Source organism: Cupressus sempervirens, chromosome 9 (genome assembly GCF_028749045.1).
Source record: "Cupressus sempervirens isolate cs-2001-9-10 chromosome 9, ASM2874904v1, whole genome shotgun sequence".
Lineage (NCBI taxonomy): Eukaryota > Viridiplantae > Streptophyta > Pinopsida > Cupressales > Cupressaceae > Cupressus > Cupressus sempervirens.
Window position 1 is genome coordinate 421917054 of NC_143126.1, and position 72089 is coordinate 421989142.

The 72089-nt window shown below is 36.5% G+C and overlaps 2 protein-coding genes across 2 annotated transcripts; one reads left to right on the plus strand and one right to left on the minus strand.

The window, feature by feature from the left end:
- Nucleotides 1-32171: 32171 nt before the first annotated feature.
- LOC149539093 (uncharacterized) lies at nt 32172-42039 on the minus strand. Its single transcript, XM_089800443.1, has 2 exons — nt 41770-42039; nt 32172-33285 (listed from the first exon to the last, which is right to left on the minus strand). Exons 1-2 carry the CDS (start codon nt 42035-42037, stop codon nt 32696-32698), a joined length of 858 nt encoding a protein of 285 aa, XP_089656569.1. The 5' UTR covers nt 42038-42039; the 3' UTR covers nt 32172-32695.
- Nucleotides 33099-43511, plus strand: LOC149539094 (uncharacterized). The gene is made up of 4 exons (XM_089802517.1): nt 33099-33159; nt 33446-33520; nt 42880-43192; nt 43297-43511. The coding sequence occupies exons 3-4, from the start codon at nt 42991-42993 to the stop codon at nt 43509-43511; spliced, it is 417 nt and encodes a 138-aa protein (XP_089658643.1). The 5' UTR covers nt 33099-33159; nt 33446-33520; nt 42880-42990.
- The last annotated feature ends 28578 nt before the right edge of the window (nt 43512-72089 follow it).

Below are 72089 nucleotides of genomic sequence, written 5' to 3' on the forward strand. Positions count from 1 at the left end.
CGCGGCCCTTATTTTCACGCGAATTTGGGCCAGTCAGATCGGATATTAGATAGCAAATCGGATATCAGATATCAGGTATGTTCCTCCCCTCCCCCCGCCCTCCCCCCCCCCCCCCCCTGACTCATTTTAACCTAAATTTAATAGATTTTAACAAGATTTTTTTTTTTATAGTTGAATCTAGGGTTTTTTTGACAAAAATGGTTAAAATTTAGATTTTTTTTTAATATATATTACGTTTTGCAATTCAATAGGAATGGCTGATCAAAATGATGACACTAAGGCAGGGAATAATATTCCTCGCAACCCACCACCAAACGATCCAGTATCCCCACAAAACCGTACACCAAATGATCCTCTACCTCCTCAAAACCCTCCTCGAATCGAGGATTTGATAAATGAAAATCTCACTGAGTTGAGAGGTTTGCATAGAACATACAATAATGTACCTGCATTGGCTCCTATGTTATCCACGTTAAACACCATAGTGGATAACATTGAAACTCTTACAAACCAACAAAATGCCGCTCTTCATTGGCGTGATGAAATGCACCAGATGTTTGATGATGGTTTGGATTATGATGAGGTCGCGGCCCTCAACATAACCAAAGATGATTTGGCAAGCCTTTTTGCTAACCCAAAAATGGGTATACCAGTTGACCCAAAAAAAACCAAACTATCGATTAAATGGTGCACAAATGATGCCATACGTGCAAATTTTTGGGACCGTTGGTGGATGGTCTTTGATATCCCTCCACATGGAAATTTAGACATACCATTTTATTTCCTTAAAAAATTATATGAAGAATTTGTGTTGAAACTTAAAGTGAACTATTGGAGCATGAAGCCCAACATGGGCTTAGGACTAGGAGCTCCTCAGGATAGACCCTCTTCCCAGCAGAAGAAACTTGGCACTTTTGTCCCCCCCCCCCTGATATCTCCCCCCCCCCCTCCTCGAGTGCAGCATCCAGATATTATGGCAGAGGCTAGCTCTCAGACCATCAGAGCCATTCATAGGCTGAGTAGCCTAATGATATCTCAGGCTAGGTCAGTCTTGCCTCCTCGTGTTGATGATGTTGGTGCCAGTTCATCATCGGCTAGCTCATCACACGTTTGTGTGCCTCACACTTGTATTACATGCAAGAATATTTTCCTAGGTCCCATAGGTGATCTTCCTGAGTATCATTTTGTATTAGACGAGGATACACCAAACGCAAGTGCAGAGGCTACAGACCCTGATGCGAGAGAGGAGGGGAATGTAGAGGCATGGACTCCTTCGGTGTCGGTACGTGTCTACATTTTTTTGTTATGAAATATGTGATTTAAAATTAATTTTTATAATAGAGTAATTTTAATTTAAAAGCCATACTGACTTTTACATGTATGTGATCTTCATTCATGTTTAGTTGATGACCGAGGAGGAGCTCAGACAGATAGATGATGCTACACTCTCGGCCATTTCATTTGGCCTTGAGACATCTACGGTACATTATGTTGTGTTCGCATTTCTTTTTTCTATTTGATATTGTAGCATATATGGTTGCTAATCTTTCTTTTATCTTGCAGATACCACCTGCCCCGGGGGGACAAAGTGCAGGGGGTGAGCCAGCATGCATTGACAAAGGAAAGGTAATTAGATGTTTTCTAATTGATTAAATATTGATGCATTCTTGTAAAATTTTTGTGGTAATCTCATTTAATTACATTATTTATTGTATATAGGGTGTGGCTACTAGCGATGAGCCTGTACAGATTCGGCATCCTAGATCATCAGGGATTTTCATTCGCACAGAGAGCCCCATTGTATGTATAAGTATCATTTATTTTTTATTTTTTTAATTGATGCAGAGGAAAGTATGATTGTTGTTCTATACAATTTCTATGATTTTTTCCATACCAATAATGATTCATGTCTTGCATATGTTCATTACAACTTAAATAGGCTTATATGCACCTGTCCAACTGACCAAGTTGGTTACAAAGGTTTATTTAATCAAACAAATACCAAATTACTACTTTCCCTCCAAAACTAATATGACCGTTTGAATTTGAAATTCAAATTTCAAACTATATTTTTTATGCATTCCCTAACTTTCTAAACTATTCCATTGACTCAAAATTGGTCATATGGATTTATTAAATGCAACTAAGTAAATTTCCAGAAAATTGAAGTTTTTATTATTTTTTCTCCAAACCACCGTACACTCTGATCTCCCCCTTTCAACTGAGATCACATATGACATATATAAAGGTCTACATGACCTTTGGAACAACCATATAGGCATTCCCAACCATAAAAAAAATAAACAACCACTTTTTGCTAATACTGTTTAAACTCTAAATACCCTATTCTAAGGCCTTTTGGTCCCATGGAGTCACTTAGTTTATAAACACACCAAAATGCTTGTGGGCCTTACATGTGCCTTTATTACAAAACATAGACCAACTTGTAAAATATGGACCAAACCTTTATTCCAACTTCCTAATCTACTTGAATCCTTGCTTTCATGGAGTGGCAAGGTGTCCAGCAACAAAGATACTTGTTCCCCCCTACCACATAGGTTAGGTGCCCTACACCACCTTTCCTCTCTCTCATTCTGAACACTAGTCCACCAAGTGAGTGATGTTCCTCTCAGTCTTGTTGTTGCTACTTTTACCTTCTTATCTGCCTCTATGTCTTCAAGATCAAAGTAGTTCTCAAGGGCCTCTATCCACCCTAGCACTTCTTCACTATCCATTTTACCTTGGTATATTGGAAAATCAATATGGTTCTTCCCACCATTACCTTGTACTGCCTTAATGATTCTCATAAATCTCCTTTCTTAAGGATCATCTGTTGTCTCATGCTCTTGCCTTGCATTACCAACCTCTTCTTCTTCATGGTTCTCTCCATGATTTCTTCCTCTAACCTCTTCTCCTCTAGGTTCTTGCCTTTCCTTTTATAAGGATTCTATCCTTGCAATAAGCTTCAGCCTCTCTCTTCTCATCTGTCTTTCTTCCCTCACTCTAGATGCTTCAAGTTCTCTCCTCTCTCTTTTCTCTTTTGCCAACTCTTCTCTCAATTCTTCAATTTCTCTAGCCATTTGATTTTTAGGAGGCATTTTCACAAAAAAATTTCTTCCTTCCCAAGGGCCAACTCACTGATTCTCTTTCTTTCCTCACCAAGAAATCTCTGGACACCACTTATGTACCTTTCAACTCTAGGACACACAAGGAGGAATTAGACACACCAAGGCTTCAACAAAGGGACCAACACACTAAGGATTTTCAAGATTATAGGTCTTGGTCACACTCCTAAACACCCAAAATTCAAAACCCTCCTTAAAATGGCTTAAAAACTAGGGCCTGCTTGTTCAAACCCCAAAACTCAATTCTAGAACATTTTGACTTGTCTAATGACAAGATATGATCATGACAACCTACATGAACCTATCAAATGACACATCTACCATATGAAATCCTAAAATCCTATCTCATGCCCAATTACAACTTTCTTCCACATATGAGTCCAACATTATAACTTTGTATGCTTCCATGAGCCATAATTGGAGCAAGGATTGCCCAATTGACTTCAAGAGATGTTCCATCACCTCTGTAATGCCTTGGATCTTCAATGTTCCCCTAATGAGCATGGGATGCTCTTGCATCACTTATCTTCATAAATAAATTCAAAACTAATTTTCGTGATATTACCAACTACTATTTTGTATCTCATAGGAGACTCCTAGTGCACATGAGGTTCGACGGGACAGTTATGTAGATTTGATGACGCGGCCACTCACTCCTGAGGAGGAGCCTACAATAGTAAGTTGTAGTTTGAATTCATGATTAATATGTTATAAATTTAGCATGCTATGAATTATAATGTTATAGTTTAAATTGTAGATTCATTTGACAAAGGTATTTGAACATATACAGCCCACAATCATAGAGGTACCAGCATTGCCGAGGGCATATGAGAGGACTCCTGACCGGCGCAGGAGGTCGACGAGAGAGGTATTTATTATGAAATTTTGATAGTATTAATCTCCAGTATGGAAAAGATCATTATGCATTTGAGTAATTCAATGTTAGATACATAGAATCATATAAATTTAGTAGTCTAACTTTGGGTTTTCCTTTTTTGTTTATGTAGGAGGCATCCGATCCACCTAGTGCAGCGAAGAGGCTGCATTTTGATCATCCACCAGCACCCTAGGATATTATAGTTTTCGTAGGATGCATCATGAGACATTTTGAGATGGCATATGCCACATTGTATATAGAAACATTGAAATTATACACATTCTGATGGCAGGATCAGCCACATTTTGTATATGGATCTATGTATTTTGATATATATATATTTGAGTACTTTGTCTATGGATACATGATCTTTGATATATATTTGTATAAAATTTTGTCTTTGGATACATGTATTTTGATATATATTTTTATCATTTACGTGCACAATGATATACATATTAATTTAGTATCTAGTATTGTTCAATTTATCGTGGATCATGTGTCATGCCCTAAATTTTACTAGTAAAAACACAACAATTTTTTTTTTTTATAGCTTATGAAGTCGCATAAGAAATTACATATTGTAAAACAAGGTTATCATTGAATAGGAGTTCAAGACTCATGTGAATAGTGTGAAGGTGTTAACATTTTAGTCACAGGTGGTTTTCAAATAGATTGGATGACAAACTAGTTCAAGTTAGCGTCACGAGTCAAACGAGCAAGTTCAAGATACAACACTCATAAATTAGTGAGATAATTCATATCCTAACAAGCCTCTGATACTAATATTCTATTAGGGTCTGTCAGTTGTATCATATGGACTAGGTCATGATTCTAGCATGTAAGGGAAGGGGATCAGAATTACTTATTATCCTCATTACCAATGTACACACATTCATTAATCATTACAATATATATTAATGTGACAATTAGTATATTACTATATCCTCATTATCTATAAACATTGCTTCCTCACCAAATTATTGAGTGCACAACAAGATTGTAAGCAATCTACTAAGTTTTAAATTTATACAATCAATGGTATCACATAACATCTATGGATTGTTATTATCAACTAGTCATTTACAATACCACAAGGAGAAAACTTTCTTTCACATTTTCAAATGATAACAATGATGTCAAAGAAAATCTGTGACTTGTACCAATCCTTTCATAACAATATAAACTCCAAATGAAACATGCATATACAACCTTATCAATATTTTCTTCTACACCTACATTAGGTAACAATGATACAATCTCCTTCCATCACAATGGGGCAACATAAGGGACTTTTCAAAATCATAAGGAACATGGACATTGAAAGATATGGACAATGAGTAGCATGAACATTGTCCAACATGATCGTTGAGAACATGAACAAGCTGGTGAATCCTCCTTCACAAATGAGGGCACAATGTCAAGTTTTCTCATCCAACATCAATCTGCAAGATGATCATTCCAAGCCATTTCCATTGCTCCCTTGGACACAAATCTGCATATGCAACACAACAAAATAACAAGGACCATGGGTGCTTTCCACCCAACCATAGGCCTCAAAGAGACCACCCCCGTGCTAGGGAACAAGGCTCAATCTGGGATACATATACAATCTTTCAATGCATAAACATTACATTTCAAACTTGAAAAATTTCCCCCCAAGACTATTTCATAATGGCTTTACAGATGGAACCATAAACATAGGGTGAAGGTGTGTTCTAAAATGGAGACTTGCCATACCAAACCATATTTGCAATAAACAATTTTCATGCCCTCTCGGGGCTATCATAATTCACCAAATTTCATGCCCTCTCGGGGCTATCATAAATGAACCATTTAATGCCCTCTTGGGGCCTCCACATTTCCTCCTCCAAACCCACTACCATCAGCTGTAACTCCTCAAACTTCCTTTCTACACCATACTTTCCTTATCACCCCCAGCAAGATATGAAATGTTATGGCATACAATGGAGCCCATACTCCAAGGTTCTCAATACATTTTTCAAACCCAACTTAAGCCCTTCACCCTAGACTTCTCTTACCTTCCCACAAGGGTGAGTGTAAGTCCCAATCCCATAACAATACTCAAGCACAAAACAAGAAAACAAAACCAAGTAGAAATAAAACAAGAAATTTTGGCAAACACCCCACTAGTTTGGCCAAGACCCTCTAATAAAGCCTTCCCACTAACTTATTTTAGCAAAAACACTAAGCCACTCCATCCTTACGAACTTGTCTCCTCTAACGGTTCATCGATAGCCCTCATGAGTTCTGAGTTATGACCCTCGAAGGATCAACCTCAAAATGCACTTAGAGCACCTTGAAGACTCCTCGGTACGGGGTGGCCGCAAATGATGGATGGTCTTCGTGGCCAGAACAAAGGTGTGACTAGGGTTCACCCACTCATCTGGAGCTAATGGGACTGATGATTCGATGCCAAGATCAACGGTTTCAAAGTTACGCTGTGGTGCACCTATGAACTGAGGAACACTGTGAGTTTTGGCATCGAGCGAGATCGTTGTGCTGAATCCAAACAGAATGTGATCTCTCAAAAATGAGATAGGTTATTTTAGGCCTTAGGATCACCATCCTATAGCATTTGACAGTTCTTCGATAGCCCTCACGAGCTCTGAATTATGACCCTCGAAGGATCGACCTCAAAATGCACTTAGAGCACCTTGAAGACTCCTCGGTACGGGGTGGCCGCAAATGATGGATGGTCTTCGTGGCTAGAACAAGGGTGTAACTAGGGTTCAACTGCTCATCCGGAGCTAATGGCACTGACGATTCGATGCCAAGATCAGTGGTTTCAAAGTTACGCTGTGGTGCACCTATGAACTGAGGCACACTGCGAGTTTTGGCATCGAGCGAGATCGCTGTGCTGAATCCAAACAGAATGTGATCTCTCAAAAATGAGATAGGTTATCTTAGGCCTCAGGATCACCGTCCTGTAGCATTTGACAGTTCATTGATAGCCCTCACGAGCTCTGAGTTATGACCCTCGAAAGATCGACCTCAAAATGCACTTAGAGCACCTTGGAGACTCCTCGGTACGGGGTGGCCGCAAATGATGGATGGTCTTCGTGGCCAAAACAAGGGTGTGACTAGGGTTCACCCACCCATCTGGAGCTAATGGCAATGGCGATTCGATGCCAAGATCAGCGGTTTCAAAGTTACGCTGTGGTGCACCTATGAACTGAGGCACACTGCGAGTTTTGGCATCGAGCGAGATCGTTGTGCTGAATCCAAACGAAATGTGATCTCTCGAAAATGAGATAGGTTATTTTAGGCCTCAGGATCATCATCCTGTAGCATTTGACAGTTCATCAATAGCCCTCACGAGCTCTGAGTTATGACCCTCGAAAGATCAACCTCCAAATGCACTTAGCGCACCTTGGAGACTCCTCGGTACGGGGTGGCCGCAAATGATGGATGATTTTTTGAAGACTACTCCATGTGTCACTATCTTTCTTGGAAAAAAAATTTCTTTTGAACATCAAGCTTGCAATATTATCAATTATTGTCAAACTTTTTCAACCAAGTCAAAATGTCAAATGCAAATATTTGTTTGTATTTTTTGCTAAGGGGAGTTTCATAAATTGACTTTGATTTTCTATGTCTCTAGTGCTTGAACATACTTAAAATGGCTCTTTGGTCTTAGAGCTATTGGTATTTTCTAACTTCATGGTCTATGATATGCATACTAAGAATTTCTTTCACTAAATGGTTTCCTTGATCTATTGACTACACTTAAATTTGTTCACTTGTCATCTCTCTTTCTATATGTTCAATACAAAGAGCTAGAAGAGACAAATAATCTTTCTTACCTTCATCTCTCTAAGCACATGATAGAAATCAATTCTAAACTTGAGAAAAGGTTAGAGGAGAATATTGCATTCTTAAATTAATCTCCCTTAAGACCTTTACATACACACGGGGCATTCTTAAATTAATCTCCATGGAAGAAAATTTCATAAAACTAAAGATTCCATAGTGTTGAAACATAAAATCCAAGATCTCATTTATGATGGGATTGTTGATACCTCTAATGACTCATTCACTCATAGCCTTCATATCCAACTTCATATCATGTCAGTATGCATGTGCTATCTTGCTTATTGGCTTTAATTGCTTATCCTACATGCTATCTTCTTTCATGGATTTTATGGCTTATCCCAAATGTGCTTCATACAACTTTTCAATATGAAAGTCTTTCAAAACATTATACAATATTATGACTCTTTATTCTTTCAAATGCTATGATGGTTGTAAAATGGAAGAAATCAAGTATTCTAATTGTTCATCCGTACTTTATGAATTTTTCTTATTTGATTAGTTTGATAAAAATAGTTTTAATAATCATAATGTCAGCTTTATGTCAAATAAGGAAAAAACCAAATTTGTAATAAGATATCTGCATGCAATTATCTTTCATATAGTTATAAATGCTCTTAAAATTGTCGTTATAGCCTTGTATCACATGCAAATATGATTTGGAAGAACTTGTTCAATATCTTCCTCTTATAATTCCTTACAAAGAACCTACCAAAATATAAAAACCATATACAAAAAACTACACATTTTACATCATAATACATCATAAATTTTAGAAATTCTCCCCAATACCACCCCCCTCCAACTCTTCATGATGTACCTACATTCCAATATCATACAAAAATTAGTAACTTATTGTATTAAACAAGATAATCATCAATTCATTAAATCATTATGAAGAAAATAACATAAGAAGTATATATACCTAGTCAAGTATTCCAATAGGGTCCTCTCTCTGTTTTAGGGTCTCCAACAAGGCTTCATGATCAGCATTAGCAATAGTAAAAGGTTCTTTTACTTTTGGTCTTCCTTGATGCTTCAATAACTTTACATTTGTTGCTATAATAAGATGCGAATATATGAGAATTACTTTGTGCTTCTGATAGTCTTCGAATGCAGGAATTCTGTTCCTTCTAAGCATGTATGTCTGCAGCCATGTTCCAGCAACAACCACTGAACCAATAGGATACGTGAATCCATCATCATCTGTGATCGGTTGTGCAAGTTTTTGTTTTCCTCTTACACAACGTGCTAACCAATAATCGGATTTCTCATCATTCCCCTGTGGTGCAACCAATGCAAAGACATGTCCTGGCTGAAGTAGATCTGATAGATGATTATGCTCAAGTGAACTTTCCATGTCATCATTTTTGATAGAGGGTATGATAGACAATGGAGTAAGATAATGTGGAGCCCATGTGTCCACCCACTCACTTGACTCACAGTGATCCCAATCACATTGAAAATAAGTACGACAAAAACAAGCTAGTTTTCGTGTCCAAATGGTCCATGTACTAGAATTAGAGCTCCAAAATGAATGCATTTTTGATGAGTCTATCACTATAGCACAATCTGATCTATCACCTATGGACCCTTCCTCAACCAACCAAAAGAACCTGCGTACCACTGAATTAAGAGTCCCCCCCTGTGATAATGCTAAACTACACCAATCAACAATGCTACGAGCATCAAGAAGCTCTGTTGTTGAAATCTTCAGTTGCTCCTTAACTAGAGCTCTCTTCACACATGCCCCTGCTCCATCATGTTCCCCTTTTCCATGACCGAACTCAAAAAAAATCCAAATATGAGGCACCCCTCTCTCTACGTGCATCCTACACAACCAATAAAACATGCGAGCATTCTTGAATTGACCTATACAGTTATCTGACCAAATGATATGTCTATCCATAGCAATTGCATGCTCGTGTAAGAAATAAAAAAAATTCTCGAAACAATGTTGCACAAACTCGTGAGAGTGAGATCTATCATCACTCATATAAAAATGATACTCTCTAATAATCTTTCGATTATCTTCCGCACTATCAGGGGCATGTCTATATGTTATGTGAACAAAAATTGCAATCTGAATAGAGTTGTAATACTGAGATTGTGTCTCATTTTGAGGTTGCAATGTATAGTTCTCAGCAAAATCAACAACTGATATAATAGTGCCAATGGGAAAGATCTCCTTACACGTTCTAAATTGTTGATCCAACCATTGAGACCTGTGACTATGTCTTGCATACTTGTAAAAAAGATTTGCCTTGAAATCTGAAATAAAATTAGCCACATTGATATCTTTTCCAACCAATTCACATCTAGAGCTCTCACACCCACTCTTCAATGTGTATTTCACCATTTCATAGACCCTTTTTTTCACTATTGTCTTTCCAAGATCTTGTTCACACCCCTCATGGAAACATGTGTCAAACTTGGATAAGCCACCACATTCTGAACACTTCTCATTTAAGCAAGCATTTTTATAAAAGGAACAACCATCAACTCTACGACATAAGAGTTGATCTAACAAGTCTCTTGATGATTTTGGAAGCCCACTAGCCCCACAATCCTCCAACATTTCTTTACTATACAAAGTAGAACGAATGGAGCATAATAGTTCATGGTGCATAGAAAACTCAACATGATATTTGCAACAACATGTATTTCGAATTTTGAGTGGCACACAATAAAATGGCTTCAAAGATTCAAAAGCCCTTTGTGATATATGAACACTTGGATGACTCTCTCTAAATTGTTTGAACAACATAGTTTGACTTACCTCCAAATAGTGTTTAGGATGTGGTGTGCGGTCTCTGATGCCAATTCTCAACTTTAAGACATCTTTAGCATTGGGTGATACTCGTGAGTTAGAGTGCCAAAATTGTATAATTTCTTCCTTCACATCGTCAGATAGCTTCTTATCAAAACGTGGAAGTCTCCCACCAAATTCCCATGTTTCATTTTGAAGAGGATCATCAATTTTCTCTCATCGACTAAGTGCTCTTCTCAAAGTAGTACGATTTAGATTCAAATCAATACAAGTTTGTCTCATATATCTACCCTTTCTCAAATGATGACTTACCAAAGAGGTTGTAATAACCCTTTGAGAAGCTCTATTATCCTTCTCTCTGCTATTTTTCCCAACGCTATTGAGAGCACTGAAAAGATTCTTCACAATAATGGCATTTCTTTCCAACTTTTTATTGACATGAATTTTCAATTTGGAAAGCATAGGTGTCATCTTTTGCATCTTTAATAAGTGCATGAAAAGCTGACATTTCTCTACCACTGTCTTGTTGCCGAAAAACATCTGATATAGTCTTGAAGCCCATAACTGAATGGTTCTTTCTGATTTTTTTCCTTCCAAACTAGTCATAATCGTTTCATCAATTTCAATTATCCATTTTGGTGTTTTAGAACCTTCATGTCGATTATAATTAGGAGATATGTAAGGTTCTTGTGCATTAAGTTCATGTGCATTTTCATCTTTGACATGGTCAATTATGCAATTTGGATTATGACTTGGTGGCATTTCTTCTTCAAAATTTTCAATCTCTACATTTTCAATTTCCGCATTATCATTTTCAATAGGTACATTTTCATTCCCCAACTGTACATTTTCATTATCTGACTCTATGATTTCACCTTCTATTAATTCATCGTCAACTTGATTGATATTTAGCATACCTTGTCTTTTTTTTCGGTGTTTCATTTTGTCCTTTTCCCTATATGTTGCAATGTCTTCATTGGATATCTTCCTTTTACGTTTATTCTTTTGACGACTGCTGCTCCCCATTCAGATGACAAATTCGAACACCTAAGGTTATATTTTCGAATTCTTTTCGATTGGTTGGGCCCCAAAACACGACTTTTTACAAATCCCGTGAAAAAAGAGGTAAAAAAGTGATGTTGTCGGGTCTGTAGGGACAGTCAAATATTTGAAATTGATGCCAGTATAATCGGATATCCGATAATAGATCGGATATCCGATCTAGGATCGGATATCCGATATAAGAAAAGGACTTTTGGGGGGAAAACTTGCTAAGGTTTACCTCCTTTGCCACAATAATATTAATATTATGAAAATATTTGGAGGCAAACGACTTTAATTTATAACTAAGTTAATAGTATATTAGTATTAGTATAAAATATCAATAATATTAATATAAAATAGTATTAACATACCTATAGTATCAATATTATTATTACACCTATAATAGTATTAATATTATTAATATAGATATAATAGTGTAAATATATAGTGTTTATTTATATTAAGCTACAATATATAGTATTAATATATATTATTATTATAGCTATAATAGTATTATTATTATTACTATACATATAATAATATTAATATTTATTGTTTATTTATATTATAATTATTATCCTAAAATAGTATAAATAGTATATCCTAAAATATTATGTTATATATACTAAAATGTTACGTTATTATATAGATATATTAATAACATATATATTAATCTAATAATATTTATAATATATATTATATTTAATAAAAATATTACGTTGTTATATATATATTATATTATTATACATATTAATATAATAATATATAATACAAAGAGGGTCATCATTTAATGGGTCAAAGGGGGTCATAGGTCACCCTATGACCCCCTTTGACCCATATGAACAACTCGACTGTGTCCCTAGGGGTCCTAGGACCCCTAGGGACATACGTCGTCATTTAACGGATCAAAGGGGGTCATAGGTCACCCTATGACCCCCTTTGACTCATATGAACGATTCAAATATGTCCCTAGGGGTCCTAAGACCCCTAGGGACATATGTCATCATTTAATGGGTCAAAGAGGGTCATAGGTCACCCTATGACCCCCTTTGACCCAAATTACCCATTCGAATATGTCCCTTGGGGTCCAAGGACCGCTAGGGACATATGTCATCGTTTAATGGGTCAAAGAGGGTCATAGGACACCCTATGACCCCCTTTGACCCATAATACCGATTCGAATATGTCCCTAGGGGTCCTAGGACCCGTAGAGACATATGTCATCACTTAATGGGTCAAAAGGGGTCATAGGTCACCCTATGACCCCCTTTGACCCATATGAATGATTCGAATATGTCCCTAGGGGTCCTAGGACCCCTAGCGACATATGTCATCGTTTAATGGGTCAAAGAGGGTCATAGGTTACCCTATGACCCAACTTGACCCATATTACCCATTCGAATATGTCCCTAGGGGTCCTAGGACCCCTAGGGACATATGTCATCATTTCATGGGTCAAAGGGGGTCATAGGTCACCCTATGACCCCCTTTGACCCATATGAACCATTCGAATATGTCCCTAGGGTCCTAGGACCCCTAGGGACATATGTCATCGTTTAATGGGTCAAAGGGGGTCATAGGTCACCCTATGACCCCCTTTGACTCATATGAACGATTCTAATATGTCCCTAGGGGTCTTAGGACCCCTAGGGACATATGTCATCATTTAATGGGTCAAAGGGGGTCATAGGTCACCCTATGACCCCCTTTGACTCATATGAACCATTCGAATATGTCCCTAGGGTCCTGGGACCCCTAGGGACATATGTCTTCTTTTAATGGGTCAAAGAGGGTCATAGGGTGACCTATGACCCCCTTTGACCCATATTACTCATTCGAATATGTCCCTAGGAGTCCTAGGACCCCTAGGGACATATGTCGTCGTTTAATGAGTCAAAGAGGGTCATAGGTCACCCTATGACACCCTTTGACCCATATTACCCATTCGAATATGTCCCTAGGGGTCCTAGGACCCCTAAAGACATATATCGTCATTTAATGGGTCAAGAGGGTCATAGGTCACCCTATGACCCCCTTTGACCCATATGAACGATTCAAATATGTCCCTAGGGGTCCTAGGACCCCTAGAGACATATGTCAACATTTAATAGGTCAAAGAGGGTCATAGGTTACCCTATGACCCCATTTGAACCATATTACCCATTTGAATATGTCCTTAGGGGTCCTAGGACCCCTAGGGACATATGTTGTTGTTTAATGGGTCAAAGGGGCTCATAGGTCACCCTATGACCTCCTTTGACTCATATGAACGATTCAAATATGTCTCTGGGGGTCCTAGGACCCCTAGGGACATATGTCGTCGTTTAATGAGTCAAAGGGGGTCATAGGTCACCCTATGACCCCCTTTGACCCATATGAAAGATTCGAATATGTCCCTAGGGTCCTAGGATTCCTAGGGACATACGTCGTCGTTTAATGGGTCAAAGAGGGTCATAGGTCACCCTATGACCCCCCCCCCCCTTTGACCCATATTACCCATTCGAATATGTCCCTTGGGGTCCGAGGACCCCTAGGGACATATGTCGTCGTTTAATGGGTCAAAGAGGGTCATAGGTCACCCTATGATCCCCTTTGACCCATATTACCCATTCGAATATGTCCCTAGGGGTCCTAGGACCCCTAGAGACATATATCGTCGTTTAATGGGTCAAGAGGGTCATAGGTCACCCTATGACCCCCTTTTACCCATATGAACGATTCGAATATGTCCCTAGGGGTCTTAGGACCTCTAGAGACATATGTCATCATTTAATGGGTCAAAGAGGGTCATAGGTTACCCTATGACCCCATTTGACCCATATTACCCATTCGAATATGTCCCTAGGGGTCCTAGGACCCCTAGGGACATATGTCATCGTTTAATGGGTCAAAAGGGGTCATAGGGTGACCTATGACCCCCTTTGACCCATATGAACAATTCGAATATATCCCTAGGGTCCTAGGACCCCTAGGGACATATGTCGTCGTTTAATGGGTCAGAGAGGGTCATAGGTCACCCTATGACCCCCTTTGACCCATATTACCCATTTGAATATGTCTCTTGGGGTTCCAAGGACCCCTAGGGACATATGTCATCGTTTAATGGGTCAAAGAGGGTCATAGGTCACCCTATGACCCCCTTTGACCCATAATACCCATTCGAATATGTCCCTAGGTGTCCTAGGACCCCTAGAGACATATGTCATTGTTTAATGGGTCAAAGGGGGTCATAGGTCACCCTATGACCCCCTTTGACCCATATGTACGATTCGAATATCTCCCTAGGGGTCCTAGGACCCCTAGGGACATATGCCATCGTTTAATGGGTCAAAGAGGGTCATATGTCACCCTATGACCCCCTTTGACCCATATGAACGATTCGAATATGTCCCTAGGGGTTCGAGGACCCCTAGGGACATATGTCATCGTTTAATGGGTCAAAGAGGGTCATAGGTCACCCTATGACCCTCTTTGACCCATATGAACGATTCGAATATGTCCCTAGGGGTCTGAGGACCCCTAGGGACATATGTCGTCGTTTAATGGGTCAAAGAGGGTCATAGGTTACCCTATGACCCCATTTGACCCATATTACCCATTCGAATATGTCCCTAGGGATCCTAGGACCCCTAGGGACATATGTCATCATTTAATGGGTCAAGTCATAGGTCATCCTATGACACCCTTTGACCCATATGAACAATTCGAATATGTCCCTAGGGGTCCAAGGACCCCTAGAGAAATATGTCATCGTTTAATGAGTTAGAGAGGGTCATGGGTCACCCTATGACCCCCTTTGACCCATATTACCCATTCGAATATGTCCCTAGGGGTCCTAAGACCCCTAGAGACATATATCGTCGTTTCATGGGTCAAAGAGGGTCATAGGTCACCCTATGACCCCCTTTGAACCATATGAACGATTGGAATATGTCCTTAGGGGTCCTAGGATCCCTAGGGACATATGTCATCATTTAATGGATCAAAGAGGGTCATAGGTGACCCTATGACCCCCTTTGACCCATATTACCCATTCGAATATGTCCCTACAGGTCCTAGGACCCCTAGGGACATATGTCGTCGTTTAATGGGTCAAAGAGGGTCATAGGTCACCCTATGACACCATTTGACCCATATTACCCATTCGAATATGTCCCTTGGGGTCCGGGCACCCGTAGGGACATATGTCGTTGTTTAATGGGTCAAAGAGGGTCATAGGTCACCCTATGACCCCCTTTGAACCATAATACCCATTCGAATATGTCCCTAGGGGTCCTAGGACCCCTAGAGACATATGTCATTGTTTAATGGGTCAAAGGTGGTCATAGGTCACCCTATGACCCCTTTTGACCCATATTACCCATTCGAATATATCCCTAGGGGTTCTAGGACCTGTAGCGACATATCTTGTCGTTTAATGGGTCAGACCTATGACCCCTTTTGACCCGTATTACCCATTCGAATATGTCCCTAGGGGTCCTAGGACCCCTAGAGACATATATCATCGTTTAATGGGTCAAAGAGGGTTATAGGTCACCCTATGACCCCCTTTGACCCATATGTATGATTCGAATATGTCCCTAGGGGTCCTAGGACCCCTAGAGACATGTGTCATCATTTAAAGGAACAAAGAGGGTCATAGGTTACCCTATGACCCCATTTGACCCATATTACCCATTCGAATATGTCCTTAGGGGTCCTAGGACCCCTAGGGACATATGTCGTCGTTTAATGCATCAAAGGGGGTCATAGGTCACGCTATGACCCCCTTTGACTCATACGAACGATTCAAATATGTCCCTAGGGGTCCTAGGACCCCTAGGGACATATGTTGTCATTTAATGGGTCAAAGGGGGTCATAGGTCACCCTATGACCCCCTTTGACCCATATGAACGATTGGAATATGTCCCTAGGGTCCTAGGACCCCTAGGGACATATGTCGTCGTTTAATGGGTCAAAGAGGGTCATAGGTCACCCTATGACCCCATTTGACCCATATTACCCATTCGAATATTTCCCTTGGGGTCTGAGGATCCCTAGGGACATATGTCATCATTTAATGGGTCAAAGAGGGTCATAGGGTGACCTATGACCCCCTTTGACGCATATTACCCATTCGAATATGTCCCTAGGGGTCTTAGGACCCCTAGAGACATATATCGTCGTTTAATGCGTCAAGAGGGTCATAGGTCACCCTATGACCCTCTTTGACCCATATGAATGATTCGAATATGTCCCTAGGGGTCCTCGGACCCCTAGAGACATATGTCATCGTTTAATGGCTCAAAGAGGATCATAGGTTACCCTATGACCCCATTTGACCCGTATTACCCATTCGAATATGTCCCTAGGGGTCTTAGGACCCTTAGGGACATATGTCGTCGTTTAATGGGTCAAAAAGGGTCATAGGTCACCCTATGACCCCCTTTGATCCATATTACCCATTCAAATATGTCCCTAGGGGTCTGAGGACCCCTAGAGACATATATCATCGTTTAATGGGTCAAGAGGGTCATAGGTCACCCTATGACCCCCTTTGACCCATATGAATGATTCAAATATGTCCCTAGTGTTGAGATAATGGGTGTTGCACACATTGCATAATATTGTTATTTTATTATTTTATTTTATTATGTAATGTTGTACCTAGATGGGCATGCAACATGTAAAGATTCCCATGGAATATTCTTGATGAGTTGTATTGTAACATTGTGAAAATGTTTCATGTAATTATTTAATATTGGGGAAAAGAATTAAATGCCCAATATTAAATGTGGGGTCAGTGGGTTAGGTAGCACATGGTTTTAGCACATGGTTTATGTAATACCACTTGGTGGTTTTGTAGGACTTACTACTATATTAGCAGCCACAAGGGTAGTTGTTGTATAGAGAGAGAGAGTGACAAGGAAAAGACAAAAGGCAAGAGTCGAGCGGGACAAGGCTTGACAGGTTAGCCAAGGGAGCATTTGTGAAGGTTGAAAGCATGGCATGGGATGTGTGGATTCATGCTTGTTCACATAGTTTGCTCGGTTGTGGCTATGGCCATGAAGGCTTCCATGGTTGTATGACAATGGTATTTTTTGCTGAATAATACATGATGATGGATGCTTTTGGAGGCTGGGTTTTTCCCTCGATGAGGGTTTCCCAGGGTATATCTTGTGTCACATTTTATGGGTATGTTGTCTATTCTCTTGCATGTGGATTTTAATTCCGTGTTTAATTTAGATCTATTATGGGTTATGTGGAAACGGTTATATTCTTTATTGCCAAGTTTCCTTACAAGTGGTATCAGAGCTATGGTTTCATTATTGTAACCCTAGATTGAATCCATGGGAATGCATGAGAGGATAAAAGAAAAGGGCAAGATATATGAATGATTTGTTGCAGATCTGAGGGTTTTGGATTTGCTGTTATGATGGGATGTTAAAAGATTTGGGCATGGGAAATTGTTGGATAAAAAGGTTTTTCGGATGTCTTCATTTAAATGAGAGTTTTGGGGGGTAGCTTGCAGAAATGACCTCCTGGGCAAAAACAGACCTCACCATTGGATCCGGGTCGACATTTCCATAAATTTTGATATATAATATGCCCTAGTTTGGCCATGTTCAGAGAAAATGAAAGAGTTTTTTGGTTTCAGCCCATGATGGCCGTCAAATTTAATCCCGTCAGAATTTTCGTCACTAAAAAAAAAAAATTAAAAATAAAAAATCGTACTGAAAATGGTAAAAAGACTGTCTTAGTAAAATGGCCATAACTTTCTCTCAGAATATCGGATTTCAGAGTTCTTACAAGCGTTGGAAAGCTAATTCAGAGCACTACAAGGTTTTGTAGGTTTGGTTCTATGATTTTGATATTTTGTCAGGTTTTAAGAGCCCTAAAGTCAGATCTTATTTATTTTGAGCACGGATTAGGGCATAACTTGGGCATACGGAGTCGGATTTTGGACTTCGAGTAGTCAACGGAAAGCTCTTGGAGAGCTCTACACATTGGCTTAGATTTGGTGCAGGTTTGGCATGATTTATTTGTTGATATATTTATCTAAACTATTTATGGTATATTATGAATATGGTAACATTGTGAGTTTATGGCATTGGAGATTTAAGTTTTGATGTCATTGTATACTCAAGTTTGGTCTCATGATGATATGGTTATCAGTGTTTGGTTTGGATATGCATGATGGCTTGTTGGATCTACAAGTTGTGCAGTGTTGTAAGCGGTCTATACTTACAGGTTGCATTTATAGCTTGGTTATGGGTTGTCTTTGCCCATTAATCTTTCATTATTGATGCATATTCAGATTGGTGACTTGGATTTGGGTTGTCTATGCCTTAAGTCACATGATTTACTATTTTATCTTCATGTATAAGGGATGAGATGTTGTTACCAGGTACAGTCATGGTGGAAGATTATGGTTGACTATGCTGACAGGTTGGAAACTTTGAGAGCCAGATGCTCAGTTTATGGATGTGATCATGATGTCATGGATTTTGGCATGACATGATTGGTTATACAGGTACATCCTTGATGTTCATTAGCTTGAATTTTTGATATGGTTATGGTGGTATATCTTCTTGGTTGAGGATCATGGTTATTTAGTTTTCTTTTGAGGAGCTCATGATGTGCACTTTGAGTTCTTTGATGGTTTGATGCCTTGGTTGATTCTCATGGTTAGAAGATGGTTTTTTTCATCATTATGTCATGGATAGCTTGGATACACGGTTTAGTGGGAGCTTGTGACAGTGATGGGGTGATAGTGCAGGATTAGTTCCTGGTTTGGTTTGAATCTTCAAGTAGGAGATGGATTTTATGATGCCATAGGTGACTTGGTACCACGGTTGAGTGGGAGTTGTTGGCATTGATATATTTATTGAGTGTTTGCAGATGTTGGAGGTTTGTCTTAGATCCTGTTGCTGCAGAAGCATCTTTGACATTTGCATGGTGCACTTGTTATCTTCATGATGTTTGAAGATGGTTAGATCTTGAGGACTCATGAAGTTCTTGGTTATCTTCATGGTGTGTGGAGATGGTTCTTCCTGGTATGTGGAGATGATTTTCTTCATGGTGTGTGGAGATGGTTGTATCTTGAGGACTCACAGGGTTCTAGGCAAAGGTGTGGTTTATGCTTTTATTTGGCATGTTATCCTTGGTGTGAGGATGGTTTCATTATTATGTCATGGTATACTCTTGATACGCGTTTAGAGTTGTGACATGTTATAGTGTGTTCATATGGAGTGTGTTATCTCTTTAGTTGAGATGGTTAGATCATGTTGTCATGTTTATGTTCCTAAGGCCATGGTTGGAACTTTGACATTGATCTTGATCTAGTTTCTTGGTATTGAGTACACTAATCATAAGCTGGATACTTCATGATATTGCTATGTTGCATTTGGAGTTGGCATGGATTGATTGGTTACAGGTGCTCATGGATACTTAGAGACGGTGGTGATGCTGATTTCTCTTAGATTAGAGAAGTATTTGTTGGGACGGTTGATGGTTTTAGCAAGAAGTCCGAGGGGCAGTCACCTGATATGGACTTGAGAGGAGATTGTTCTTAGATGAGTCTTGGTTGGAGACTTGGGTATCTTGATGAGCATTCTCATTCCCCACTCTTAGTCTACTTGGCGGTTTGCTACTTGAGAGGTATAGCCCATGATTTTCTCTCAGTTGCATTATATTTATGCTTATCTTTCATGGATATGGATCTTGAGCTATGGTACATGAGTTAGTTCTGGAGGGTTCATTTGAGAGATGGTTTAGCATTGGTTATCTCCATGTGCATATGTTGTTATGCTAGTTGATTTTGGGAGATGGTTTTATATTGGGCATTTTCCTTGGATTAGGAATGGTTATTCCTTGGTTTAGGAATGGTTTTATTGAGTTTGATCTTCTTGTGAGAGGCTTACATCCATGATTAGCTATATGGTATGGTTTGGGTGTTGTTGAGGCTTCTTGTTGGGATTTTATGGAGGAGATCATACTTGCACAGTTTACATCTAGAGGTGTGTGTAGAAGGACATGATACATGTTATGATTTGCATGGTTTCTCTGGTCTTGGTTATCTTCTTGGATGTTTAGTTTTGACTACATTGGATTTGAGATTGGTTGAAGATTGTGATCACTGGTTTGTGCTCATGTATGTCATGTGGACATGGTTATTCCATTATCTCTTTCCTCTGTTGGTTGTGGTGAACTTGGGAGAGCATTGGAGACTTGTTATGAGAGTTGCAGGATATTAGTTTATGTATTGTGGATGTCCTTGATGCTACATGGATTCACTTCTTTGAGATGTGTTGAGTGGATTGGTTATAGATTTGACATTATCTTTTGCAGTAGGAGCTTCTTGGTATATATGTGGCAGGTATTGCTCTTGAGGCTTGTGATTGCAGGTTATAGATTGGATATGTCAGTGATATGAGATTCACTTGTTATACCTTTGAGGTATGGATAGTTGGATGGGTTTGGCACTTTGCTGTGGGTGCTTTTTCAGCTATGGATATTTTGACAACTACGAATACATGTGATTACCTTTTGATCAGGTCTTTTTGTGCTTGGAATTTTTAGTTGGTACAGGATTTTATGATCTTCTAATGCAACAGGTTGGGTGGTTTTCTCTTTGGATGGCTTCTATGTATGTCCAGTGGGAGTGGCATAATAGGAGGTGAGATCATTCATGTTCGAGATGCTGAATACTTTGATTTTGTTGCGGGTACCAGGATGGAGCACTTGGTATATTTTTTGATCCATGATGGTGGATGTGCTAGGAGGCATTGTTCCCTTGTTCATTTATGTGGCTACGGATTGACCCTATGGAATGTATACAACAAGTGGGAGATTGTTGAGATAATGGGTGTTGCACACATTGCATAATATTGTTATTTTATTATTTTATTTTATTATGTAATGTTGTACCTAGATGGGCATGCAACATGTAAAGATTCCCATGGAATATTCTTGATGAGTTGTATTGTAACATTGTGAAAATGTTTCATGTAATTATTTAATATTGGGGAAAAGAATTAAATGCCCAATATTAAATGTGGGGTCAGTGGGTTAGGTAGCACATGGTTTTAGCACATGGTTTATGTAATACCACTTGGTGGTTTTGTGGGACTTGCTACTATATTAGCAGCCACAAGGGTAGTTGTTGTATAGAGAGAGAGAGTGACAAGGAAAAGACAAAAGGCAAGAGTCGAGCGGGACAAGGCTTGACAGGTTAGCCAAGGGAGCATTTGTGAAGGTTGAAAGCATGGCATGGGATGTGTGGATTCATGCTTGTTCACATAGTTTGCTCGGTTGTGGCTATGGCCATGAAGGCTTCCATGGTTGTATGGCAATGGTATTTTTTGCTGAATAATACATGATGATGGATGCTTTTGGAGGCTGGGTTTTTCCCTCGATGAGGGTTTCCCAGGGTATATCTTGTGTCACATTTTATGAGTATGTTGTCTATTCTCTTGCATGTGGATTTTAATTCCGTGTTTAATTTAGATCTATTATGGGTTATGTGGAAATGGTTATATTCTTTATTGCCAAGTTTCCTTACACCTAGGGGTCCTAGGACCCCTAGAGACATATGTCGTCGTTTAATGGGTCAAAGAGGGTCATAGGTTACCCTATGACCCCATTTGACCCATATTACCCATTCGAACATATGTTGTCATTTAATGGGTCAAAGGGGGTCATAGGTCACCCTATGACCCCCTTTGACTCATATGAACGATTCAAATATGTCGCTAGGGGTCCTAGGACCCCTAGGGACATATGTCGTCGTTTAATGGGTCAAAGGGGGTCATAGGTCACCCTATGACCCCCTTTGACCCCATATGAACCATTTAAATATGTCCTTAGGGTCCTAGGACCCCTAGGGACATATGTCGTCGTTTAATGGGTCAAAGGGGGTCATAGGTCACCCTATGACCCCCTTTGACTCATATGAATGATTCAAATATGTCCCTAGGGGTCCTAGGACCCCTAGGGACATATGTCATCATTTAATGGGTCAGAGAGGGTCATAGGTCACCCTATGATCCCCTTTGACCCATATTACCCATTCGAATATGTCCTTAGGGGTCCTAGGACCCCTAGAGACATATATCGTCGTTTAATGGGTCAAGAGGGTCATAGGTCACCCTATGACCCCCTTTGACCCATATGAACGATTCGAATATGTCCCTAGGGGTCCTAGGACCCCTAGAGACATATGTCATCATTTAATGGGTCAAAGAGGATCATAGGTTACCCTATGACCCCATTTGACCCATATTACCCATTCGAATATGTCCCTAGGGGTCCTAGGACCCCTAGGGACATATGTCATCGTTTAATGGGTCAAAGGGGGTCATAGGTCACCCTACGACCCCCTTTGACTCATATGAACGATTCAAATATGTCCCTAGGGGTCCTAGGACCCCTAGGGACATATGTCATCATTTGATGAGTCAAAGGGGGTCATAGGTCACCCTATGACCTCCTTTGACCCATATGAACGATTGGAATATGTCCCTAGGGTCCTAGGACCCCTAGGGACATATGTCGTCATTTAATGGGTCAAAGAGGGTCATAGGGTGACCTATGACCCCCTTTGACCCATATTACCCATTCGAATATGTCCCTTGGGGTCCGAGGACCCCTAGGGACATATGTCGTCATTTAATGGGTCAAAGAGGGTCATAGGTCACCCTATGACCCCCTTTGACCCATATTACCCATTCGAATATGTCCCTAGGGGTCCTAGGACCCCTAGAGACATATATCGTTGTTGAATGGGTCAAGAGGGTCATAGGTCACCCTATGACCCCCTTTGACCCATATGAACGATTCGAATATGTTCCTAGGGGTCCTAGGACCTCTAGAGACATATGTCATCGTTTAATGGGTCAAAGAGGGTCATAGGTTACCCTATGACCCCATTTGACCCATATTATCCATTCGAATATGTCCCTAGGGGTTTGAGGACCCCTAGGGACATATGTCATCGTTTAATGGGTCAAAGAGGGTCATAAGTTACCCTATGACCCCATTTGACCCATATTACCCATTCGAATATGTCCTTAGGGGTCCTAGGACCCCTAGGGACATATGTCGTCGTTTAATGGGTCAAAGGGGGTCATAGGTTACCCTATGACCCCCTTTGACCCATATGAACAATTCGAATATGTCCCTAGGGGTCCAAGGACCCCTAGAGAAATATGTCATCGTTTAATGAGTCAGAGAGGGTCATAGGTCACCCTATGACCCCCTTTGACCCATATTACCCATTCGAATATGTCCCTAGGGGTCCTAGGACCCCTAGAGACATACATCGTCGTTTAATGGGTCAAAGAGGGTCATTGGTCACCCTATGAACCCCTTTGACCCATATGAACGATTGGAATATGTCCCTAGGGGTCCTAGGACCCCTAGGGACATATGTCGTCGTTTAATGGGTCAAAGAGGGTCATAGGTCACCCTATGACCCCCTTTGACCCATATTACCCATTCAAATATGTCCCTAGAGGTCCTAGGACCCCTAGGGACATATGTCGTCATTTAATGGGTCAAAGGGGGTCATAGGTTATTAAACTTCTTCCAAATTCACCAAATCACACAAGGGAGGGTGACCTCCCATAAGGATCTTCAGAATGGGTGGGGGGATGGGCCTTTCCAATCAACAAACTGATGGTTTAAGCACCACTGAACCTCCCATTTGGAAAGGATCTTTCTATAGATCTCCATGGCATAGGGACAATGAATGAGAAGTTCGGAGATGGATTCCTCAACATTATTCCAAAGAACATAACAATTTTCCAACTAGAAGCCCTTTTTTTAGATTGTCAATGGTGAAAATGCTCCCATGCAAAGTTATCCACCAGGAAAAATTAATATTAGGTAGAGTCTATGGGTGCCAAACATGCTTCCAATAATTTAGAGCATCACCTCCCTCCATGCCAATAAGTGTAGGTAGATTTAGTAGTGAATTCTCCTAAGGGGATCAAGCTTCAGACTAACACATCTTCCATGGGGGTTGTTGGGATATGACATTTATCAATAGTTTACTAAAGTCATATGAGAAACCTGGTCTCCATAATATTATCATTGACATGTAATCTCTTCTATTGGTTGTCAAGGGTAATATAGTTCCCTCACTAGACCTCCAAATTGATTGGAATAATCCTACATAGCCGACTAAAACCTAGAGTAGGTAAGTGACCCTTCATTAACCTAGTAATCCTCCCTTAAGTTTATCATAGCTTCATCCCCTAACACCCATTTTATGCCATTCCTCAAAATGTTTTGGCTATGTATTATGTTATTCCAAATTATGGACCCTAGGGGAGACAACTATTATAGAGATAGTTATGGAAAGAGTCTTCCCTTAAAGTCTCCATAATATTATCATTGACATGTAATCTCTTCTATTTGTTTTCAAGGGTAATACAATTACCTCACTAGACCTCCAAATTGATTTGAATAATACTACATAGCCGACTAAAACTTAGAGTAGGTAAGTGACCCTTCATTAACCTAGTAGTCCTCCCTTAAGTTTATCATAGCTCCATCCCCTAACACCCATTTTATGCCATTCCTCAAAATGTTTTGGCTGTGTATTATGTTATTCCAAATTATGGACCCTAGGGGAGACAACTATTATAGAGATAGTTATGGAAAGAGTCTCCCCTTAAATATTTAACACAAATAATAGTGCACTAGTTGCTCTTGGTATTCGCCAGTCTCCACCCCACCTTAGATGGAAGGGCTCTATTCAAATTATCGATCTTCCTAATGTTTAAACCACCCAAGGGCTTGGGTTTGGAAACTTTTTACCAATTGACAAGATTTAATCTTGTCTTCTCCTCCATCCTTGACTAGAGAATATTCTATTAACTCTTCTCAATAATGTCCTTATATCTCCCTAGAAGTTTGAAGAGGGATAGAAAGTACACCAGAATTCCTTGTAAGGAAGATGAGGGGAGTTGGAGTTTTCCTATATTTCTTAGATCTTTCCTTTCCTATCAATAATATTTATTTGTATACATTCCACCAGCCCATTCTAGTACTGGCAAGTGACCCCCTTAACCATAAGTAGGAGGCCAAGATTGGTGTCCAGTAAATTAGCTTCCTCACAGTCCATAATTATAATCACTTTTCACCTAAGATCATTTTCCATGTTGGAGAAGTAAACATTTCTTTTCTAATAATCTATTTCTTGACCTAAAACCTCTTCATACTTATTTAGTAATGTTTTCTAGGCCTTGGCTTCATGGATCAAGGAGATACCACAAAGGAAAGTATCATCAACAAATTATTGTAGCACTTGTAGTGGAAGAGAGGAGCCAAGTCTTGTGCCTTTGATTTTGTTCTATTGGGAAAGAGAAATTAAGTTTCTTCCCAAAACCTTCACAATAATGATGAATAAATAAGGTGATAGGGGGTCCCCTTATCAAAGACTTTAGAAAGATGTGAAAAATATCCATGGGGTGCCATTTACTAAAATAGAAAAATGGACCATATTGACTACTTCATGAACTTTTCTAACAAAAATATTGCAAATCCTAGCTTGATGAGAATTGTAAATAAAAACTCCCTCCTCACCTTTTCATAAGCCTTAGAGATATAAAGTTTTAAGGCCATACCTAGGTTCTCGTGCATGTCCATTAAATGAATCACCTCATGGCTAGTAATCACCACATCTAGAATTTGTTTGCCTATGACAAACACATTTTGATAGGGGCCAATGAACTTGTCCAGAATGGGTTTAATGTAGTTAACAATCACCTTAGATAAAATCATACAAATCATGTTGCATAGACTTATAGGTCTAAATTCCCCCAGTTGTGTTAGTTCATCAATTTTTGGTATCAGAATATAAAGTTATGGTTGAGCTCTTTTAGCAACTTTCTAGTTCTAACAAAGTCTCAAGTAGTGTAGGTTACATCATACTTGACAATTTCCCAAATCTCCTAGAAGAATGCTAGGAAAAACCATAAGGTCCTAGAGCTTTTTATAGGCCCATTACAAACACAACTTTTTTCACTTCCTCTCCTTCATAGTCAGGTCTTTGTTCATCTATTCATGAATGATTGAGTTCAAAAGTTGTAATAATGATGTCTTAGTTTTGATATCTAGGTTGAATGTGGGAGGATTATATATTTCCTAAAAGTAGTTTGATGCCCATTCCTCCATATCCTCCTCCTCTTATCCATCAATTTTGTTTATAGTATTAATCTTTTTTTTCTTTTTGAGGTCATCCTATGGAAAGAAAGCAATACTTTTGTCACCCTCAACAAGGGATTGAACCCTTGAACATTGTTTCCAAAAGATTATCTCTCTCTAATAACATATTTTGTTGGACATGGTAGGAAAGTTCCTCTTGTTGGGCTTCATAAGATAGATTGTTTCTAGCCATATTATTTTGTAGGATCTTAAGTTCCCATTTAGTCTTCTTCTCCTTAAAAATGTCACTAAAAGATGACTTTCTCCACCCTCTAACCTCTTTTCATATCGTAACTTCCTAGCAATGTGGAACATTGTTGAACCGTGAACATGGATATTCAACCATTGAATGATACAATATTTGAAATCTAGGTGTGAGTGCCACATTATCACATATCTAAAAGTTTTTTTTTTAATCCTTTTTATCTCATTCCAAGAAAATAGAATTATGGAATAATTAGATATGGTCTTAGGATAGGTTGTTAGGGAGGTACTTGGGAGAATGTCCCAATTAGCAAAGATTAGAGCATGATCTAACCTAACCTCGATAAGATTATTCCCCATCTCATTGTTTGACCAGGTAAAGGGGTATCCTTGGAGATAAATATCAAGGAGGTTATTTTGCCCCAGGAAATCTGTCAAATCATACATACTTTCATAGAAGTCCTCTAAGCCTCCCATCTTCTCTAAGGCATAAAGGGGTGTATTAAAATCCCCCATACATAAAATGTTTTCAATCCTCATCAAGAAGGCTATATTACTCACCTCCTCCCATATCCTAATTCTCTCATTCCTATTGTTAGTGGAATGGAAATTAAACAAGTTCAATCTATGGGTTCTAGAGACAAAATCAACAACAATCAAATGAGGATTTATATGGATCTCCTTACCCATAATATTATTAGGGTTCCAAAGAGTTTCTATACCCCCAGAAGCCCCACTAGTGACAATGTAAGATAATTTTAAAGCAATATCCAAACATACTCAAGAAATTTAGAAAAAGTATGAGTAGTCATTTTAACCTCCTGTATAAGAAGTATATTAACTTTCAACTCAAAGATCCTTTGTTTGATTTCATACTATTTTTTGGAGCTATTGAATCCCCTCACATTACAAGAAATAATTTTCATTTTTTCTATTTTTGTATCTCTAGGGTCTTTTGCTTACCCTACACTATATCCCTCACTGCCTCCTTGTGGTGAATCACCTTGGTTGAGGGTCTCTCAACTTTCATAGTTGAACCAACATCTACCTCTCCAATACCTCTCATTTTTCTCTTGGGTACAATCCAACTAACATTACTGTCTGGGGTATCCACTACCTGCTAGGAGCTTGGGGAGGAAGGATGTAGTGAGTGAACATCAACAATCCTCAGGATGAATACGTCTACAATACCAATCATCTTGGGGGGGGGAGGGGTTGTTATTTCTCACTCTTGAGGAGTTTTGGATGGGATCCAAGTCCATTTGTGTCTTCTCAACCTCTTTCAATAGTCCCATGAAACTATTCACTATACCCACCACTTGAGTTGTTCCCATAGTAACCTCCATTGAGGGAGTCTCCCCTTCCTCAAGATCTGGTCCACCTTTCCCTACATGAGTTAAGACCCTTAAAATAAATTTTTCCAAAGGATTCCCCTTATCCTCTTAGTGATTATTTACTTGAGCTTTTGTAGGTGTCTCCAATCTAGTTTCCTTGGTCGACCCTTCCTCCACATCCTAAGGACCCATATTTCCTACCATAGGTTGAGGAGAATTTGACTCCATATGTAACACCTTCTTGAGAGTCAAAGGTGTCTCGGCCTCCTCTAAAAACTATTTTTTGTTCTCATTGAGCATCCACATTCGATCACTATAGGAGAGGAGATATTTTCCTCCCACCTCTCATTATTGAGGGAGGGTTTACAGTCTATAACCAAGTACCCAAACTTATTACATTTTTGGTAGAAGGGGGCAACATTCTCATATAATATGGGTTGAGACCAACCACCCCATTTTGATTATATTACCACAGAGGTAGGAAGAGGTTTATTCACCACTACATTAACACAAAGCATAGAAAACCCCAGCCTATGTTTGGTACTAGTGGTGGTGTCAAATTTAATAAAATACCCAAAAGAATCCCCAACCCATCTAAACACTTTCTCATCTTAGAACTCCAAAGGGAGCCTCAAGAGCCTAACCTAGACTAGAGCAAGCCTATGAAGGTCCTAGCTTGAATTAAATCCCAACCTCTATTTTGCTAGTGCTAAAAGGTTCTTACCAAAATGTCATGAGCCTTCGAAAATGATATTTCTATCAACCTTGGTTGTGAAGTTGAAGAGAAAGAGTGACCCCAACATTGTTGAGATGGTCATGGAACCCACAAGCATCCATTTAGATGAGCACCATTTCCTGACCATGTCCATAGTAGGGTTGAATGACACAAACTTTCCAACCAAACTTAGAGAGAGCCTAGACAAGATAGAGTCAACCACTGAGTCCAATAGCGAGACCATAGGACCATCCAAATCCAACACCACTTTTGGTTGATCCCCATGATCCGTAGGTGCCTTGGGACCCATGATAACCCCTTTTCAATCTAGCCTTGGGATTGTAACATCCTTGGATCCCACAACAATATTTAAATTTAATTATATCAAAGAACATTGATAACATTTAGTATGTTAAGTGTATAAGTGATGACAAACAAATTTGATTGACTATTTTTAATAGGGTTCTTAATTATGATTAAATTCTTACGATTACAAGGTCATACATTAAATTGTAGTACGTCTTGTTCTGAGATTCATAACAAGTTCATATAATAATTATATTAGAAGGAAGGGGTAGGTCTAGTGCTGTGTATAAAAATAATGAACAACATGTATTAGTGATGTGCATTTTGAATATGAAGCATGTTGGCTTTTTGTATTTATATTGGGCTATATTTAAAATTACTTTTATGAATTATTTTTATTGTTCTCACTAACATCATAGTTTGGAAATTGGACATAAAATAATATTACATCCCTTTCTATATGAAAGACACATCTCTAAGTATCAATCTTAACATGTTGTAAGTTGTTTGGATAAACTAATTTTGGATGCTTTGCAATGATAAATGAATTTTTTATGAAACATGCTTCAATTTTTTTAAATAAGAATATGAACATGTTGTAAGTTGTTAGGATAATAATAGTTTTGAAAGCTTTGCAATGACAATTGAGTTGTCTATGAAATGTGCTTCTATCTTAAATCACTCTAATTTATAAGTCATATAGATAAATTTTGGCCTAAGGCAATATTGATATAATTTGTAATTAACTAATTCTAATTATTGTGATGTGGAGTTGTTTAAGATCTTTAATTTAATAAAAAATAGTTCAATTGGTCTCTACATTAACAATTGCAGGATCCAAAAGTTAGTCTTAACTTTGTAATGTAAGAGCAACTATGATGCACAAATATTTTTAAGACAAAGATAACCATATTGGCCAAGAATAGTCACAAACTTATGACATGGCATTGTGAAAAACATAAAACATCTCTAGAAGGTCTATATATTAAAAATTGCATTTTATGAGTTGGTAGTTAACCATGACATGTTATTACAAAATATTATGAGACTCCTCTTAAAACTTGGGTCTTGGAATTTGACAAGGGTATATAACGATCATCTTTGGGGGATTTGGAAAATTATATGGGTTTTTTGATATTTTTCACTAATATTTTCATAAATCAATTTTTTCATAGGTATTGATATTCCATTTACATAACTCCATATTTGAGTGTTTACATAGTCTTCTATAAAGGAGCATAGTTTGAATTTCATTCTAACTAAAATTGTTATTGAGTAGTACATTTATTTGGAGTTTAAAAGTGTTTTTTTTGGAAAAAAATTGTTAAAAAAATATGTCAACATTATGAAGAATGATTATGTTGTTGTCTAATTGTATTTGCCATACGCTCATACTATTGCAATCACTTTTACTTAAATAATGATTTCTCTTTTTTATTTCAACCAATCACATCTAAGAATTTTTACTTTGGATTTTGATTTTTGATTTTTCTAATGTTTATATAAAAGATTTTTAATTTCTAAAATCCATGAAATTATCTAACTTCAATTTGATTGGCCCAATTTGAGGTCTTATAGAAGTGAATTTCGCGGAAGCATACCCCTCTTGTAGTGCAATAATTTCAAAAGTATAGATAAATGAAACTATGAATTAGATCAACTATATTTTAAATTTTTTTGAATTTAAACAAAATAAAACAGAATATTAATATGTTAAGATACTAACATTACATTTATATTATAAATTGGAAATGATTTGTCAATGATAAATATTTTTATATTAAAATATATTGTAATGTAAAAATATTTAAATGTGATTTTTAAAAAATATTTTGATAATTTTTAAAATTATAAATTGAAGGCAAGAGCCTACAACACAACAGAAAATTGTGAATATTAATGATAACAGTTTTGTATATATGTCCTCTTTCATTAACATAGAAAATATTTCATGATCTTAACATCTTCTCATTTGATATGAAAGTTTAATAAATTCAAACATTATATTTGGAAACAAGATTTGTATAACAATTTCAGTTTGTCTAAAAGAATATACAAAGAACATCTATCTATAAAATATGGTTAGTATATCTAAATTAGAAATTAAAGAAATCAATGGCACTAACTTTAAATAATGGAATATACACATCAATAATTTGATTATAGACTGGGATGAATGGGTACTTAGGGTACAAGTATGTTAAAGTTTATTTTTATTTATACTTTTATATTCATAGAAAATCTGAAATTAGGAGTCATGACAATGATTTTTTAAAACAAGAACTGTGATAAAGTTTGCAAATGTAATGTATTGTTTTCAGTTTCAGATTTGCTATATGTTTGTAATGATAATAAATGATAAATGATTAGATGCATAACAGAGAAGGCATACTTTAAATATGAATAAGAAGATCATAAATCATATGACAATGACATATTGCAAATGATAAACTTCTGACTTGACCAGTGATAAAGTTTATTGTGAATCAAAATTGTATCAAAGTTTCAAACTAATTAGGTATTGCATTAAGCTTGATAAACAACAAGCTGATATGCAAACAAAAAATAAAATTAAAAAACAGAAATCTTAATCATGGTCCTTAGCTACAATGCTCTCCACCGAGTACCTGTAAGCTACAATGAAAAATAAATTATCAAAAACATGAATTTATATGAAAATACATATAAAAAATGTTTTAAATCAATTATTTTATTCATTGTTGTATAACAGACCTTGCTATTTAGAGTTCACACGAGTAAATGAATATATTTAAAGGCAAATGAGAATGAATTTTAAAAAGAGGACATAATGATAATACAGCCATAAGTTGCATAGAGAAGCTATGCTGTCCAGATATGACAATGGAAGAGTCAAGACATCATTCATTGTGCAGACAACTGCAATAAGTGACACGTTGTGATGCCCAGCTTCTTCTAAAGCCATAGCCTATCCAACAAATAGATAAGCATTTGAAATTAGGTCCAACCATTAAAAAGAAGACACCAGTCATGTTAGCTCCACCTCATGTTCAGCAGACACATGGGCGTGTAAAGTCCAAATGAGTTGAGATTACAGTTCACTAGGGGAATAATAAACTCAATAAAATGCCAAGAGGAAAAAGCACTGAATTCGTCAGCCGAATCTGGTTGTTTCACACTATGCAATGACCAATTCAATGAAAATGATCATTTAAATGAGTAATCTAATACTCACTCAGAACTCCATCCGCATTGGCAGGTCCAAAACCCAGATGACTTTTGCTTATACAACTTTAACAATTCAGCTAATCATTTCATGTTGACGACAATGCAGCCAAGTGGCGTCGTTGGTGCCTTGTAAATCCAGAATAACGCTGAGAATCATCATATGGTAGGTAGCCATCATTTCCACCTTTATTCACGACTTCCATATTAATGTCGGCCAATTCAGACAAACATGGTGCAGAATAAAGCGGGTCAGAATTAGCTGCGGCAACCCTAGGTAAGCCTGACATTTCATGAGTCGGTTGGAAAAAGGAATCTGTTAATCTTGGATTGTTCACACTGCTATTGTTCACATGATTCATCTGACTTGAATTCACATTGACATTAGAGAGGGACGCCTTCTCTGGAAAGTTCAATTTGGCCCTTCTTCCTCTGAATTTCAAAGCGGCACCATCGTAGGCTTTTGCTGCATCTTCTGCGGTGGAGAAAGTGCCCAGCCAAACACGAACTGCTCTGTTTGGGTCTCTGATTTCTGCGGCCCATTTGCCCCACGGTCTCTCTCTCACTCCTCTGTAACGACGCCTCTTCTTCTGGGCATTCGAATTTGCTTCTTTCGCCTCACGCTGCTCATACTCTTTTCTTCTTACTCTTCTCTTACTTTTTCCACCTACACATAACACTAAACCACCAGAAATACAAGCATTACAATTGTGAAAAATTCTTTCATATTTACGGAAATCGAGGAAAATTAACTGCACATAATAACATCTTTAGGACTGTAAAATTTGTTGGTCTGACTGTTATATCATTCGTTTATGTTTTGCACTGAATTATTTCAGGACTATAAGGAGTGCGCCTATCAATTGCCGCTATCTTTTCAGAGAGAATTTTTCATTGCGAATCAGCTGGAAGAGGTCAGAATTTGGACCCATTTTCTTTTGATATTATTGATTATCTTTTTGATTTTTTCCCTGGGAGGAGAATGTTTGCTCATTATTTTTGTTTGAGTAGTTCTGAAATATATCGTATTTTCTCCGAAATTTTCATAAAAAGTTTACATATTTATCGAAGTCTGAAAAGAGATCAGCGAGATCTTGTTGTAGTATAATCGCCAAGGGTTATTTCAGAGTGTTTTTTTCTGAAAGCTTAAATTGTAAAGATTGTCAGTTGAGAATATAGAATTTGTCACAAACCTTTGATAAGGTAGATCGTTAAAAAGTTGTGACTAAGGCCAGTGGAGTCTCAAGGATCTATTCTATCCTCTGTAAGACCGAATATTTATTGTAGGGAATGTGATATTTAGCAAGCTAATTCTCATATTTGTATGATGTAGAAGAATACAGAATACAGGTCTGCCAAAGCAGTAAAAAAATTGTTAAGATTTTTCACAATAAGTACAAGTACACATAAGGTATTAAATGCATTACAGTTGGTCGTAAATGCATTATATTTTATATTTTTTGTAAAATGGATAAAAATTTGAAAACAAATGTAAAAATATATAGAATAATTAATGTAGATCTCACAATTATAAATAATTTATAGATAAATATATTTTTATTCTACTATCAAAGAAAAGTAAATTAAAAATAAATAAGTTTTTGTGGTAAGAGAAACAGTTTTTATAAAACTTGTAAGAAAGATTGAATTTGGGCAATTTGGATGAGTCAAGAGGTACAAATATAATAATAAATGTCACCAAAAAAATTTGAATACACAGAGAAAGGAGCAATAAAAATATAGTTTATTGGTAAATCATATGGACAGGATTTATATGTCATTGCAAGTATAGTGAAGTGTTGGTGTAAATAAGTATTCACCATTTACACTTACTTAAGTTTACTCAGGTCAATGCATTATTTTAATATTTATTTATTAGTCACTCAAGAGTATGTGCACTCTTGTGAGTTGTCATGTTGACAACATAGGAGTTCACACCTCTTTTATGCACATGGTGTCTATAACACAAGAGTTAGCAAACTAATTAAGCACATGGTGTCTACAACATCTTTACTTAAGATACACCTTGTCATTCTTATCCTCTCATCTAGAATGATGGATAAGACATGTGCTTAGTTGTCATGCTTATCTTATCTTTTGGCTCTTTCTAGAGACATTCTAGGTTCTTCCTAAGAGGCCTTTATATATAGACACTCCTAGTGTGTTTGTATATACAATATAGAGCAATGTGTGAGGACATACTCTGATATATTGATCATACTCTTTTTTTAGTCTATAGTTGTGCGTGTGTTTGAGTTCTACAATTTTGGGTAAATCTTGCCCTAAGGCAAATTTTTACATGGTATCAAAGCTCTTGGAGAATCTCTCTTTACAAAGTCGTTCAAGACCATTGTTGCTTCAACACCTCAGCTCAAATCTAGAATGTCACTATCATTAGGAGTGTCTAGAGCTAGATCTGACCTTGCTATTGCATTCAAAATGTTGATTTGGTAAAAATTGGCTATAAAGTTGGCTACCCTTGGCCAAAGTCGATTGTGAGGCAATTTTTTTTTTCAAATTGGCACCTGAAGGACCGATTTGTAGAACTAGTATGATCATTTCAAATCTATAGATTTAATTTCCAAATTTCCATTTTTTTCATCTACATCTCTACTTTTTTTTTGAATTTGCATTATTTTCTAGAAATTTTTTGGCCATCAGGCCATAAGAGAGATTTTTTGTAGGTAAAGATTGGTGCTTGTTGGTGCAAATCAGATATTTGCATCACATTCAGAAGGTCAAAAAACTACCAAATCGGATTTTGTTTCATCCAAATTAGACATCTGAGGCAAAATCTAGAGCCATTTGATTTTTGGAGGCATGACGATGACGATTCAAGAAAAATAACAATAGCAATGATTTTCAAACAGTGATATCGCCCTCATACAAACTCCTTTTTGCAAGCAATTTTGTTTTGTTTTGGAGTAGAATTTTTTGATCTACACATTGGTGTAGGTGGTTTGAGATCTTTGTTCCTGAATTTTTTTGCAATTCACAAATCTCAATTTTTGCCACTTAAAATGCTTAGTTCGGGCTCATTTGGACTCCAAATAAGGTTCCATTTTTTTGAAAGTGGATTTTTTTTGTCTACTTTTCAGATCTGTAATCATATTATAGGTTCTGTGAATAGAAATACTACTTTCAGAAATAGGCCCTAAATTGGCAAGTGGCTACCAAGTGCCTAAATCATTCATTTGGGGGGGGGGGGGGGGGGGGGGGTGTTCTTTGATTCTTTGGAGGTTCATTGATTGATCTCATGGAGTCTTTTCAGATTTGTCAGTCTAGTATTAGACCACAATTGACAATAAGGAACTATCACAAATGGAGTGCTTTGATACTTGATCATATAAGAGCCCATCAAGAATTGCTTCTTTATCTCTATTCATTGCCACCACATTTTAATTGGACACATCTTGTGCACCTTCGTCACTTTCTGTATAACAATATGAGTAACGAATATTTTGCTCCTCTTAGAATGACAAGTTTTCCTTATGATATTTGGATGTCTATTTGGGAAGCATATGAAGACCCATGTGTTCCTCCATCTCCAAAGGACATTCTACATGCAGTCACTCCAACTATGGTTTCTTCAACTCTAGATGTGACCACACCTCCAGATGTTCCTGTTGCTCCTACTAATCTTGATGCTTTGAATTCAGTGCAGCAAGACACTTCATGTCTTCCTACTTTACCTTCATGCGATGACTTCCTACCAGACATTGCACAGTTGTTCATGGAGTCTCACTTTGAAGATGTGGGAGACATCCTAGATGATATTTGTCTTCTTTTTGAGGTGAATTCTTCATTCATTGCCACAGTAACAGATTCATGAACTTCAGCACAAAAGGGTACACTTTGTCTTCTAGTTCCAAGAGATGACTTCTTGCCAGAAATTTCAGCTCTATTTGTGGAGTCACACACAATAGATTTGGAGGACTTCTTTGATGATATCCTGCTTCTTTTTGATGAGGATGATCCTTCTACAATTGTTGCGAGGGCTCACTTTGACCCTCATGTCCATTTTCTACATGATCAGTCTTTATAGGCTAATGTGATTATGGATACTTATGTACAATAGTTGTAGGAGGCCTCTCTATCATTTGAGGAGACTGTTGGTTTTTTGAAATAAGTTCTACATCAATCCTTGCTAGATCTACATGTCTTCTCAGCAGTTTTGGAAGAAGCCACTATCACTATCGACACAGGGACACTTGAACAAGTTTCAAAGACATTTTTCATCATAGAAATTTTTTATACATATAGGGAAAGCATCTCACTAGTACCTCTACCATTGTTTCTTCCAAAGGGGAGGAACATCATTCAATGGTCAAGAATCAACATCTACATTGGAGGATTTCTCACTGATCAACACACTACCTTTAGGGGGGGACTACCTTGTCTCCTTCTTCTTCTTCTTTATGCAGGGGACTTTTTCCTCTTAGGGGTTTTGTCCTTCTCCCATTTCTCTCTTGTATATACTTAATGTATGTCGTAATGGGGGGGTCTTAATTACTCCATCCATCCATGCATCTTTGTTCTTTTCATCTCTCTTTTTGAGGGAAGGTTTTTCCTACGAGGTTTTCCCTCTTTCTTTGCTTTATGAGAGATTTCATTTTCATTATGTACATGGGTGCCTAACATGGCCTAGTAGTCAGGACCCATTATGCATTTCATCCTAGTTTTTGTGAACTTAAGTGCATTCCCCTAAGTCGCACTTAAGGGGGGATGCTAGTGTAAATAAGTATTCACTATTTACACTTACTTAAGTTTACTTAGGTTAATATATTATTTTAATATTTATTTATTAGTCACCTAGGAGTATGTGCACTCTTGTGAGTTGTCATGTTGACAACACAAGAGTTCACACCTCTTTTATGCACATGGTGTCTACAACATAGGAGTTAGCACACTAATTAAACACATGGTGTCCATAACATCTGTACTTGGGATACATCTTGTCATTCTCATCCTCTCATCTAGAATGATGGATAAGATGTGTGCTTAGTTGTCATGCTTATCTTATCTCCTAGCTCTTTTTAGAGACATTCTAGGTGCTTCCTAAGAGGCCTTTATATACAGGCACTCCTAGTGTGTTTGTATATACAATATAGAGCAATGTATGAGGACATACTCTTATATATTGATCATACTTCTTTTTTAGTCTACAGTTGTGCTTGTGTTTAAGTTCTACGATCTTGGGTGAATCTTTCCCTAAGGAAAATTCTTACATGGTATCAGAGCTATACCAAATTCTTACATGAAATTTTTTTTGTTCATTTTTGGAAGGATTCTGAAAAAATCATCACAATTAACTATCTCTTGGTCTCCACCACATCCTACTAGTGAAGAGACTGAGACATGCTAAATTATGAATACTAAAGAAATCTTGAATGGAAAGATAACAAATAGGCCCAAGAAAATAAATTGCAATGATTTGATAGTCTCCCATCATCAAAATTATACTATAGGAATGAATGCTCTTGCACATGAAATCACTAACATCACATAGGAGCTAATGTTTCAGAACAAGCCAATTGAAATTCCCTTAAAGTTTTTAGATCTTAAGGTATAAGGGTTATCGAAGGCACAAATGGAGAAACTTGCCAAAAATATCTTGGAGTCTCTTTCTTCTGCCATGATCAAGGAAATATCCATTGAGGAAGGAGCATGTATAGAAATTGAAGAATGTTCCTACCAAAATTGTTAGAGAATGGGTGGTGATAACACACCTATTAGCTCTAATCAAATTACTAAGAAGGAAAAACATGGAGGTAGGCTCCAATGTATGAATGAGTTGTCCCCAGATCACCAAGAAGTATCACTGGATCATTATAGGTGTGATGATTATGGGGTTAGCAACATTCTGAATGGTATTTATATTTTTGAAGTAGGAATGGGTATAACAAAAAATGTAGTCATGGCACAAGATGCATAGTTTAATCAGAATGTAGCTCTAGACGTGCAAATATATGAGTTGATGTACAACAAGCAGAGCCTTATGTGTTCAACAAAGGATGTTAAGTAGGATGAGCAAGTGAGAGAAGCTGATAATGTGCTCAATTTAAAAGAATTGGAGCTCCTCATGCTTGCAAAAGGCAACTAAAACAACTGTAGACAAGATAGAAGATAATGACCAGATGATTAAAATAGATACTAAAGTTGGAAAGTTTGTTTTTGATCCAACCCAAACTTTATCAATTATGCAATCTCCTTTGAATAAAAATTGCAGGGTGAAAACTCCAAAAACTAGAGGGAGGAAACCAAAGAGTGTCAAAATGAAAGAGGAGGTGGCAGAAGGCCTTCAAATTACACTTGATCAGAAGTTCTCACATCTAAAAATATTAGCAAGAAGAACTGAGTGTTTTTCTTTCTAGAAATGAAGATTCTATCATGGAATGTCAGAGGCATTAATGCCTTTGATAAGAGTCAGAGAGTCAAGAAAGCACTTAACTCTTCATGAGTAGACGTGGTGTTATTACGGGAGACAAAGTTGTCTCAGGTTTCCTTTTCCAAAACTATGGATAAATAGCCATACTAGAAAGCTATACATAGTCCAAGTATGGGTGCATTTGGTGGTTTAGCTATATTATGGAATCCTAAGGTTAGTCAAGGCCAGTGTTTGTAGCAAGATTATAATTTTCAAGTGATTAAGTGCTTATGGTTTGATAAACTTTCATTCTTATCAACATATATGGGCCTACTTTGACACAAGATAAGAAAAGTTTGTGGGATGCTCTTACTAGAATTATTCAATAGTAGGTTGATTAGTATTTCATTCTGGTAGGGGATTTCAATGCCATTCTCAAATCATACAAGAAATGTGGGGGTATAGCTCCACCCATTAAAACAATGCAAGACTTTGCTACATTTGTATCAGATAATAGCCTACATGATGTTTTATGAAAACATGGCTTTTACACTTGGACTAACAAGAGAGTGGGGTTCCCACAAATCATGGAAAGACTAGATCACTTTCTTGTCTCTCAAATGTGGAATTTAAAGAGTTTTTCATTTGAATCAAACATTCTTACCAAAAACACATAATTTTTATTTTATTTTAAAAAATTAATAATTAAGTTCTCTAAGTTTGATATGATTGAATCACTGTAAGGTATAAATCATGGTTCTCCGAACAATATTTGGACATTCTATCTTAAGTTTTATAATCTTCATACATGAATAAATCGTTAATTTAACTCTCATCATTAAACCGATTAAATAAATTAACAATCCAATTTTCAATATTAAAAGTTGTCACAATGTTACTTTTTTATATACTTTTAAAATCTCGCATCCTTTAAACAAAAGTCAAACATAATTTACAAAAAAAATTTAAGTCCTATTATCTTTAATCAAAATAAATCTATTAGGTAAAATATCAATTAATAATTTAACTAATGATTTGAATGTTTTATTAATATAAAACCTATTTATTCGAAATGTTAAATAAAAGAACTCACTATTTAAATTAATGTCTCACATATAACTAAATAACTTTATTTTAATAATAGTTTGTTTAAATCTATAATCTATTTAAAATCAAAACATATTATCATTATGTACTAGAAGAAAACTCATACTATCTAAAAAATAAAGTCACATTATAATTAAAACAAAATAGATTTAAAAAAACATATAATTTAGATTAATTACACATGCTATTAATTAAAACCAAACTATCTTTAAACTAACTTTTAAATAAAATTAAACTAAACTAAACTAAATTTAAATTAAAAACTTTAAATAAAACAAACTAAACTAAACTAAACTTAAATTAAAAACTTATTGGTTAAAAACTTTATTTAATTTAAATCTAAATTTAAGAATTGCAAGATGGATAGGCTAGAAAATTCCATGGATGAGCTTGTAGATAACAAAGAGGTGTTGTATAGGAAATTTGAGACCCTTGCTAAGTATACCACTAAGTTTATGCATTTGGTGGCAACTACTATGTATCTTTTGTAGGTCAGTAATGAGCATACGAACATAGGAAAGGAAAATGAAGCATCTCGCTCACTCTACAACTCCCTAGTAGATAATTGGGTCAAGACCATGCTAGACAAACCCATGAAGGAGGAGGAGGATGGGGTTGGAAAGAAGGACCTGAGAGATAAAGAGGGGAATTAGCCCCTATGCTTATGTTTTGTTGTTTTTTGATGTTTTGGTTGTTTATAAACATTGTACCTAGTGGGGCTAATCTATATACATTGAAACACTGTCATAAACAAAGCAACACCTGTAATATGTGCTGCTATTATGTTTTTTTATTTTAATCGGTTAGATATTATGTACTTTTTTGTAGATGTCGTTAGTAGTATGGACATTGATCGTTATTGTGAAGATAGATTATCTTTTATGTTTAAAAAAGTTATAGGATGAACTTCTAATGAATGACTACCGGTTGGCTTGCAGCCTGTTGTACTCTGGGGTCAGCCCCTTTTTACTGGCTGCTTTTTAATAAATCAAAAACTTGATGTTCTGATTTTATCTCATAACTATTATATCTAGTTTTTCTCTAAATATCACTTAGACTCTAATTTTATATCAAAAACTAAAGTTGTGATTTGTTGTCTTAATTGTATATGTGAATGAGCTTATATACACCATGAACAATTCAACTGAACTTAGAGAGTTACGAACAATTGCAACTAAAGAATTTTGAAACAATATATTATAGACACATGGCATGTTTCAAAAGTTTTAAAAATTAATAATAATAAAAAATCCTACTTTTCAGATTGAGTCCAATTTATGACAGCTATTTTTCTTTTCCAATATCATTAAACCGTTCTCCTTAAAAATAAGATTTGAAGTCCTCTCCGTATGGGAAAAGAACTTATGCGTTAAAATAGAAATATAAAGATGTTACATCCAACAAAGAAATTATATATCTTTGCTGTCCGTGAAATTGGCTGTTTGAACGGACGAACTAAAATTTATCTAGTATGTTATTTCACATCCTGCAGTCTAGGGTAGCGTATTTAACATTCACCTGTCTATTGTCCTACATATCACTAATAGTTTGATGCATTTATATAATGATTTCAATTGCACTATGAAATGCATTTATATAATGATTTCAATTGCACTGTGAACACAGAAAGAGAGAATAATAAAACTGTGAAGTGAAGGAGATGCAATGGAAAAGAAAAAAGATCATCACCAGTTTCTGTGTAGATGGGTGTTGTCGTTGCCGTCAAATTAGTGTTGAGATCATACATCGGGCTCCTGCATATGCTGTGATATTCATCTGCCTTCTTTTCCATCGGATAAAAGGCGCCTCCATTAACTGGAGAAGCCATCACCAATCTATCCTCTGCAGGCCAATCGACGGTGGAGAAGAAGTGGGAATAATCATTGCTATTGCTAACACTGAGAATGGCCCGCTCTGGATTTGAACCCTGATCCGATCCATTTCCCTCGATCGCCATTATGGAATCACTTTTCCTACTTAACCTCTTGTATCGTTAAATATCTGAAGCATTGTGATGTGCTTTGTTAGGGTTTTCTAAATTAAAATGATAGAGCCTTCGACGACTTAAAGACTTGGGTCTTCCAAGTCTTCGCAAGAGTTAAGAATCCTCGAATTTGACCACCGACCATTGGTGCTTCTGTCATTTATCATGGATCGCCATATTTATGTCCAACGGATGTGAGGATATGAGTCAAGTTAAAAAAAAAGTCAAAAAATTAGTCGCATGGTTTAATTAATAGAAGTATTCATTTTGACAAATGTTACTGCTCTTTTATTCTCTATAGAGTGTGACAAAAGATTTTATTAGTGCCTGCAGGATATTACGGCATTCAGTAAAATGCTACCTTCCTAATTAATTTGTCGAATTTTTTATTTTTCAAAAAGTTTCAATTTTATATAGTATATTTTACTAATTTTATGAAAAATATTTATTTTCAATCTTATTGGTTGTAGCCTGCTACAGTGATGAATTGGCTTTTATTTTTCTACTTAAAATAATTTTTTTTCCTAACTTTATAGCTACCATTAATATGATGATACAACTTAATAAAAATATAATAAATAAGTGTGACAACATCTTTTCAATATCTTTTCATAATCTGACATATCTTCAGAAATTAAATGAAAATATTTCTTCTCTTAATCTTAGGCTTTTTCACAGAAAAATCAAACTTCTTCTGAAAAAATCTATTCAGTCTAGAAAAACTTCTTCTGGAAAAATCTATTCAGTCTGGAAAAATCTAGTAAAATCTTATGAGCGCTTGCCCTGAAATCTTTTCATAAATTCATTGTCAACAGTGGAAACCCGTACTAAAAATGAAGAAAAATCTAGCACCCCTTCTTGTTCTCTTGGTATTTTTGATGCAAACGCTTTGAGAGTCCAACTATCCAGAGTTCGAATTCCATACGATGGACAAGCCAGACAAACTGTTGGTCTTGTGGGTTTTTTTTTGTTTTTCTGATTTGATTTGCACAATGCGCCTATCGATCCTGAAGACAGTCTGCATCTCGTGGGTCATTGGATCGATTGCGACCTCGCCTAGAAAGCTCAGGCAGTGGATGAAGCAAAAGCTACAGGTGCCCTGCAACGATACATTCTCCGAGCTCGAAGGTGTCACTAGTAACAACGAGATGGTTTACAATCTCAACTTTGTTGGATTTTGACTCACAGTCTCGATTTTGCCCTTCATTTCCAACTGTTGCTTGATCTTTCAGGTGGGATTCCAGTCGAAGTGCAATTTCCTGTGAATCTTGTCATGGTGAATCTCGCTACCAATCAGGTCACGAGATCAATTCCCCCTCAACTTGCGGCTTCCACTTATCTGAAGGTCATCGATCTGGGTAGCAACAAAATGAGCGAGGTTATTCTGCCACAGCTTGGTCTTCTTGCGAGGCTCAGTACCTTCGATGTGTCATACAATGATCTCTAGGGAATGATTCCCATGATGCTCGTGAATCAAACTGTAAACCTCCCGAGATTCAATGCGAACTCTTTTGTTGGGAATAATAGACTTTACGGCTATCCGTTGTCGCTGCCGAAAAATCAAAGGCTTTCTGTGCTTGCTGTTGTAGGGATCAGGCTTAGAAGCAATTTGCTCAGCCTGGTTGCGAGTTTTACAGCCGCTTGTATTTCAATAGATTTGAACGTTTCTGTCAGTTTATTTTTGTCTTCTATTCGATTTTTTTCGAAAATTTTTGTTTTCTATTCGATTTTTTCGAAATAAAAAGGTTAAAAATTTTATTAGAAATCAGAAAGCACTAATACAAAGAGAACAAGGATCTAAAGTCCCGAGAAAGAACAAAAGAATAGATCTAAACAGGGATAATACAACCAAAACCATCATCTATCACCATTCTCCTCCCTATCCTCATCAATGGTGCTCTCTAAGTCCAAACGGAGCTCTTGAGGAGCCAGCTCCCATTCCTCAATTCTCCATCCATCGGCATGCTCTGAGCCCATTTCGCTAGACAATTAGCAGCCCTATTCCACTCCCTTGGAATATGCGCAAAAGTCACCATGTCCATCAAAGAACTAATATGCAAAATTTGTTGTACAATCCTAGCCAATTGCCAGTTAACATTAGCTACTTTCTGTTCATTAATCAAGTTGATCAAAACCTAGGAGTTAGACTCACAAGCTAATTTTCTCCATCCTAAAGCATGAGCTTTCTCAAGAGCAACAAGAATAGCCAAACCTTCCACCAGGTTAATAGACTGGATCCCATCATAAATTGAAAAGATAAAAATCACTGAGCCCATAGCATCTCCTCCCGCCAATACCAGCTGGACCTAGATTACCCCTTGAAGAACCATCAGTATTGATCTTCAAGACCCCCTGGGGGGGCAGTTGCCATCTACCTACCCTGTCAATTTTTTCTTCTCATGAATCCATCTCTTAGCCCTAGTTAAGACCAAAGAAGATCCCAAGATCCCCAACTTCTCAACCAATTATGTATCTCGTTTCCCCAAAGGAAAGTCTACTTCACACTTAGCCTCCACTATCTCTTGAATCATGCCTAGTAACCTCTGCCAAATTTGTTGTACTAGCCTCTGTTCTCCACGAAAAATCCTTCGATTACGCTCTAGCCAAATCTGCCATAATAAGAAAATAGGCCCCACAAACCACACCTCCTACAGAAAAGGAGCCATGGCAGGGGGGCATCCCATCCTCTACCAAAACTCAATCAAAGAGGAAGCATGGACACATGGAACTACCCAGACTCCCCACCAAAAATGCCAAAGTTGCAAAACAAAGGGGCAATGAAAAAACAAGTGGGAAGAGTCCTCCTCATTATCCCCACACATAACATAGATAGAAGGACCATGAAATCCTCTCTTTTGAATATTATCCCAAGTCAAGCACTTATTCCAAGCTAGCATGCAAATAAAATAGTTGCATTTTGGCCAAGATAGCTTGTTCCAAACTTTCTTCCACCACTACACTTCAGGCAGGACTATCTTATGAGACATGAATCTGCTATATCCAGAGGCAACCATGTAGGTCCCCTAAGGATTGGGAGACCAGGAAAGAACATCATCCTCCTAGAGAGAACAACATCTTCTACTCGAGAGGATATTTTGTAGCATAACACACTCCTCCTATAAATCAACAACTGGCTATTCATCTGGGGACTTCCATTTAGCCATTTCCAGCTATCCACAAGGGAAAAAGGACTTAAAATCACTCACCCAAGACCATTTGGCATCCTGAAACCGCTGAAAAAGACCCACTAGGTTGGGGAACTGAGAAATGATTGGGGGATGACCATCCCAAGAGTCAGATCAGAATTGGGCCTCCGCCCCATTTTTGCAAATCCAGAATAACCCATCCTTTATAAGCTTGGCCCCTTTCTTTAAAGTATCCCAAATCACAGAACCCTTCCCTCCAAGAGAATACCTGGAAATATCAAGATGAAGAATCCCCAGAAGATACTTTTGAGAAAGAACCAAAGCCCAACCCTTATCCTGCTCAGCACACCACCTCCAGTAAAGTTCAGTAGCCAATGGCTTACTAGTCAAAGTCGACTGCCTCAAACCTAATCCCCCATAGTGTTTATGACTGCTCACCACTTCCCATCTAACCAAACTCCATTTGGAAGCCTCGAAGCAGCCCGCCCATAAAAATTGGTGCATCACAGAATCTAGGTCTTTAAGAAATCCCATAGGAGCAACTTGTAGCATGCATTTGTAAATGGGCAAAGCCTGCACAACTGATTTAATCAACTGGACATGACTAGCAAAGGATAACTAGCCGTGGTTCTAATGATTAACTTTCACTCGAAATTTGTCCAAAATAGCCTTCTAGGACTCCTTGGGAAGCCTACTCACCGAGATGGGAATGCCAAGATACTTCAATGGAAGATTCCCAATCTGAAACCTCAAAATGTAGGCAATCCTATGCTGAATAAAATCCAGAGTATTGAAGAAGTAGATGGAAGATTTTCCTTCATTAATCTACTGTCCTAAAGCAGCCAGGTATACATCCAAGACCCTGTGAAGATTAGAAGCCTCCCTCATTGTAGCCAACGCCATCAAAGTAGTATCATCCACAAATTTCAAGTGAGTTTGTGGGGGTAAAGCTCCTCCCCACCTCCAACCATGAATAAAACTAGCCTCCACATTCTTCCTAATCCATCTCCCCAAACCATCTTCCAAAAGAATTAACAAATAAGGGGATAGAGGGTCACCTTGACACAACCCCCTTGAAGCCCCAAAGAGCTCCAAGTGGCTTCCATTAATCAGCACTGAGAAACAGATTGAAGTAACACAACTCCAAACCCATTGAATCCACTCTTCTACAAAGCCAAAAGCACTGAGAGCCCACCGCACGAAGGACCACCTTACTCTATCATATCCCTTTTCCATATCCAATTTGATAAACATTTCTTTTTCTTTTGATTTGGCCATAGAATGGATGACCTCAGTTGCAATAACAATCGCATCCAGAATTTTCTTGCCAACAACAAAACCACTTTGCTCCTTAGAGATCAAATCAGCAAGCCCCTTCTTTAACCTATTTGCAATAAGTTTGGAAATAATTTTGTAGATAACATTGCAAAGAGAGATGGGTCAGAATTGACTCAACCTATTAGCCCCCTCCTTCTTGGGAATAAGAGCAAGGAAGGTAGCATCTAGAGCCCTTAACATCTACTTATTATGTTGAGACTCTTGAACCACGACCAAGAGATCAAATTTAATGATATCCCAAAACTCTTGAAAAGACTCTATAGGGAAGCCATCTAACCTTGGTGCCTTTCCTCTCTTCATGTTGAAAACAACGCCTTCAAGCTCCTCAAGCGAGATATCCCTCATAAGCTGTAGATTCATATCTTTGGTCACAAGAGAGGGGATACAAGAAATAATTTTCTCTTCATCAAGAGACCCCCCTTGTGAGTCTTCTTTGAAGAGGGATTCAAAGTACTAGACTGCCTCCCGAAACATTTCAGGAGAGGAAGAAAGAAGCTCTCCTCTATCATTCACCAATATTGAGATAAAGTTACCATGTCTCCTGGCTTTCATAGAATTGAAGAAAAAAGTTGTAATTTTGTCCTCTTCCTAGAGCCACTCAATTCGCGCCTTCTATTTCCAGTACATTTCCTCTCGCAATTCTCATTTCTCCAGCGATTTCATAGCCTGAGCCTCATCTTGAAGCAATACATCAGTTACCTCTTCGTCTCTTATCCTTCTAGTGATGCCATCCAAATCTACTTGAGCCCTTGCCTTTTCATGAAATAGATTCCCAAAGTGCAGACAATTCCATTTCTTGAGCTCAAATTTAACATGTTGAAGAAACTTGGCAAAAATGTACATTGAAGTGCCAAAGGCAGGTCTACCTTTCTTCCACCAAACTGAGACCAAATCATGCAAAGATGAGTCCCAAAGCCACATAAGTTGGAACCTAAAGGAAGGCTTTCGAATCACCTGAGATGATTCTATATCAAGTTTGATAGGCCAATGGTCCAATCCCCTCCAATCCAAAATCTCAGAGAAAGATGACCACATCCCACCAATCTAGTAATAAGAAACCAGGAACCAATCTAACCTTTCTACAATACAAAATTCATTGCTCCATTGATTGTTCCAGGTGAATTGCCCATTTTTCGGTTTAATGTCTACCAGGTTCAAGAATTTCATATTGTCTTGAAGCAACAGTGTAGAAGGACCCAATCTACCAATACCCCTCGCTTCTCAGCCAACTCACAAATAGCATTGAAATCTCTAGCCAAAATCCAAGGATGAAAGGGTAGCATGCTATGAATCAGCCTAATATGGGACCAAAGAGTATGTTTGCATTGGAGATTAGTAGGCGCATAAATATTGGAAAATAATATGACCTCTCCCAACTCTAGGCAAGTAGCAATCATGGATAGAGAGGATTTGGATGAAATCCACCAAAGAGGCTGGATTTTTCTAGAATTCCATAGGCAAGCCAAACCCCCAGAAGCACCATGGGCTCCAATGCATTGGAAATCCCCACTTCTCCATAACCTAGGATTTAGACCTTGCATACTCTCCATATATAACTTAGTTTATTGTAGAAACAGAACATTAGGGCTTTTTCTTTTAACTAACTCATGAACAACTTTTTGTTTGGGGTTGCTATTCAAGCCCCGCACATTCCATGACAAAACTATCATTTCAAGGAGCATGAAAAAATAGAATCCAGGGGCTTGATTGCCCCCAACTCCACCAAATTTTCACTAGCTAATTTAATCTTTTCCACATCCTTTTTTCTGCCAAATTTATCCAACTTCTCTACTCCACCCTTCTTAATATCTTTTTGCAAAATACCAAGTTTGGGAGGAGGCTTACTCTTTGCCATTGAACTTGAACCAATGTGTTGACTAGTAGCCGAAGAATTCATATTTGTAGTTGAAACAATGGCCAAGGGTACCTGCACCTCCAAAGTCCCCTTTTGTTGATCAACATCCAATTGCCTACATTCCTCCTCTTGGTGATCCATAATAGACTCAATAATAGGATCATCTTAAGCTAAGTCCGTAGGCCCATGATCCAAATTGATTAAACCTGGGTTCACCTCCTATTGGCTAAGCTCATCCAAAACCTCAAACCTATTAAAGGTATCATCCTACCTTTTTGTAAAAGACCTCTTGAGACCCATGTTCCTATTCCGAGCCTTGACCAGAACAAAACCATCCAAAGCCCTTGCCTCATTAGGAGCAATACTCTTCCCTTTATCAACCTCAAGAGGCTTGCTCACAGGCTATGACAAATGAGATTCCCGAGGTTGATATCTTGGGCATCTTCGCTACAAATGACCATATTCTCGACAAAGGCAATAGTGAAAAGGAAAAGTTTCATAATCCAATTGCTACACCCAAGAATAAGAACCTGCACACATCTCTATTGCATCTGGTAAAGGTCTACTAAGATCAATTTCAACACAAATGTGAGAAAAAGTCATTACCTTTTTACCCAAGGTCTGCGATGAAGTCCCTATAGGTTTTCCAAGCACGAAGGCCAAAAGATGTAGCACATCCTCTCAACAACATTCAATCAAAAACCTCGGTAAGCGAACCCATATTGAGACTCGATTAGGTAGCTCCTCTGTTGGGTTGAAGCTTGCATGCCACGACTTGATAAACAACTTGACCTTATTGTGGAAATAAGGACCTCCCTCAAACACCTTATTATGATCAACAATACAATTACAAGTAACCATGAAATAACTGTTTGCCAGCAACATTATCTCCATTTCTCCTTCCAACTCCCAAGTTCTCCGAGCCCAAACCTCCAAAAATTGCAAGGAAACCCTCATTCCTAGAAACTTACAGTATAGTGAATGGTGCAAATAATATTCAACATCATCTATAATCATTTCTATTGGGACAATTAGTTTTGGCCTCTCCTTGCACCTTTCGAGACATCCATTGGTCTTTGTAATCTTTGAGCCATTTGATAGCCTCAAATCAGACATCTTAGAATTCAAAGCAAATAGGTTATTCTCAAATGTCTTCATCCCATGATTTGGAAGTTTAGGGTCTAAAGCTGCCTGAAAATACATATGGGGGCTCTTCATTGCTGACTCCCCCTTGGCATTTTCCATTGATGTAAACCACCCAATGAAAAAGGGAAAACCTCCCCTCCCTTTACCCACTCCCTACCAACTTTGACTATAGCTACCACACCCTGTCCGCCACCACACAGACTAGACTAGGGCTGCGGGCTAATCTGAATCACCCAACAGTGACCACTTCCCACGAGTGACATAGACCAACAAACAAGCACAAAGCTTCCTCTGCGTGTAGCAAACACTCCACCACTGGGTCATAGCCCCTTTCACAGCCCACTAGGGTGATGCACCCCAAAATCCACCCCTGAATCCACTAAAAACCCACCTACACAATGCACAGAGAGCACAAGAACAGAGCTAGGGCACCTTTGTTTTTTATTCATTATAGAGGAATGCATTCCTCATTTTTTTTAGACCACGTGCTTGCAAACCTATTTTTATGGAATATCTATGATTGGTTTACAAATACAAAGCCCTCATTTATCATGGATTGTGGAACTTGAGTGGGAAATGTTTCATCGTACTTGGTTGGCTAATGGATAAAAACACTCTATTTTAGATGAAGGCATCGATCTTTGATTAGAGGAGAAATTAATCATATGTTTAAATCTAATAAAGTTGCACCCATTAATCTTCCTATACTATTTTTTTAACTATGACGATCTGAGGTGGGCTGTCATGCATCAATGAGTCAAAGAAAAACCTTATTAGTAAAATTTTTCCTTGTTTGTATAAGTTTTCTTCAATTTTTATATTTTGTTAATACTTCAAATTTCCTATTTAGTGCTAGAAGCCCTTTGGAATAATGTAGCAAGTAGGATTTTTAATTGGTAGTTTGATGACTTTTTGGTTGTAGAATGGACGTTTTGTCATTACAAAAGACTACTTTGAAACAAGTGAAGGAACTTTTAATCCTGCACCCTCTTTAGTTGGTCTAAAGCATTTAGCAATTAGAGGAGATCATTTTAATCAAGTAATTGTTGAAGTATCAGGGGAGTTAGTTTGGCTTCGTTGGTGGGATATTGGATAGAGAAATCTTCCAGCACAACTTTCATTGAGAAATTTAAGGATTTTAGAAATATCTGAAGAATTTGCAAATGAAAATCAGCTAGAAGAGCTATGGGAGATTGAAATGATGTAACTAATGTTCCATTTCTATTCTACTCAATTTATATTTCAATTTTTTTAATGTGAAACTAATAATTGTTTTTCATTGATAATGTGTTGCAGGCTTCCTTGCAGTTAAGACAGTTGGATATTTCCCATTGCTATAATTTTCAAAGACTTCCAAAGTCAATAGGGTATCTGAATGAGTTGAAGAAGGTAGTCATCAGATTGAATAAAAATGTCAGGGCCCTTCCACAAGAGTTTTGTTGTCTGCATTTGTTGGAGCACCTTGAATTATCACATTGTGTGATGCTATCATCACTACACAATAGTTTTAGTGATTTGACAAATTTTCAGTATTTGGATTTTTCCTTTTGCCAAAGCTTGAGGAGTTTACCAGTTTCTTTCAGGAACTTGATGCTCCTGCAGTATCTCAATTTAGAGGGGTGTAAAGAGGTCATGCTTACATCAAATGATTTTCAACACATCACAATGCTGAAGTTTTTGAGCCTTACATATGAAGTCCAAGATTTTTTTGGTTGTTATCGATAGGATTCCTGCAATGCACAAGCTTTTTAAACATAAGCCAAACAAATTTTTGAATAGAAGCCAATGGATTTTCCATTTGCAAGGAAATTATCCAGATCCCAGAATGATGGTGGGAGTGTTTTCCAAAGTAAATTTTCATGGAAGCCCTCTTTTCAAATGGAAGATTTTGGTGACTTAGTCTAGAAAGATAGTACTTTTAATGATTGTTCAAACAACATGAGTGTTTTGTGAAAATATTTTTATTCTAAGAGATAAAAAATATAGGTGTCATGAATTTTGATCTAGATGGTGACATGCTTGGGCAACAAGTTTTCTCATTGCCCCTAATATGCTTTGTATTTTCTCTATATTTTACGATTTTCTTCACTAATTTTTATTGGATTTTGTATTAATAAATTGTTCTTTGTCAATATATTTAATTTAATTTTTATTTATAAATATTATAAATTATGCCTAAATGACTATCTTTTACTAAAACTCAACAAATGATTTTAAAATTATTTTTTACTCAGATTTCGTTTTGGATTGTTTATGTAACATATTAGAATTGATTTTAAATTGAAATCATAATTGTAATTTTATATTAAAATATTGATTTTGTCATGAATCATAGATTTTTAATTTAGTGGAACTAATTAGTTTAATTGAACAATGCTCTTGCACTATTTTCTCTCAAAATGAAGAGTCTATAAAAAGACATTAATTTACAACTTCACAAAATTTTTAGCTAATAATAAATAATTATAAATATAAATAGTTATATGATAATTATCGATATTATATTTCATGTCATATTATAATTTAATTTTAATTTTGAGCGAGCATGTATATTTAACATTTTATACATAGAATATAAGTCTCCTATTTTTTATGAAGACACCACTAAAGCTACATTATAGCTCTTATTTTATGTGGTTTAGTTTAATAAATAAAAGAATAAAAAAAGATATTTATTTTTTTATATTTTTAGAAAAAAATTAATTACAAGAATTAAAAATTAGGTTTAGTAAAAGTTTTTAAAATATTTATTTAAATGTTCGAATAATTTTTATTATTAAAAATACAAGATTGAACATTCTATATTACAATTTAGTTTTTATTTATAACTTAAGCACGTATAAGTAGGAAGAAATCATTTGACATTCCACTAACATAGCTATATTGCATATATTTTTAATACTTTCACCATAACCTTCAATTAAGATGTAGTATTGGTAGGAGGCAGGAACTGGATGCTATGCGTCCTTGTTTTATTCAAGTACACAAAAGCATGGGTTAAATAAAGACACATGATTCTTTCAACTGTGGTAGATGAAAAAACAATGTGAAATCATAAATGATTGATGATGCTAGTTGCTAATAAGAAAGTTGGGTGAATATGAATCAACGTTATGTTTTCTATGAAGTGATAGATATTTTGAAAAATAATTTCATGTAGCCTCTTTTAATTTGTTATCTTGGAGGGAGGTCAGATTCTTAATGAGAAGTTATGCCCATTTCTCTATTTTGAAAACACAATGTAATTTTTTGGGCCCAACAAATAGTTGATGCACCATTAGGAAGGACAACTGAAAGGTTTAAAAATAGCTATGCAAGTGACTAGGAGAAACCTCAATATATCACGAGGGCATCCAAGTGTTAATCTATGAATATTCAAGTGTAGTCAAGTTAAAATTAATATCTAGGAAGAGTGTAATCTACTCATCTTTTATCAATTCCTAAAGATATTAAACTCTTTGTTGATTACATGTAGTCCACAATATTGAAAAATTTAGGGGAAATGTCACTAATTTTTTCTTTATACTTTGTCAAAAATATTCATTTGAGTTTCTCCCCTTACGATGACATCCAAGTTAAGACTACTAAAAGTAAAATTTTAGAATTAGTACCTCTAGTTTTGGAGATCATGCAAATTTTCTAGAGAAGACAAAAAAGAAAGCGTATTGATTACATTGAAGTACCTATATTGATCAAATAAGAATGGAAAATATATATAAATAAGAGCCTTCTTGTACTCATTGTGGAAAACACACTAAATTACAAGTCATGTGATTTCTATCTATTATATTTTACACATGATTATTTTTAAGGTTTTTCTCTTCAATCAATGAAGGATGTTACATTGAAATATGTAAGCAAAAAGTTTAAGTTGTACAAAAATAATATATTTTCACAAAATTTTGATACATAAAATAAAATAATCATATTGCAATTTTATATGTTAAATGTTTTTTATTAAGAAGGCACATAAGGGCCCTTAATCCATAGAGCAATACAAAACAAAAACTAGCATTATCGCAAGCCATTACAACCATGAAGTGAGAGCTAGCATAGCACTAGCTATTACAATCTAATGCTAGACCTTCCAACAAAAAAAAAACAATTGTGTTGACATAGTTACTACCTATACCATAATTAGAAACTACCATGTTTGCATAGATACTTATGCTTTCACTACTAATAGAAATTTAGAAATTCAACCAACCCTATAAAATGGTAGTTAAAATATCCATACTAATAAAATAGTAACTGCCATTCTCATCGAACCTAGAGCAATACATATTAAGCTAAATCCAAGGAGCCCTCCAACCACCAAAATTTGAAAACCAAAAATAGAATGGAAAAGAAAAAAATCATCCTAAACATTTAGGTTTTCTTGATGGCTTCCTAGTCATTCACAAGTCCACTGAGTTCCTCCTTCAAGTCCTTGGGGTCCTCATAGTCACACTCCTCCTTGTGATTGTCCTCTTTGATTATGCCAACTTTCTTCAACTTTCTTTTTCCAATGATAATGCAAAAGCAAACTTTCTTCATAATTTCTCTCTAAATTTGGCATATAATAGAAACCATGAGGCCAAATTCAATGTTATTAATAGTCTTAGAGAACATGTGATTTAGGGTGTCTATCTTGCTTTGGAGATCTGCAATGAAGTCGATCAACTTCTTGTCAATTTTGTCCAGAATATAGTGCATCTACTTGGGGGTTTCTTCTGTCTTCTATATAGTTATTTAAAATTAAATATTGTATTTTAATAAGTCAACCTAGGTTTTTTAGTACATGATCTTAAAACATTGTCCAATTCATAGAATAAAACTCAAAACTAATTTATGATAGCCCACAAAAATTTGAAAAATCAAATTAATATTGGAGAAGTTATAAGCGGTTTACTAGAGGTAAATAGTGTAGTAAGAAAGACAAGTGTTATAGGATAGGATGTGAGTCAAGTGATTAAACTTTTCTCATAAAAATGCTTCAGTAATATGTAAATTTTAAACAAAATTAGTTAAATTTCCAACTTTTTTTTTTATCGGTAAGAGGTTGAAGTCAAGATTAATTATTATTGTGTGTTCTAACTAATTATTTTCTAGTAGACTCAACTCCAAGACCTCCCAAATAAATGGCTTAATTGACCATTGTGTTGTAGGCTTTTGCCTTTGCAACATGCAATAATTATATTCTATTATATAAGTATAAATATGCATCAATATATGTATATGTACTACCAAAGGTAATTTTTAAATAAAATTATTTCAAATGTTATTAACATTAAACAATCATATTATATATTACCTTTTATTTTTCAAGACTTATATTATGTTATATTATACATTACATATAAGTTCCCTACTCTTTTGGATTCAATTCATTTTTTCCATGTCTCCTTAATAAAATACATAGATCATAAGCGAAATCTTAAAACATAAAAATAAAACTATAGTTATTGCAAATATCACTATTAGCTAGTGGATTTGTACATTTAGATTTTTTATTCACAAAATGAACCAAACCTAAAACTTCCAATTTCAATACAAACTTCAAATTGAACTTTGTGAATTAAGTAGTATCACTTTGAAGTCAAATCAGCAAAAAGAAAATGTCATTTCAAGATGCAAATAGGAGAAAAAATAAAATGTTTAAGCTAACAAATAGATAAAAGAAAAAATAAAATGTTTAAGCTAACAAACAGATAAAAGAGAAGAAAAAGTTTATAATTCAAAGATTAAGTTGATGAAACAAAAATGAAATAAAATGTTTAAGCTAACAAATAGATAAAAGAAAAAATAAAATTTTTAAGCTAACAAATAGATAAAAGAGAAGAAAAAGTTTATAATTCAAAGATTAAGTTGATGAAACAAAAATGAAATTTAATTTATTGAAAGTGGATGGTTTTCTCTTAGCTAATGAATGAATTATATATTTAGTTAGATGAATAAAATATAAAAATTGTAGTTAGTCATAAGTATGATATAGATTAAATATTGATAAATATAAATGATAATTAATTAGTGCTAATATAATTGTTTGTTTTTGGATAATTTATGATCTAATTATTTATTCATTAGGAGAATAATTTGATGTACATTTATAAAAACTTCAACCCTCCAAACTTGTAATGTTAAATATTGTTATCCTTACTATAATAAATTAGGTTTGAGGAATAAAAGTGTGCATTAGAAGAAGCTAAATCCCTAATTCAACATGTATTAAGAAAAATTAAAAGCGCAAATATGATCTTTAATAGATTTCTATTAAATATCTTTTATTTCTAATTTCACAAAAATGTCTATTAAAGATCCAGATTCATAATATATGTATTAAGAAAATTAATTTTAAATTTGAGACTCAGTAAATTTTATTTTTATAATTAAATTTCTATATGAGGAAGGTTATAAAGTTATTTGGTTGATAAATTTTTAAAATTCTATTTGTTGTTATAAAAGAGTATAATTTTGTAATATTCTAATGTGTTTAGAGATTCATATATTAGATTCTAAATATATTATATAATCTATAAAAAGATAAAGAAAAAAAAATCAAATGTAAAAAATGATAACTAATTAAATAATATTTTATCGATAGAATAAGTGGAAATGTTCAATCTAAAGAAAGATGTAAATATACATTAACTTATACCAAGTATATAAATTACAAAATTGTAAATATTAGAGAAAATTTTGAAAATGTACAAACATTAAAAAAATGAATTTGCTAAATTTTTTTGAGAAAATAGGAAGGTTTTAGTAATTAAATGAAGAGTTAAGGAGAAGATGTGGTTAACATGTGGGAAATTTTTAAAGATTTTTTGTTCCTAAATAATGTTATTATTTATATACCTAAAATGAGGCTTTCAGGCTATAGTCTACTACAAGTATTGGGGAGTTTCCACTCACATTTCTCTTAGATTTATTGCTACAACAATACTTGTAGATCATACAATGGGTTATTAGAAAATAATTTCAAGATATGAGAAAGTGAGTGTGGTTTTAGAGGATGGAGACTTGATGACATTATTGTAGGATTTGAGCAAATAAGCCAATCAAATCCACAAAGCCTTTGAATCCCTACATGCAAAAACTTGTCATAGAAGAAAAAGATGAGAAGAGGCAAGGGTTTTGCTTAAAAATGGGGATAGAAGAAAAGTTTCTCTCAAATAAAAAATGCATAAGAGATAATGAAAAAAGTACAAGGCTCAACCTTATAAAGGTGAGATAGAAACTCTAAACTAAAAAACTAGGTTGTACATTATTAATTGATAATTAATTAATAATGTACCTAAATGAAGCTTAAGTAACTAGAGTAATAGAAACTTATATAATTAAATAAATATGATTTAATTAATAAGTATAAATGAAAAAAAACTCTAATACCCCCCCTTAAGCCGAAAGCAAGGAGTAAGCTTACCTAGCAAAGAAAAGCTATGAAAGAAAAAACAAGTGGGTCCTGACAACAAGGCCTGAACAGGTACCCAGTACAAGGAAATCTCTATAAACTGGAGTAAAGGAGAAAACCCAATGGGAAAAACCCCTCTCCAAAAAGAGATGAAATGACTTCAAGAGACTCTCTCAAAGCCATAAGTACAATGCGTGACTTCAACCCCCCCCCCCCCCCCCCTCGTGAGAGAGGGTCGAGGCTCCAAAGCCCCCCTAGAATGAAAGAACCCCTGGATCAATGAACAAACCACTGTGACTCCAATGCAGAGGAGTGAAAGGTAGTGGACATTGTAGAGGGAACCTCAAAAGCTGAGGTGTCACTAGAAGGTCGAGCTGATGCTCAAAGGAGTAGACATGAGGGTCCTGAAAGGGAATCCCCAATGTAAGTGGTATGACAGGTGTGTAAACATTGTCATCAAAGAGGAGATGAATGTCCTTTGTAGAATCCTCAACAACTACACCTAGTGGCTCGATGAATGGAGCTAGAGATTAGGCAGTGCTGAAGAAGAACCCTGTTGAATAGAAAAGAGCTCAAGAGGAGGTGGCAAGGGAGTCACAATAGTAGTCTCAGGAACCACATAGAGATTCAAGAATCCTGACTAAACCACATGATGCTCTCACAAAGGAGGAGAGTCGTGCTCTGGCAAAGGTGGACCAAAGTGTGAAAAGAAGTAGAGACGGGTGGAAAGATCAACTATCCCTGTAGCAACAATACCTCCTATCATACTATCCTAGATGAAAATTGAATCTGGAGTAAACTCAATTGTCTTCTTGGACGCACTATGAGAAATCTGATAAACTAAGAGAAGGTTTGCAAATAGAGATGGAACATACAACACATCATTGAATGTGCCATCTTGAATGCATATAATGCCTTTCTCGCAAACTATCATAACAGTGTTATTCCCAATGATAATATGGGGAATAGTAGAAGCTTCAAAAGAACAGAAGATCTCTTGAGAAGATGCCATATGGTGAGAAGCACCTGAATCCAGTATACAAGAAACCTGTGAAGGGAATGTGAAAGAAGCCCGTAATGCATGACCCTTTGTAAGATCTTGTTCAGCTATAGGATTGATAGAAGAAGACTGATAAGTAGACTCCTGTGAGCTAGAAGAGGATGGAGAGGAAAAATTTCTTTTCTGAAGAAGAGCTTGCAAATCTGCTATCTGTTTCTTATAACCATCAAACTTCTTCTGATAAAAAAGTGACTCATCATGTGTTCCCTTCTGACAATAGGAACATGTAGGTCTCTTAGTATTTTGTTTTTCCTTCTTAGAAGAAGATGGTGGGCAAGTAGAGTACTGAGAAGAGGAATCTGATAACTGCTTCGGCTTCTGTGTGCTCTGAGGTGGCTTGGCAATCAATGCCTGTGATTGTGAACTTGTAAGAGAATCCATTTGAGTGAGCTTTGATTGCTCATGTGTCAGTCGGTCACAAAAAGTCTCGAAAGAGGGCATAACATGTCGTGCACCTAAAGCATCCATAGTGGAGTAGAAGGTGGAAGTGAAAATCTGATAAGGTCCTCAAAGCTTGGATACTATCAGAAAGATATACTCATTATTAGATTTTGTCTTTCCTACAACTTGTAACATGGATCGAAGAGACTTGAATTTCATCAAGAAATCCTCAATGCTGCTGAATGATTCAAGAATGAAGGAGGTAAAATCTGCATCTATCTGTAGAATCCTGAATTGATTCATTGTGCCAAATAAGGTTGAAAACTTGTCCCACATAGCCCTAGGTGTATTCAAACCATCCAGGTGAAACAATAACCCCTCTGAAATATTCATTACGATGAGGCCCATTGCATCATCCATTTTATTGCGTTTCATAAGAATCTCATAAGGCCTTTGTAGAACTGGTTGAGTCGCATCAAGACATGACCATAATCCCTTTGCCATAAGCAATCTAGTCATCTATCCTTTCCAAGTATGATAGTTGTGTGGTGTAAGGTAGGCGAAATAGAAGTCCGCCATTGAGAGAAGAAGATGAAAGTAGAAGGGTCTTATTCTGAATTAAAGTACATAAAAGAAAAATCCCCCCACAAAAAATAGTGATATACCAAAGAAAAAAACTATAGAAAGTTAAAAAATTGAGAAAAGAACCTGGATTTTGGATGCAGAGAAGAGGAAAACAAAAGCCTCTACTTCAACGCCAAAAAGAGAAGCTCAAACAAACTTGGAATAAAAAAAAACTAGCACTATTATCTCTATCTCTAAACCAGCTTTCCAACGCTTCTTTCAGATCGAAAAAAGACCTCCATATGCCCAAGTTATGGCCAAAAAACCAACTGCAGGTCCAAGAAAGGAGCTCTCTGAAAAAATACAAGCACGGGAAAAAAATTGACGAGCATATGGCCATCAATAGCCAATCATCAGAAAAAAATTTGGCTGCTAGATTGATTACGTCATTAGTCGGTTAATGATGTCATAGGCTGTAAAATGACGTCAGCAAAATTGTGTGTAGGATGACATCATCTACTGGAAAATGCTGACGTGTCCCCTGTAAGTGATGTCAGCAGTCGATTTGTTGATGTCAGCTGTCAGGATTTTGACGTTAGGTTGCAAGGTTTTTAGGTGGTAATGCCATTGTAAAGTGGGTGCTGGGGAGGTGGCACTGCCAGCGGAGTTGAGCCACGGTGGCCGCAGGGCGACGCGTCAGGGGCAACCATGCTAGAGCGGTACTACGGCGATAGCGGAGCCCACTTGGCTGAGCATCGGTGGAGCTTGAGTAGTGCTAGGGTGGCCACTAGGTAGAGCATTGGCATTCACCCTTTAATTTTTAAAACAAAAATAAAACACCCCTCGATTTGCATGCAAAAAGCCGTATAGCTTGTTGGGTTAAAAAAATTTTGCTTCCCAGAGCAATGTTGTCCAAATCGTACAAATTTTATATGGAAACAAGGGTTTTGATGCCTTCTAGATCCATCCGTGATGTCCATTGGGCCTCAACTGGCTCCGAAAAATAGTGACCCCCCTGTTTTCTCAAAAAATACTTGAAATTTTCCAAATTTGTTCTACCAAACCCTTGTTCTCCTTTTCCCCCAAATCACAAACAAGCTACAACAGATCTGGCTCTAATACCATGTAGGATTTGAGCAAATAAGCCAATCAAATCCACAAAGCCTTTGAATCCCTACATGCAAAAACTTGTCACAGAAGAAAAAGATGAGAAGAGGCAAGGGTTTTGCTAAAAAATGGAGATAGAAGAAAAGTTTCTCTCAAATGAAAAATGCATAAGAGATAATGAGAAAGGTACAAGGCTCAATCTTATAAAGGTGAGATAGAAACCCTAAATTAAAAAACTAGGTTGCACATTAATAATTAATAATTAATTAATGATGCACCTAAATGAAGTTTAAGTAACTAGAGTAATAGAAACTTATATAATTAAATCAATATGATTTAATTAATAAGTATAAATGAAAAAATAGTCTAATAGTTATGTCTATAGCATGTGGCCCATGTTGATCCAAAAGATAAACTATTTGAGGACATTTTTACAAGGTGTCAATACCACCCCTAAGTGGCTTCTAATGGGTCATAATGTTAGTCTTGATCTTCTCAATAAATCAACCTCTATCCTTCAAAAGATGATTCCCTACTCAAGTCCTTCTAAGGTTTTATAGAAGGGGAAAAGAGTAAGAATTACACTTCACTTTTAGGGGTTAGCCTACAGAAAAATCTTTCTCCCATCTTGTTGGCATCATTTTTTAGCCTATTATTATGGTTCCTTATGAAGTGATAGAACATAATAATTCTATTATGGATTTTTCATTTATGAAAATAATATTTGGTCCCTAGACACAATATTGAGAAGGTGATACACTGTGCAGAAAAGATGGAAACTTAAGGGCCATGTTGAAATCTCTTGTTTTCCAAAGGGTCTCTTTAAATTTTCTTATGGGGGTCCTTGAATCATAGGAAAGTCATCCTTGGCACTTAAAAAATGTACTCTTAAGACATGATTTTCTTATGTGTTCTTTTATGTGATCCCTATCCAAGAAAACCTACCAAGGATGCCCCTAAAATACTAGCATAGGGATGATTTGAGAGGGAAAGAAAGATCTTTCGACAATATTATTTCTATAAATTATATGATAGTGGATAGGTGTCACAACCCACCTTGTCAACTCCTATATTTCTGTTAGTGACTATGTTGGACTTGTTAAGTTGGTAATATGTGTCAACCCAAGTTGCTATGTTTAGCTTTTATCAATACGTCAATTTGTCATTTTAAAAATGTGACGAGTCTCTATTAATTTTATCCATGTGATTATTATATTATTTGGCATGTTTTAGAAATCAAATAAATGCTATAAAATTATAATTGATTATATTAATGAAAATAAAATAAAATTTAAATGATGAATGTGTGTGTGTGTGTGCGCACATGTGTATGTGTGTGTTTCACTTTAATTTATGGCATCTAACCTATTCATGAGAAAAAATGAGTTAAATTTGAATGTAAGAAAGAGAATAAAAGGCAAAGGTGTGGTTGAGGTGTAGGGGTGTGCGTGCGTACTTGTGTGTGTGTGTGTGTTTCAATTTAATTTATGGCATCTAACCTATTCATGAGAAAAAATGAGTTAAATTTGAATGTAAGAAAGAGAATCAAAGGCAAAGGTGTGGTTGAGGTAGAGGAGAATAGCTCCTTAGTAAGGGTGAGATCAGAAAAGATAGTCAAATTCACACACTACATAGATGAAAATTATTTTTCTTTGTTTTAATAGGAAATAAATAATTTATTTTATTCTATGTGTGTAATAATTCTAATTGAAAATTAATGTCAGACTATAATGGGGTGGTGCAAGAAGTTGAGCCCCACTTTTGGCCAAAACATGGAAGTGTTTTTCCTATTTTTCAAATTTCCTGTCACTTAATGTCCAAATTTGAGGCACATCAAGATTGAATGTTGGAAAACTTTAGTAATAGATAATGCAATTCTTAGAGTCTATTTTCAAATATGTAATTTGTTGGAATACTTACATGGTACATATATAACATTTTGGTAGGCATGTTTAAAAACCACTTTTTCAAAATGCTTGTTTTAGGATCATACCACACACATGTATGACCACCCTTTCTTGGAGAAAAAGATTGAATTTTTGTAATTCCTTTTCGGAAATGGTACCCAATACACCAAATATTGATGACAATATTTTTCCTTTTTTTTTTTTTATTGAATATTTTTTTTTCATAAATTTTTACTTAACTATAAAGTGGATTTGAAAACCTCTAGCATACGACCACCATAATTTTTTTAAATATTGAAGTACATTCTGTGTAGATTGATGACATATAATTCTTTTTTCAAAAAATGTAAAATCATAAAAATTATTAAAATTTTAGTTAAGGTCCATACTATTTGAAGTTTAGGTAACGATTTGGCTTTATAAATATTGTAAAAATACTAAAGTAAACCATACTATTTGAAGCTTAGTTACTAATTTGGTTTGATAAATATTGTAAAAATACTAAAATAAATCATATTACTATAAAATCTACATTTTTAGAAACTATACGAAGAGTACTATAATAGAATTTTGTTTTGTCAAAACATTTATTTGGAAAGTCCTCAAAAAAATTATGACAAGATAGAAATTTCTTGTTCTTGTGTGTTAGCCAAATTTTCTAAAACAAGCATAGGCTTGGTCCTATCAAGCCTGTGAAATTCAAATTTTAAAAAATGGGTACACGTTTCAAAATAGGTACCCATTTCTAAAATTAGGTAAAAATGAGCTTTCAATTAATTTTTTAGAAATAGGTACCCATTTTGAAATGTGTATTCATTTTGAAAATAATGTGTACACATTTGGAAATGCGTAGCCAATTTTTGAATTTAGGACCGAAGACACAAGCCTAAAGCAAGTACCCATTTTTTAATAAATGGGTACCCATTTCTAGCAACAATATTTTTTTCCTCAAGAAATTTGTGGTTTTGGTACTCAACTTCTTGCATTTTCTTAATTAGGACATTTTGTTTTAATTATTAGACTAAAAGACAACTCAAAAATGTGAATTTTTTAAATATTCATTTGCATTGCAAATGTTTGTGAGAAAATGTGTAAATAGAATTAGCTAAAAAAGCAAGAAAATGGTAGTTATTAAATATAGTTTTAATCTCTTGGTTTAAATGTACAAGATGCAATTCAACACCTTGACTGTTAGAATAGGTAAGCTAGAGTTTGTTCATAACAAACCTAAGATAACTCTATCTAGAAACTAAATCAATTGTTATGATCCCTTTTCTTCTAAAATGTCCTTTGCAACTTTTGAGCAAGAGTTAGCTAGAGGTGGAGCCAAAGAGATATCTATGAGCAATTTCAAGGAAAGCTAATGTATTGGGGGCAATAGATCCCTAAAGGATGCTGGTAATAAGTTTGAAGTTGAGACTTCCTTTTTGTGTGCCTCTTTCTCTACTCTTCTTTTCCCTATAATAATAGAGGATATGGGCCTAAAGGTTCATAGCTCCCCCACTATCTATGGTTGGCGATCTGGCTCCCATGGGAGACTAGAAAGCCCTCTTTAGTAATGTTCTTAATCCTCCCCCAGGTGGTGTCTTGGTCTCTAAATCGATGGATAGCACATGGGTGAATCTCAAGGATTCTTCCTTTGATAGAAACCTGGCCAAGTTTTCTACATTATTTATTGGCAAGTTTTGTGGGATGAGACTAGACATAGATTTTTTTAAAGTGTGCTCTTTCTTATTAGTCTCTAAAAATTTCTATCACAATTTTTGTTCTTCACCAAGGAATCTTCTATTTCTCCTTCTTTGTGAAGGAGGACTTTTTGCATATCCTAGTAGGTGGTCTATGGTTTCTAAGAAAGTTGCCTCTATAATTTTATAAGGGGTATCTAAGGTTTGACCCTTTGGCCCATCTTTCTTATTTAGTTTCTACCTAGATCCACCTTCCCATCTTTCCCCATGAATTCTAGGATGAAGAGATGTTACAAGGAAGTGATAACCCATTTAAGGAATTCATGAGTATTAATGTTGTGACTTGCAACTAGGATTGCTTTATCTCTATAATGTTTTCTATTTTAGCGGTCCTTTGGATGATGGTTCAATTTTTAATGGTCATCAAATATAGGCTAGGTTATGTTATCCAATGTTTGGAGTATGATAATTATACATTGTATTACTAGCTCTATTCCATGATAGGCTACATTTCTAATGCTTTCCTTAAGGATCTGCTAAGCCTTTTCTAAAAGTTGTAGCAATAGATTCTGAGGAAGCTTCAAGTCCTTTACTACTGTCTCGAGTATTGGGCTTGGACTAGCTCTCTTTTTTATTTTCCCCACTCTTTTCCATATCATCCCCTATCCTTCCCTAAGTGCTTCTTCTTCCCTAGTTGTTTTCCCTCCTTCCTCTCCCACTCAAGAACTTGTTCCTCCATTACTTGCTTGTTTCCTTTTCTACCTCCTCCCCTCACCCTTTTAGCTACTCCCCCTCCCCTCTTTCCCCCTTCCTTTTCCCTCTATTGGTAGCTCCTTTGCATCACCTTCTCCCATTCCTTCCTTCACCTTAGTACTCTCCTCCCCTCTCCTCCCATTTTAATACATTCAAGTCTATTGATGTGGGTTTCTCCAAGAAGACTAAGTTGTATTTGGACATAGAATTGAGGCATAAGTTCACTAAGAAAGATATTGAAAATGGGAGCCAAAGTAACCTAGATCATCTTTTTTCCAAACCTTCTCAATGATTGTTATTTTATTTAACATGTGAGGTCTCAATAGTCTATAAAAGTAGATGTTAGCCAAGAACCTTATTAAAGATCTTAATTTGGATATTGTTATGATAAAAGAAAGTAAAATATGAGACTCTTATTTTTCTTCTATTAGCAAGTATATTTGGCCTTCTTCACTTCATTTTTCCATTGAAAGTGAAGGTGCTTCTAGTGCTCTATCCATTTTTTAGAAATCAGCCCTTTTGGGTAGCTCTAATTTTTTCCATAGTAAGCAAGTCCAACACATTGTTTTTACTTACACCAAGCTAGACAAGTTGTGGAAATTGAATAATTTTTACCCCCCAAATAAAACCAAGGATTGAAAGATTTATTGGGATCAAATCCTTCTAGATAGCCAATACAATAAGTCCAATCAGTGGATGGTGATGGAGGCTTTTAGTGCCCCTCCTTTTCCCTCCAAAAAATAGGAAGGTATTAGTGACTTTTTGGATTCAATGCTTGATCTGAGCTATAATTTAATCTTAGAGGGGTGTGAAGAGAACCTCCCTTTTTGGTTTTGTGAGGTTTTGGAGGGTTAGTTAATAGTCTTGTGTGAGTATAATAAGGTCTAATGGTCCTTGGATTTAAACATGCCACATTTTGTTTGTAAAGGGCAAATAATTGCTCAAGAGGTCTTAAAGTTGTCAGATATGATGAATTGGCTTAAAAGTTGATAGGATTGAGAAAATAGCATACTTGGTCCCTTGTAGGGTCCTAAGGGTCCTAACTAATGTCCTAGAATAATTCTAGAGATACCAATTTTCTCAAAACATGAAAAAGAGCAAAATTGCTCAAAAGTTGTAAAGTTGCTAAAAGGTTGCTTGAGCAACATTTGCAATTTTTGCAAGAAAGTTGCAAATGAAGTAATGGGAAGTTGTAACCACTCATTCTAGGGAATTTGGGCATGGTATGAATATTTTTTAAGGTTATAATTAATTTTAGTTGCATATCACACTTGTGAGCAGACTATACAGACCATTTCTATACTTTTCCTTGTATTTGTATTGTTTGTCATGCTCTTGTATGACTATGTATGGATTGGGATGCTTGAACCAAATTCATGAAATTTTAGATTGGTGTCTTAGATTTCTTTTTCATAATCAATTTTAATCTCAATTTTTTCGATTCAAGATTTACAAATGGTTTCTTAGTGACTGGTTTGTGATCTCCATTCAAAGGGTTATTGAAACAAAAATGGCTCTAACTTGATCACCCATGGTTGAAAATTCATGAAATTGTGTGGGGTAATAGGTTAGACCTTGTAAATAATGTTTTTTCTATCCTTTTTATTTTTTTGATTGGTCTTCTACGTATGGAGTGATGCCCTAGGTTGACGGCTGGGAGTAAGTAAGCTAGGACAGTAAGAAGATGTGTTTGTAGAGCACACCAATGATCTAACATGGCCAACATAATTGAATTGTTAGAAGTCCTAGGGTGTTCCCTTATTGAAACAAGTGGTTGGAAAGGTTGGTGTGGATTTTGAAAGTTTCTATAATTCCTTTTGTGGAAATTGGTCCAAAGGCCTAAAAGATAGCCTAAAAATTAGGGCTTGAGGGTAAATAGGGTTGTGGGTGATTTGGGCTCTATAAATTTGGATTCTTGAAGTGATAGGTGATAGATTTTAGAATCATATAGGCTTCTATATTTTTGTGTGGAAGGATTTTGAGAAATCAGCTAAAACAGTGCAACTAGACCTAATACAATTAGGCCTAATTAGCCTTGTTTATAGAAAGTGGCAGTTAAGTGTTTGGAAAGGCTAGGAAGGATGTGGAGGATATCTTCAACATCAAGAAGGGCCTAGGAATGGTGAGTATAATTTCCTATGTAGGGGTTTAGATTTCTAGAGGAAGGAAGGGCTAGTAGGACTAGTTCCTAAATAAGAAGGATAAGTTCTAGCATCAACCTAACTATACCTAGGAGGTAAGTTGAGGAAGGTGTCATGGAGGCAATGGTTAGTTGAAAGAACAAAGGAGGAAAGAACAATTGGATGGTTGAAAGGATTAAATCGTAACTAGTATTCATTAAGTGTTAGAACGCTAGGCCCTCTACATCAGAGTGGTATCAAAGACTAGACTACATTTAGTTTGGTGTATGTCTGACAAGGAGGAGAGCCAAGAGGTTGACAATATGCCACCCAAGGCAATGAGAAAGGGTTCCATAGTGGATTTTATCAAGGACCTATTAACAAAGACCAATCTAGTAGAAGAAAAAAATAAAAAGTAAGTCACTGAATGGGGAGATAAGAGTGAGGAAGAAGATAAAATTCAAATATGAGAGACACTTGACAGGGGCAAAGGAGTGGAGATGGAAAAGGAACAAAAGGTGTTCTTGGATGCATTCAAGTCTATCAATAAGGAAAACATGGAATATATTTCCTACTATACTTATAGTTTGAGTGGAGAAGAGTTTTTAGATTGGCTAGAGGCCATAGATAATCAATTTGACTATATAGAAGTGCAATGGGAGAAGAGATTCAGTTATGCAATGCCTAGGCTCAAGAGGTCAGCACTAGTGTGGTGGAATACAATGTAAGATGATCTAGGGTAACAACAAGGAAAAAGAAGATAGTGTCTTGGGATAGGATGAAGATCAAGTTGAGGGCACAATTCCTATCCACAGACTATGAGATACAAATATATCAAAAGTTATAGAATGTAAGGCAAAGGGATTTAGTAGTAAGTGCCTATACTGAGGAATTTAATAAATTGAGTTTAAGTGCAAGGAGATAGGAAGAGGAAGTAGAGAGGGTAGAAAGGTATCTCAATGGGTTGAGACAAGGAATCCAAGATTAGATCAGCACGATATTCCTTGATAGTATGCACAAGTACTTTTAGTTAGCCTTAAGAGAAGAGGAGAATTCTAGAAGGAGAAATGATTCCCAACAAAGAGGGAGAGGTAATAAAGGATTCAGAGGTAGAGGTAACTTTGGAAGAGGAAAAGGCCCAAGTAGGCTAGAAGAAGCTTAGTCTATAGATAACAATGGAGGCAACCATAATAAGGGCACATTTCAGAGGGGAGGATACAAAGGAAGGAGATGACCTAGAGGAATGTTTCAATTCCAAGGAAGAGGAAATTTAATCTTCACTGGTAGATGCTATAACTAAAACCAAGTGGGTCACACCATGGAAAGGTGTCCTAAAAAGGGTTATACCTCATCTATAGGAGAGAGAAGAGCTTAACTAGTGTAGGAAGAAGACACCCAAAGTGTCACTTCACCAATCTTTAAGGGAAGGCCATAATTGGAGGGAGAACATATTATGCTGAGGAGAACATTATTCAAGGTTCCTAGTGTTGTAGAGCCACCCCAAAGAAAGAGCTTATTTAAAACCATTTGTAGGTCATATGGGAACATCTATAGGGTGATAGAAGACTCTAGTTCTACAAAGATCATAGTGTTAATAGAGATGGTGGAAAAACTAAAGCTTAGGAGGATACTCCACACCACACCATACAAGGTGTCATGGTTGGGAAAGGGATGAAAAATAGTACAGGATGAAAAAAATTTGTTAGAGTTTGAAATAGGGGAATATAAAGACAAGGTACTACTTGACATAATACCTATGGATACATGTCACCTCCTATTAGGACATCTATGGTAATATGATGTGAAGGCTACCACGATGGGGAAAAGATAAGCTATGTAATCACTAATCAAGGTAAGGATTTTCTAATGGACCCTTTGGAAAAACCTAATAAAGAGAAGCATGTGGGGTCTAGTGTGATGCGCTTGAGTGGAAAGGAGTTCCTTAAGGTCATGAAGAAGGAGAAAGGAGTTTATGGTGAAGTAATAGTAAATCATAGAGAAGAGACTAAGGAGATGGTCAAGATGCCTCAAGAAGTGCAATAATTATTGGAAAGGCACCATGAGGTAGTAGATAATAGACTACCAAATGCGCTACCACCTATGAGGGACGTGAGTCATAAAATAGATATAATACTAGGACATAATCTACCTAACAAGGATGCATATAAAATGACTCCAAGTCAGAATGAAAAAATTGCTTAAAAAATACAAGATTTGCTAGACAAAGGCCTTATAATGAAGAGCTTAAGTCCTTGTGTTGTTCCCACTATACTTCCACCTAAGAAGGATGGAAAATGGATAATGTTTACTGACTCCAGGGCTATCAACAAGATAACAATCAGATACATATTCCCTATGCCCCAGATTGAGGATTGTTTGATAACTTGGGAGATTCTTGTTACTTCTGTAAGGTGGATTTGAAATTAGGTTATCATCAAATCGGAGTTAGGCCTGATGATGAATGGAAGAAAACTTTAAAGACACATGAAGGGTTGTATGAGTGGCTTGTAATGCTCTTTGTCTTGACAAATACCCCTAGCACATTCACAAGACTCATGAATAAAGTGCTAATAGATTTCATAGATAAATTTATAATTATTTATCTAGATGACATTTTAATTTTAAGTAGGTTTAAGGAGTAGCACATGAAGCACTTGGAGATGGTCTTGAGGAGGCTACACAAAGAAAAGTTGATGATTAACTAAGAAAAATGTGAGTTTTTGAAAATTGAACTAGTCTATCTTGTATTTGTTGTTTCTAATGGATGTATAAAGATGGATCCTAATAAGGTCAAGACTATATTGGAATGGCTGCCACCTATATCCATTGGAGATGTGAGGATTTTTCATGTTCTAGCTTCTTACTATAGGAAATTTGTGAATAATTTTAGTCATGTGTGTGCAAAATTTTTAAGCATAATTAATAGAGGAATTAAGTGTCAATTCAAGTCGACTGAGGCATTGGGTAAGAGTTTTGACATGCTAAAGGAAATGATAGTAGAGCTACCTAATCTTAGGTATCCTAATTTCAATTAGTTATTTTTGGTGGAGCGTGATGCCAACAAACTAGCCATTAGGGCAGTATTGAGGCAAGAGGGACATCATGTGGCCTTCTTCTCAAACAATTTGAATGAAACCAAGGAAAGTTACTCTACCTATGATTTGGAGTTATATGCCATGGTCCAAGCACTTAAAAAGTGGAGACATTATCTCTTACCAAGGGAATTTTTACTCTACATAGATAATGATGCTCTTAGCTTCTTTAATGGACAAGAAAAGTTGAACCAAAGGCACCAAAAGTAGGTAGAGTATCTACAAGCATGCACCTTTTTCATAATACACAAGAAGGAAGTCAACAAAAAAGTTGCAAATGCACTATGTAGGAGAGTGTTCACTATTCGAGAAATATAATTAGAAAGTGTGAGAATGAATGACCTTATAGACCCCCACAAGGAAGATAAAGATTTGAAAGATGTATATGAAGCATGTTAGAAGTTCAAGAAAGGCTTAAAAGTGGAGTTTACTAATTACATGTTACATGAGGGACTATTGTTCAAGGGACACTTGTTGTGTATACCTCAAATCCCCATGAGGGAGAATATAATCAAGGAGAAACACCAAGGTAGTTTGGTAGTTTGGGAGGCCATTTTGGAGTGTACAAGACACGTGAGTAGGTGAATAGGCACCATGATTGGCCTAAAATATAGACAGATGTAAGATTTTTTTTGAAGCACTATCAAATATACCAAAGAGCCAAGTGACATAGTAGCAACACTAGATTGTATCAGCCTCTATCCATACCAAAAAGACTTGGGAGTTCCTAAGCATGGAATTTTTTTGGGACTTCCTAAAACACTAAGGGGACATGAAAGTATGTTCATAGTGGTGGAAAAATTCAACAAGATGGCACACTTCATTCATTGCAGGAAAATCAATGATACTTCACACATTATAGGATTTTTCTTTAGAGACATAGTAAGACTGTTAGGATAAACCACGGACAGAAATAAAAAACTACATGCAAATATAACCAATAACAAAAATAATAGAACACACAGAAATGAACACAAGGCACCAAGATTTAACGTGGTTCACCCAATCCCTGGGCTACGTCCACCAAACAGCAAGTCCGATCTTATTACAATCCAGTGATTACAACCTGATTACAATCCGTAATCCCTTACAGCTCAATACCGCCGCAAGAACCAATTTCGTATCACCACATATGAAAAATACCCAACCCTAAGCCCTTTTTATACAAGTATTAAACCACTTTAGGGTTATAACATGTCGGCCATATGTCGGCCATAATATGTCGGCTACCATGTCGGCGATGCCCCGAACCCCACTATTTATGAAGTATGTACAGTACTTTCCTGATCAGTCACCACAATCTAACAATCTCCCACTTGGGGACTGATCAGGCTCCACACTAAACAACAATCTCCCACTTGGAGACTGATCCTGTAGCAATACAACTACCGCATGGGGCTCCCACTGGATCAAACCACCCTGGACTCTGCTGTTCTTTTATTCACATGTAGTCTAAAAGACCAACTGAAGCTGAAGAGGAGTTCAGCTTCTCCCTTGTGACAACCTTTGTCAACATATCTGCTGGATTTTCATTGGTATGTATCTTCTCCAACTTTAACTGTCCATCCTCCAAAACTGACCGAATGAAATGGTACCGCAACTGTATGTGTTTGGTCTTAGAATGCAGAGCTGAATTCTTAGCAAGATGAATGGCACTCTGACTATCTGTGAACAAATAATTATCCTTCTGAGGATGTCCCAATTCTTCCAAGAAGAACTAAAGCCATATCATCTCTTTGGCTACCTCTGTAGCAGCAACATACTCTGCCTCTGTAGTGGAGAGAGCATTAATCTTCTGTAGCCTAGAAACCCAGCTCATGGCTGCCCCACCAACAGTAAAGACATAACCTGTAGTACTCTGCCTGGTATCAATATCCCCAGCCAAATCTGAGTCAACATAGCCTTGTAAATCAGTAGTAGAGCCCCCAAAGTGTAAACACTTATTGGATGTTCCTCTCAAATATCTGAGAATCCACTTGACAGCATTCCAATGCTCAAAACCTGGATGACTCATATACCTGCTAACGACTCCCACTGCATGTGCAATATCTGGCCTAGTGCATACCATAGCATACATCAAACTTCCTACAGCTGAAGCATAGGGTACCTTGGACATCTTATCCTCCTCTTCCTGTGTCTTGGGACACATCTCCTTAGTCAATTTCAAATGACCAGGTAAAGGTGTGCTGACAGCTTTAGCATTCTCCATAGAGAAACGTTGCAGCACCTTCTCAACATAATCAGCTTGAGATAGCGTCAATGTTCTGTTCTTCCTATCTCTGCAAATATTCATACCAAGGATTTGTTTTGCTGCCCCCAAATCCTTCATAGCAAATGCATGTGCTAATTGGCATTTTAGCCCCTTAATATGATCCATGTTAGACCCAACTACAAGCATATCATCAACATATAAACATAAAATAATGTAGCTATCATCATCCAACCTTTTAAAATAAACACAGTAATCTGAATGACACC

Bases quoted from the DNA above. Each gene is read 5' to 3' on its own strand.
- LOC149539093 (XM_089800443.1), bottom strand. From the start codon at position 42,037: ATGGCGATCGAGGGAAATGGATCGGATCAGGGTTCAAATCCAGAGCGG. The intron at 33,286-41,769 runs GTGATGATCTTT...CTGGTGGTTTAG, and splicing joins ACCCATCTACACAGAAACTG to TGTTATGTGTAGGTGGAAAA.
- LOC149539094 (XM_089802517.1), top strand. From the start codon at position 42,991: ATGGACAAGCCAGACAAACTGTTGGTCTTGTGGGTTTTTTTTTGTTTT. The intron at 43,193-43,296 runs GTGTCACTAGTA...TTGATCTTTCAG, and splicing joins TACATTCTCCGAGCTCGAAG to GTGGGATTCCAGTCGAAGTG.